The sequence below is a fragment of the Salmo salar genome, chromosome 24 (genome assembly GCF_965601325.2).
Source record: "Salmo salar chromosome 24, fSalSal1, whole genome shotgun sequence".
NCBI classification, from domain to species: Eukaryota; Metazoa; Chordata; class Actinopteri; order Salmoniformes; family Salmonidae; genus Salmo; species Salmo salar.
In genome coordinates, this window is record NC_138314.1 from 14594399 (window position 1) to 14655346 (window position 60948).

At 41.0% G+C, this 60948-nt stretch overlaps 1 protein-coding gene across 1 annotated transcript; it reads right to left on the reverse strand.

The window, feature by feature from the left end:
- Positions 1–21578: 21578 nt before the first annotated feature.
- On the reverse strand, positions 21579–57865 carry LOC106585079 (5-hydroxytryptamine receptor 7). Its single transcript, XM_014170866.3, has 2 exons — positions 56778–57865; positions 21579–24069 (listed from the first exon to the last, which is right to left on the reverse strand). The coding sequence occupies exons 1-2, from the start codon at positions 57242–57244 to the stop codon at positions 23331–23333; spliced, it is 1206 nt and encodes a 401-aa protein (XP_014026341.1). The 5' UTR covers positions 57245–57865; the 3' UTR covers positions 21579–23330.
- Positions 57866–60948: the final 3083 nt, after the last annotated feature.

Consider the following 60948-nt stretch of genomic DNA (forward strand, 5'->3'; position numbering starts at 1 on the left):
TTTACTATCTAACTAAATGGTAACACAGGATAAACATACACACATAATACATTAAATACAGGACCCTAGCGGTCTGACACAATATGGCGACTTGTTACAAAAGAGATGGAGAGGGGGGGGCAGAGAGGGACAGAGACATTGTACTTTGGTACATTTAGAAACTACTCTCGCAGTAATCATATACTTTGCACACAAACCGCTGCCCTCTTTGAGTAAATAATCATGAATGTATTTACAATGGGGGAAAAAAGTATTTGATCCCCTGCTTATTTTGTATGTTTGCCCACTGACAAAGAAATGATCAGTCTATAATTTTAATGGTACGTTTATTTGAAAAGTGAGAGACAGAATAACAACTAAAATATTGAGAAAAACTCATGTCAAAAATGTTATAAATTGATTTGCATTTTAATGAGGGAAATAAGTATTTGACCCCCTCTCAATCAGAAAGATTTCTGGCTCCCAGGTGTCTTTTATACAGGTAACGAGCTGAGATTAGGAGCACACTCTTAAAGGGAGTGCTCCTAATCTCAGTTTGTTACCTGTATAAAAGACACCTGTCCACAGAAGCAATCAGTCAATCAGATTCCAAACTCTCCACCATGGCCAAGACCAAAGAGCTCTCCAAGGATGTCAGTGACAAGATTGTAGACCTCCACAAGGCTGGAATGGGCTACAAGACCATCGCCAAGCAGCTTGGTGAGAAGGTGACAACATTTGGTGTGATTATTCGCAAATGGAAAAAACACAAAAGAACTGTCAATATCCCTCGGCCTGGGGCTCCATGCAAGATCTCACCTCGTGGAGTTGCAATGATCATGAGAATGGTGAGGGTTCAGCCCAGAACTACACGGGAGGATCTTGTCAATGATCTCAAGGCAGCTGGGACCATAGTCACCAAGAAAACAATTGGTAACACACTACGCCGTGAAGGACTGAAATCCTGCAGCGCCCGCAAGGTCCCCCTGCTCAAGAATACATATACATGCCCGTCTGAAATTTGCCAATGAACATCTGAATGATTCAGAGGACAACTGGTGAAAGTGTTGTGGTCAGATGAGACCAAAATGGAGCTCTTTGACATCAACTCAACTCGCCGTGTTTGGAGGAGGAGGAATGCTGCCTATGACCCCAAGAACACCATCACCACCGTCAAACATGGAGGTGAAAACATTATGCTTTGGGGGTGTTTTTCTGTTAAGGGGACAGGACAACTTCACCGACGGGGCCATGTACTGTCAAATCTTGGGTGAGAACCTCCTTCCCTCAGCCAGGGCATTGAAAATGGGTCGTGGATGGGTATTCCAGCATGACAATGACCCAAAACACACGGCCAAGGCAACAAAGGAGTGGCTCAAGAAGAAGCACATTAAGGTCCTGGAGTGGCCTAGCCAGTCTCCAGATCTTAATCTCATAGAAAATCTGTGGAGGGAGCTGAAGGTTCGAGTTGCCAAACGTCAGCCTCGAAACCTTAATGACTTGGAGAAGATCTGCAAAGAGGAGTGGGACAAAATCCCTCCTGAGATGTGTGCAAACCTGGTGGCCAACTACAAGAAACATCTGACCTCTGTGATTACCAACAAGGGTTTTGCCACCAAGTACTAAGTCATGTTTTGCAGAGGGGTCAAATACTTATTTCCCTCATTAAAATACAAATCAATTTATAACATTTTTGACATGCGTTTTTTATTTATTTTTTGTTGTTATTCTGTCTCTCACTGTTCAAATAAACCTACCATTAAAATTATTGACTGATCATTTCTTTGTAAGTGGGCAAACGTACAAAATCAGCAGGGGATCAAATTCTTTTTTCCCCCACTGTATGTGAAATGGTTCTTTGTGTATTTCTATCAGAACCAGGCCTTCTTGGAAAGGGTGTTGGGCCTTTTTGTGGCACGCTTGTAAGGCTCTGATTATCCAAAAGGGGTCCCCACCCGTCTCCTACTGTTGTTCTCTGCATTCGTCCGGTATCCAGTAACTCGTGTAGTCCTGAACAGAACTACAGAGTTCATTCTACTTCCATTAGCTCTGGAAGATCATTATTTGAAGATAGGCTAGCCAGCCGTATCGATGGTTCCCAATGGGGTGATGATAGTAGAATACAATGGTCTGAAGAGAGTAGTAGAATGGTCCCACTTAAATTCACTTTTTTAGATACTTTACTGAGGAAAGCTAATCAGCTGTACCAGTGATTGTACAGGAGGTGACTTTATTGTCTCTACCTCGTGTTGAGTTTCAGAGTTCGAACCACTTTGAACCTGAGCTGCATATCACGTTTTAGGGAAGACCCAGATGCAGACAGTGTCGAAATAACAAAAGTTTATTACCAGAACAGGGGCAGGCAAAATTACAGCTCAAGGGCAGGCAGGGGTCAGTAATCCAGATCAGAGTAAAAAGGTACAGAACAGCAGGCAGTCTCTGGGTTAGACAGAAACGGGGTCAGGCAGAAACAGGAGACAAAGGGCTGTGAGACATGGGTTTTATTTTAGACACATGAAAATTGGGATGTATACGGAGGGTACGGGGCAACAGAAGATGAACAGCAGAGGGGTTAATGACCTTGGAGTTGGGGAAAGGGCCAATAAACCGGGGGGAAAGTTTGCGGGACTCCACCCAGAGGGGCAGATCCTGGGTGGACAGCCATACCTTCTGCCCAAGACGATACCAGGGAGCCGGGGTCCGGTGGGGGTCAGCTTGTCGTCAATACCTGGAGATGGTCTTGAGAAGAGCCGACCAGGCTCTCTTCCAGGTACAACGACAGCGGTGGACAAACATCTGGGCCGAAGGTATGCCAACCTCTTCCTCTTGTTCAGGGAAGAAAGGGGGCTGATAGCCCAAGGAACACTCAAAGGGCGAGAGACTCATGGCAGAGTAAGGAAGGGTGTTGCGGGCGTATTCGACCCACACTAGTTGCTGGCTCCAGGTGGTGGAGTTGGCAGAGACCAGGCAGTCATTTACAAGTCTTGGTTGACTAGCTCCGACTGGACGTACAGCCCCCACTCCGACATCCGAAGCATCGGCCTCCACCACGAACTGGCGGGACGAGTCAGTATGAACCAAGATGGGAGCTGTAGTGAAACGGTGGTTGAGATCCCAGAACACCTGGTAAGCAGCTGGGGTCCACATGAACGGAACCTTGGGAGAGGTGAGTGCAGACGGGGGGGAAGCCAGGGTGCTGTAACCCTGGATGAAGCGGCAATTAAAGTTGCAGAATCCCAGGAAATATTACAGCTGCACCCTGGACGTAGGCTAGGGCAAATCCACCACCGCTCTCACCTTCCCGGGATCCATCTGTAAACTCCCTGCAGCGATGATGTAACCCAGGAAGGGATGGTGGAGCGATGGAATTCACACTTCTCCGCTTTCACAAAAAGCTTGTTCTCCAGGAGGCGTTGGAGAACCTGTCGGACGTGGAGCATGTGTTCATGGGCGGAGCAGGAGAAGACGAGGATGACGTTGAGGTAGACGAAGATGCACCGTTTCAACGTGTCACGGAGACATCATTAACCAGAGCTTGGAACACAGCAGGGGTGTTGGTAAGGCCAAATGGCATGACCAGATACTCGTAGTGACCACTGGCCGTGTTGAAGACAGTCTTCGACTCGTCCCCTTCCCGTATCCACACCAGGTGGTAGGTGTTCCGTAGGTCCAGCTTGGAGATCACAGTGGCCCCCTGAAGCAGCTCGAAGGCCGAGGAGGTGAGTGGTAGCGGTTCTTCACCATGATGTCATTGAGATAGGTGTGCAGTGCCCAGGAAGACGTCCCTGGGCAGGCTGCACTGACTTCGGGCAATGAGCGTGGCAGAACGGACTCCAACCCATGATGGCACCAGCAGATCAGTCAATAAGGGGATTGTGCCACTGGCGCCAAGAAAAACCCCAATACCACGGGAACCTGAGGAGACTTAATGAGCAGGAATTGGATCTTCTCGCTGTGGTTCCCTTACGTCTCGCTAGCGGGACAACTTCCGGTGAAACTGGAGGGCGCACAATTCAAATAAATAATCAGAACAATTATGGATATTAAACATTTAGGTACATATAAGTGTCTTATATCGGTTGAAAGCTTAAATTATTGTTAATCTAACTGCACTGTCTGATTTACAGTAGCTATTACAGTGAAACATGCCAAGCAATTGTTTGCTGGTAGGCTTGACGGACAAAATGAACTGGCAACAGACTCACAGAGAACACAGGTATAAATACACTGGGGATAATGGGGAAGATGGGCGACACCTGGAGGGGGGGTAGAGACAAGCACAAGGACAGGTGAAACAGATCAGGGTGTGACACTGCAGCTCCACGTCTCTCTGGTCTAATATGTTAATTCTTATCCTATAATTTTATACAGTTCATTCAAAAGGGTGGTTCCATCAGGCTGACACACTCTCTGACCTCACTCGGGGGCGTGGCTTGTCGCTTGTACAAAGTTATGTAAAACTGTTATCTCTTATGGCTCCTAAAATCATGTCCCTCTCTTAACAAAAACACTTTCATAATTTTTCATATTTCATGCACAATGCATAGGATGGACACTTCACAAAGAGTATGTATACTTTTCAAGTTACAGTATTTCCTTTATAACATTTTTAAAGAACATCACAAAATAACAACCGAATCGTCACCAGTGTTCACCAGATCGCCTCTGACCATTCCCCATTTCTATGTTAGAAATATTGTTCCAGTATCCGCTTTAGAACATGTTAGATTTTTGGTGGGAAATGGTCTGTTGAAACAACAGCACAATCCTTGAGTGAATTTGGAGGGAAATGCTGAATTCTCTGTCCTTGATTTACAACAGGGCGTGAGCTGACAACCCCCCACCAGTTCCCTTCTCCCCCCCTCTGTGGGTGAGAGGGGGTCTGGTTGAAGTTATTTACTGCAAAGCTGATCTGACCTATTTGGATCATCACAGGACAGTCATGACTCTTAGAAACCTTTCAAAAGGTCAAAAAAATACATAAAAAGATGGTCCACTATGCCCACTTCTTTGCATGCTAGAATCTCAATTGTTAAAATATATTTCCTCCCTTGTATCAATGCTACCACTGCCTCCTCTTATAGACTACTTCTCTAAACTTCACTCTGTCATAAAAAAAGTTAATTTGGTGGAAAAGACCACAGACCACAGACCAAAGATTAAATATTAAATGTTAAACACTACAGAGAAAAAATGCATTAGGTGGACTTTCAGTTCCAAATTTCTAAATTTATCACATCATTCCAAATGAATTTGCTGAAGACCTGGTTAAACCCAGAGGCTTCTGTTCCTTGGTGTGCTACAGAAGAGTCAATAGTTACCCCAATTATAATATTATTTTTTTCTGGATGTACTCCCCAAAAAATTGCACTATTGTTTGGACCCATTATAGCATACTCAGTATGTGTGGAAAGCCACAGAGAAGCATATGAGATCTCATCTTAAATGGCCTTCATACTCTCCAAAATGGTGTAATAAATCATTCTTAGCGTATAAGAAACCATTTAAATCAGATTCTTGGTCTAAAAAGGGTATTTATAGTTTCGAAAACATATTTAATGTGAATAGATTCCTCAGTTTTCAGGAAATCTGCCAGTGTTTTAATGTCCCATGTTCATAATTTTGCCTTTACCTTCAACTCCGCTATCCATGCGAGCCTATGGGGTCCCATGGCAAGCAGAACTACCAGTACTTCTAACAGACAGAAAAAAATAGTTGTTTCTGATATATATAGCCAATTAATTCTAGCAGCACAAAAACCATTAACTCTATTCACTGTATGGGAAAAAGATTGGGAGACAGTATGGAAAAACATATTTGGATCATCTGAAAACTCCAATCACCAATCAATTAATAAAAAAATGTGCCATAGAACCTATCTAACACCTCAAAAAAGACATCACATGGAAATTTGTCAATCGCCACTATCTGAATTCTGCACCAAAGGGGACTTTGGTACTTTTCAGTGTGTGTTGTGGAAATGCCCGGGGGGCGGTTAAATTCTAGGGGAAAGTCTACAATGCAATTTCTGTACTTATAGATCAAGTATTGCCATTAGATCCAATAGTGATGTTGCTTTGTGATGACTCTGATTGGCACTTGTCAGAACACCAACAGAGAGTGTGGTTAGCAGGAACCACACCTGCTAAGAAAATGATTGTACAAAGGTGGATTCCACCTCATCCTCACATTTAAGAAAATCGTCCTTATGGAGCTCTCCACGGCCAGGATCCACAGAGCCAAGGCGTCCACTCTGGGCACATGGAAAAAAGCAGCATGGGACACTTCTGAACTCTTAACCAACAGGCCTTTACATCGATGAATGCATATCAATAATTTGCAACTATTTCTTAGGCTATATGATGTATTGTTCAGTATATTTACTATGTACTATTTATTTATTAGTTTTTATCTCATGATTGATTTTACATGTTATCAAATTGCCAGCGGGGTGAGGGGGACCTTTAAAAACACATTTATAAATCTATTGTATGAATCCTATGAATTGAAATAATAAAAACTTGATGTAAAAAAGACGAGGTAGTCATTAAAAAATCATGTTAAGCACTATTATTGCACACAGAGTGAGTCCATGCAACAGATTATGTGACTTGTTAAGCAAATGTTTACACCTGAATTTATTTAGGCTTGCCATAACAAAGCGGTTGAGTATTTATTCACTGAAAACATGCCAGCTTTTAATTTTGCATTAATTTGTAAACATTTCTAAAAACATTATTCCATTTTGACATTATGGGGTATTGTGTGTAGGCCAATGACACAAAATGTAATTTAAATTCAGGCTGTAACACAGCAAAATGTGGAAAAATCCAAGGAATGTGAATACTTTCTGAAGGCACTGTATAATATATCATACAGTACATATATTTTCACCAGTGGTGGATGGAGACTAGACTGTGTGAGTCTGTTTTAGCACATAGGCTAGTTCTGTGCGTGAAGTGTGAGGAGTGGACAGCTCACACTACCCCCAACACCCATGAAGTGTATGGCATGTTGTTTGTTTATCTCCAGTTCAGAGGAAACTGGGTTGGGTCATTGATTAGAAACATAGGGCAGCGACGAGAGTAACACTTCAAAATCTTTTGTGCTCAAAAAATGTGCCAAACTGGAAGGATTTACATTTTTAGATTTCACTGGAGAGAAGTGTGAAAAGTGTGGCTAGTTCCACGTCATTCATCCAAAGGTGTTAACCTCGTGATTCAGCATCACTTCAACATTTTAGTCCACATCAGTGCCAGTGACAGCCCGTTCGAACAAGAGTTCCAAAAGCACACTTGACCTCACATGCATTCCCAATAGCAGATAAAAATGGACTGGTAAATTCCCCTCTCAAACATTCATCAAGCAATAACAATGAGAGGCATAAACCATTTTGGCTCGTGCTACAGAAGGCTTTATCGGTCTGCTAATAAAGGACCAGTAATGGCCCAGTGCACTACTTTCATGAGAATTAATTGTTTTTTGGGGGGAGGGTTTATTCTGATTTTTCAGGGGTTGCTGCAGCACCCTCAGCACCTCGACTTCCCGCTGCTTTGGAATAGTTTACAATTGGGAAGCAGCCAAGTACTGAGGCTATAATCTGTATATAAATTATAAATCAATTTACACATACATGTTATTCAATCATTGCACCCACACTGCTCGCACGCCTCAGCGGGTGTCTGAGTGGCCAGGTGCAAAATAGAAATAGGTTCTATTTGTGACGCTCAACGTGTTGCAAGTCCAGCTTCTCCCATCTCCCCATTGGTTTTTAGGAGCATATACCCACGTGCCATCTCCTCATTGATGTTTAAGAGCATATACCCACGTGGGTGATTGAAAGATATACCGACGTCCACACTCCAGTCGGTTATAGAAATGCACTGTAAAGTTGGTTGACAACCGCCATATAAAGTCCAAAGAAGTAAAAAATAAGCCTGAGGAAGGAGGAGAGATGACGAGAAAGGAATTCGGTTAACTGTTTCATCTGTGGATTAATTGTCGGAGTAGAGGACCTTGTGCATTTCAGGTAAAATAACAACCCAATGTTTATATCCCAGGACAAATTAGCTAGCAACAGCAAGCTAGCTAAATTGCCATAAATGTTTCATGCTTTTCGACCTGTCCCCAAAAGAATACAATTGGTTCAGAGTTTGTTTTGATATTTTAACCTGCGTGTCCTGATTGTGTCTGGTATAGGGGTACAAAATCAACATGCATGCGATGGCGCACGCTCGCGTCTGGTTTGGTCAGCATGTAAGTCGTGGATTTTCTGTTCTAGTATTTATAGTTCTTTATGTGTCTTCTTTTTCATATATGCTTTTAAAGCTTCCCAGACAAGAGTTGGGCATACTTAATGACCTACCTTTATTTCCAAAAATATGTCTATCTGTGTGTTGCGACGAGAAGTAAACTCCTTATCACCTAGTAGCATTGTGTTCATACGCCATGTCTTTTTTATTGGAATAGGAGGTCTGAGCTTAAACGTGAAGGACCATGGGCTATGGTCCGTAATTATTCTAGGAATGTATTTACATTCAGAAACACAGTGAACTTTCGCCCCTGTCTGAGGTCTCGAGTGCTCTGGAGCAGGTTTTCATCAAGGATCTCTCTGTACTTTGCTCCATTCATCTTTCTCCCAATCCCTGCCTCTGAACAACATCCCCACAGCAGGGGATGGTGCCAGGTTTCATCCAGACGTGACGCTTGGCATTCAGGCCAAAGAGTTCAATCTTGGTTTCATCAGACCAGAAAATCTTGTTTTTCATGGTCTGTGAGTCCTTTAGGTGCCTTTTGGCAAACTCCAAGTGGGCCGTCATGTGCCTTTTACTGAGGAGTGGCTTCCATCTTGGCACTTTACCATAAAGGCCTGATTGGTGGAGTGCTGCAGAAATGGCTGTTCTTCTAGAATGTTCTCCCATGTCCACAGAGGAACTCTGGAGCTCTGACAGATTGACCATCCAGGTCTTGGTCACCTCCCTGACCAAGGCCCTTCTCCTCCGTTTGCTCAGTTTGGCCGGGCCGCCAGCTTTAGGAAGAGTCTTGGTGGTTCCAAACTTCTTCCATTTAAGAATGATGGAGGCCACAGTGTTCTTGGGGACCTTCAATGCTGCAGACGTTTTTTGGTACACATTCCCCAGATCTGTGCCTCGACACAATCCTGTCTCGGAGCTCTATGGACATTTCCTTCCACTTCATGGCTTGGTTTTTGCTCTGACATGCCCTGGCAACTGTGGGACCTTATCTAGACAGGTGTGTGCCTTTCCAAATCATGTCAAATTAATTGAATTTACCACAGGTGGACTCCAATCAAGTTGTAGAAACATCTCAAGGATGATCAATTTCGAGTCTCATTGGGTCTGAATACTTACGTAAATAAGGTATTTCCAAAAACCTGTTTTTCGCTTTGTTATTATGGGGTATTGTATGTAGATTGATGAGGAAATGTTTTATTTAATACATTTTAGAATAAGGCTGTAAAAAGGGAAGGGGGCTGAATACTTTCAGAGTGCACTGTAGACCCACCCACTTGGGAGCCAGGCCCATCCACTGGGGAGCCAGCCCCAGCCAATCAGAATTTGTTTTTCCCTGGACTACCTCATAGTCGCCATACCGGAAATCCAAAACTATCCTTTCATCATCTTAATGCATCATCATTACCTTGCTGATGCTCCGCTTGCCAGGGCCAGAGAGGGGGGTCCACTGTGCGGAATACAATAATGGATGGCTGAAGGTAGTTGAGCTGTTCATCCTGCACCCTGACACAGCTAGTGAATACAGGCTGAGTCCCAAAAGGTACACTATATCCTTTATAGTACACTACTTTTGACCCGATCCCATGCTCTGGTCAAAAGTAGCGTACTATAAAGGGAATTGGGTGCCATTTGGGAGTCAGCCACAGACTGTTCCAGGAGACGCTCTAGTGCTGCTACTGCTTCCCAGCCTCAGTATGGAACAGATGAACTGAAACACTCCACCCTTACATTTGCTGTTTGTCTGTCTGTTGGTGTGGGTTTCATTATTGCCCTCCAGGCATGAGTTTCTTAGGGAGAGGGAAAAGTGGAGTGGACGCTCCCATGAATATGTATGGGGACATTTCTGTGTCTTGTTTATCTGTTTTTTTATATTTCTCCCCTCATATTGTAACTTTCACCAAGGATTTTAGCCAGATGGCAATTCATGTGGTGCCATATTTCATACTGCATGCCATGCAAGCTGTGTGTTTGTAGTGCGTGAATGTGCTTCAGTTTTTTGTTGGTCACAAGTGAGAACTTCAATTTGGAGCTGAGATGCAAAATATCAAATATATTATCATAACTGCAGTGTCATTTCAAGAGTGAGTAATCTGGATTCATATCAGCAGTGGAGATCTCTGACACTAAATCTACATTTACTCTGACTCTGCTAACCGGACGCATGGAGACCAGGGACAGATATGGAGATTACTCTGTCCTGAATACATTTCTCCCCAAAAACATCTCACTGGGCACAGACGTCAGTTCAACGTCTAGTTTTGATTTACATTTGGTTTAGTTGTCAACTAATGTGAATTCAACGTGAAATCCACAAAACATTTCACCATGTCATTGGATTTAGGTTAAACGTTTGTTAAAAAAAAGATGAAATGCCCTTACGCTGATGACCTTTTGTAAATCTTTTTTCACGTTGATTCCTCTGTCTCCCATGTCTGAGACAGCCTCCTCCCTAATAACCTTGATGAAAATAACAACCACTGGCAGTGGCCAAGGAGATTTTCTGTCCTATCGGATGCTATCTAAGGAAAATGGATATGGACTCCTGCTGAACATTATACTGTTCCAACCCCCATTCTAAGCAAATGAGAAGAAATGGAAATTATGTAAATAAATGAATTAATGGATTACAAATTACCCACCCGAATGGACAAAGCTTTATTCATTACTATGTGGAGGAAGAAGGGGGGGTTTGAGATTCACTTCATTTAGTTGTTTACTGTTAACTCAGTGACGTAATCAGGCTGTATTTGGGTTTTTGTCAGCCCCGCTCCAAAGTGGACAGTAATGATGTCTAATCTGCATGTGGTAAATAAGGTAAAGGATGCTTCAATGTGCAGTGATGTTGGGCTTAGTGCCTGTGGACATTGTCAAATTAGTCGACCACAGATAGTCTATATAATAATATTGTTCATATTATCCAGAATATTGAGGCTCGACAGTAGAATTTCTCCATATTTTAATTACATAATCATCTGCTAAACAATTTAGATGTCAAGCTGTTTCTCTGTGTGTGCGTGTGTATGCTAGGTTGGGTAGGTTACTTTTTACTTTTTAAATGTAATCTGTTAATGTTACCTGTCTAAATCAGTAGTGTAGTTTTAGCATTACCCAAACTCAGTAACGTAATATTACTTTCAGTAACTTTTGGATTGCTTTCCCCTTAAGAGGCATTAGAAGAAGACAAAAAGGATCCATCAAACGCATTTGGCGTGTCATCATATTGATCTCTGAATTGTGGTCAGACTCACTCACGTGGAATAAACTTAAACTTTTGACTTTTTTCAATGTTAAATTTAATGTCATTGAGAAAACATAAAAGTGTCAATGTATTTTTTTCGCAAACATTCTATCTAATCATCTACTTTTCCAAAAGTATCTGTAATCTGATTACAATATTTTATTAATGGTAACATAAAATCCAATCAAATCAAATCAAATGTTATTTGTCACATGTGCGGAATAGACCGTACAGTGAAATGCTTACTTACAAGCCCTTAACCGAGAATGTAGTTTTAAGAAAGATAAGAGTCAAGAAAAATATTTACTAAATAAACTAAAGTCAAAAATAAAAGAGCAACAATAAAATAATAACGTGGCTATATACAGGGGTACTGATACTGAGTCAATGTGCGGGGGTAGGGGTTAGTACGAGGTAATAGGGGTAAAGTGACTATGCATAGATAATAGATAATAAACAGAAAGTAGGAGCAACGTAAAAAAAAGGGGGGGGGGGGTCAATGCAAATACTCAGGGTAGCCATTTGATTAGCTGTTCAGCAGTCTTATGGCTTGGGGGTAGAAGCTGTTAAGAAGCCTTTTGGACCTAGACAATTTTTAGGTCCTTCCTCTGACACCATCTGGTATGTGTGACTGTGCGTGCGTGTGTGTGCGTTGTGCTGTTGTTGCTTGACCACATAAACATTTCTAAGTAATTTTCATCCAAGGTGAGCCTTTAAAAACTAGTGTGCCGGAAGTTTGTAAAATAAATCAGATGTCAGGGTTTATGAGATATTTGTGTATGTGTGTGTGTGTGTGCATGTGTGTGACTGTGCGTGTGTGTATGTTGTGTTGTCGCGGCATGTTTTTATCTGTATGTAATTTTCAGCCAAGGTGAGCCGTTAAAAAGTACTGTGCCTGAAGTTTCTCAAATCAATCAGAAGTCAAGGTTTATGTGATTGAAAACTGTGTAGAAAAGCACACTGTCGAGAGGCAAAAAGGAAACTGGTTTGTCTTTTATCTTGGTGATTTTGTTCAGCGCCATTGATTTTGTATGACTGGGCTTTCAGAGCTGCAGCTCAGTGCGTCTGGGCTAGGTGTGTGATCTCTTTAATTGTATGGCTGGTCAATGCGAGGCGAGAAACTCATTTTCTACTGTGGAACCTTGAGCTTGGGTTTCTACCCCAATGTACACGTTACAGGCCAACATACTGCACGTTTATAACCGAATGTATGAAGGGTCTCTGTATTTTCTGTCAGGCAAACAAAATAGAGAGGAGGGGGTTCTGGCCATAGACATATAGGAGAAAAATGCCATATGTCTCTGCTTCTGGCTTTTGAGACTGACAATTATCATCTCTTCATCACCAATTTAACCTGCAGATTTTAAGTGGTCAGTTTGAATTGGAGATCGCTATGGCATGGCTACTGCAATAGAAACAAGGTTGTGGATTGGTCATGTTTTTATTTGTATCATCTCTGTCCATACCATCTCTGTCCATACCACAAAGTGAACATTTAATAATAAACTGTTTAACAAAATTAAATGACATTGGTGAGCGGTGAGCATTTCTGAGAACAAAAATTGAATTTCAAAGATTCCTTCCCTATCTCCCATCGTCTAGCAGTGGTCAGAGAAAATACTCACAGGAGAGTAATTCAAGGAAGAAAAGGTTGAAAGAGTATTACAAGAAGGCATATTTAGCATGACCTAAAGCAGTGACGGTTTTTGATGTGTGACTGAGTGATAGACTGTACACACAGGTGACTTAAGCTTTGTTCACACTGGCATTTGAAGTTTACATTTACATTTTAGTCATTTAGCAGACATTCTTATCCAGAGCGACTTACAGTAGTGAATGCATACATTTTTTTTTCTCCGTACTGGTCCCCCGTGGGAATCGAACCCACAACCCTGGCGTTGCAAACACCATGCTCTACCAACTGAGCCACACGGGAAGTGACTCAAACACAATTTTATTGCATATCAGATTCAAACCTGTTAACTTTCCTGCATTCTGAACAGCCAAAAAGAACACAGAATCTGATATTTTAAGCCACATTTCAAATCTGATTCGTGGCTCTGAACGGTCAAATATTATTTATTTGTCCTCAAGTGGTTGTTAGACTGTCATTTGGCAGATTTTGTCGCTTACTGGCTACTCTGTTGACAGTTTTAACAAGATCATGTGGTAGCTAGCTAGCTTGTTAATTGTTTACAAACAAATTAGCTAAACAGCTACCTAGCTAGCTAGTTGACTGCTGTAGCTAGCCAAAAGGAAAAGTTGGATCATCTTATCCTTTAAGGCTTTAGTGTTCTTACACTATGATTTTGAATATTCAAAGCAACTGGGAAACATACATGGCAGGCATTGCTGTCACCTTAGCTTGCGACATAACTACTGAGTGATCAGCCTGCACCACTGCGCACACACCCGTCATTACTATGTCAACTTGCATAGCCATGCAAGCAAATGACGGCTGTCTGAACCAACACAAATACAATTTGGTCACTTGTAACTTGCTGTTTGGACGGTCAGAATCCTAAAACAGATTAGAAAAACAAAACTGGTTTGAGCATTAAGGCCTGCAGTGTGAACAAGGCTTAATAGACTTTGATGCATTGTGGGAGGCCCTGGTAGGAGGCTCAGGTCCGGGAGAGTCTGCGCGCGCGCGCGCGCGCGCGCGCGCGCGCGCGCGCGCGACAGACAGACAGACAGACAGCGACAGACAGACAGACAGACAGACAGACAGACAGACAGCAGACAGGGTGTGAGCCAGGAAGAAAGAGTCTAGCAGCTGCTAAAGTCATGGATCAGAACCAATGTGCTCTGACTTGCTCTCTTGCAAGTCAGGGGTGACTGGCTGTGTGACAGCAAGAGAGCACCTGTACTATTCACATTTACATTTGAGTCATTTAGCAGACGCTCTTATCCAGAGCAACTACCAGGAGCAATTAGGGTTAAGTGCCTTGCTCAATGGCACATCGACAGATTTTTCACAGCCTGGCAACAAGGGCGCATCCAATTATTTGCATTTGTTTTTTGACACACAGCTGTTGATGTCGTTAAATATCAATTACATTTGTCAAAACTTTTGAATAACGTACAGAATTTGAAAGATATGGTAATTCTCTGGTGAGGAAAAATATTGAAAAAATGTGAGTGTTTGTTTTCATGTAGAATAAGCAATCAGAAGCCGATGTTAGCATAATTAGCATTCCCTGTTTAGAGTTAACATGGCAGGTAGCTAGCAGATTGCAAATTCGCCACCATTTCGGTGAGTAGCTATATTTCCATTAACTTGACCAGTGATTTTTTTGTTGTCATTTAGAACATTTACATAGAAAAGAGAGGTGATAATTGACTGCTACCAGTGCATTTCCATTTAACTGTCTTGTGTTGATAAATAACAGCTGTATGTAATAATGTCACCAACAACAAAAAACATTGTTGAATACCAACGAAGTGGTTGAAGTGTTTCCATTATCCATTTAGGCAAATTGCATATTAATAAATTGGCAACAGCCTGTATACCCTCCCACCAATCTGTTTCATGTCTCAGGTAGATGGCAAGAGCCAGCATGGATAGAATGCAAGAATTTACTAATATTTGCCATATTGTAATAATTCTCAACGTATCACCACGGTCCGTGCCATGGTGAGATCTGAAATAATTTGATGGGGAAACTTGCATTCAGCCAACCACAAAAGTAATTCGAAGAAATTCAGGCATTCTTGAAAGTCAAGGCAATCCTTGTCCTGCAAAGAAGCATTATTTTTATAGTTGAAAAATAGATTTAGCAAGCCGTAGGCATTTATTATTAAATGTGGAGTGGAGCTTTATAGTTACATGAGGACATGACGTGTCCCACCTACCTTCAAAATTATTCCGCAATCATCATTTATTCGAAAAACACAGTTTCCATCATTTGTCTCAATAAAGAAAGTTAGACAAAATAGTAATCCACCCCTGTCGAACAGATAAAATGTTGTTGATCTTTAAAACATTTCTCCTATATCTACGGTTTCCATTACACATTGCAATACTTGTTTTTTTTACATTGCTTGTGTTTGACCACACTGTCAATGTTAAGCAAGCTAGCTAAAATCGTATTGGTTGAATAATTGTTTCTGAATTCAAAAGCACTTGAACACAATAATGTCGAACTTCCCAGTTTCATGATAAGAATATTCCTGGAAAATGTTGGTTAGGTGCAACATAAAACCAAAAAATGACAATGGTTTGAGTTACAGGAGTTACAGGACAACTGGTGTTGTCAAACCCTTACCCCATACACCCATACAGCGCTGTAAACCACAGAGTTTGAGCTCTGACATAATTTGTAGCATGTTACTCTACAGCCACTGGATTCCAATTTAGGTGCTTATAAGTGCCCAAATATGGCATTTTCAACCTGTATACGAGTACAAGACTAAAGGATTTTAACGATGGGTTTGCTTGTTTGTCAGTGGGCTGGAAGTAGAAAAACAGTCAAGTTCAATCAGGAACTTGGTCAAGTGGGCGGGTCTACATAAAGTGGATACGCTGTGATCGGTTGTGACTAGAGGAACTACAGCTAAGACAGGAAGTTACTTTTCGTAGCAGGTTAGGAGAGCATGTTAGCAAACCCTAACCCTTTTTCTAACCTTCACCTAAGTCTCCTAACCTGCCACGTTAATTATCCTAACCTGCTATTAAAAAGTAACTCGTATCTGTACTCCCTCTAGTCAGAACCACTCGGTTCTCTTCCCAATTCTGTCCCATCCCCATTAGTGACCAGATTGTTTAAATATGGTTTCAGTGAGTTGTGAATGTACAGTAGATACTGTATGTATGATCAAAGTTGGTGAGAAATCTGGATTAGAAATATGACAAATTATAATTGTAATGTTTTGTAATATTTTCAGAGGGAGAAAACAGCTACATGGTTTGTTACATCTGAATGTGCACTGAAATGTGCTTCATTACCTGACTTGTGTGTGAGGGTAAAGCTTATGACTCAACAATATCTTGTGCGGGTGGAAAATTAGACTTTTCATAATCATCAGACTAACAAAGAAACTCGCAGCACGATACCAGACATAAAAGAGAAAAGCAGGAGAAAAAACTTAAATTATAATTATTGTATGTACTGTAATGATGTGGCTGATCTTATAAAGGAAAAACTGTTTGGGTTCTTATCTGACCTCCACAAAGCGGTTGTCTCCCCCGCTGGTCTGGGGAGATCGAGTGGAGGTGAGGAGGAATGCCTGCTAGACTAGAACAGATAACAGAACAGCAGGACACTCACCTGGAATGAATATGAGATGGAAGCAGAGGATGAACAATAGTAGTATACAGGCTAACGGACCGTCTCATTCAATTCATTGTTCCCCGCTGATGGTACTAATAGTACTTTTTGGTTATCTTAAATGAAGAATGGTGATGTTTTTTGTTTGTTTTATTACATTCAAGCAAATGTACTCATTCATCCCTGTTTTTATTTTGCTGAGCCCTGGCAAAAAAATAAATAATCTCTCATCATTCCCTGAAGCTCTGACGCTAAACAATGAGGCTTTCAACAGCATGATAGGAATGATTTTTGTACATTGTGAGAATATGCAAAAAAATTGATTTAATATGCAGCACCTTCCCACACAAGACTCTGGTTGATGTCACAGTACTGGATATATATATGTGTATATATATATATATATATATATATATATATACAGTTCGTAGGAGTGTAATCTTGGCATTGACCCTAATGAATATACTGTGTTAAAATGCAAGACGGTGAATCAAGACTCAGATATACTGTGATTTTGGTATGGGTCTGTATGGTGGGTAAGATCCACTTTATCTCAAAGGGGGAAGGGCTGCATCATGTAAGCTACAGTAGTTATTGCTTTGATGCCATGTTTATGTTTACAATCATGTTTTCCCTTTGCTACATGAATGAAAAGATATAGTCCTCCTGCTGTGTTCACTGACAGAAAGTAAACAACAATTACTGACTGTCAGTCATGCCGACACGATATCGCTTGTGGGTTTCAAATCTCATGCTTGTAGAAGTGGCACTGTTAATACCTGTATCTCGTGCAGCGGTCGGCCCAGAGGATATGTATGTCTGTGGGAGGAACTTGATATTTCAGGTCACACCAAATCAATTGGATTACTCAGTAATTGATGTGTTTACTGGTAGTCTTATTTATAGCTGAGGCTTGAACGAGGTTGGTAGGAGAGAGTGGTGCAAGCGGAACAAGGGGAACAAGGGTGCGTTTACACCCCATTTCTACGTATGTGAGAATGAGTGTGTATCAGTCCGCCTGTCTATGCATGTTTTGGCCTCCCGGCGTTATGGTTCACCTACCACTGCATTAGTACAGCAAGATGCCCACAGTACCTTTATTCACCCTAACAGAAGAGGTGACATAGACATTGAGTGAATTCAAGTACTTCTCAAGTGTGTGGTGCTACTCGTAATAACCCTGAAGGAGGCACAGTGATGCTGAAACGTTGGTCTTTTACCCAATAAATTACTGGGAGTTTATATCTATAGTGTGTGACTCCCTTTATTTTTATAGCTTACAGTTTATTCGCCGTTAGTCATCACCTCTACACTAAATAATCTTCTCTGGGTGTGCGCCAGCTCATGCTTTTTACTGGTACTGGTAATACCAACATACATTTGCATGTGCATGTGCTGCACACATCAAAAATAGTTACTACTGCTTTAGGACATGCATATCTTGTTGTAGTGCTCTTTCAACCTCGTCGCTAATCAATTGTTTTACAACTTTAGATATTTTTCCTTTGTTTAATCAAAGCATTCGCCTTAATTACCAGGTGGGATTAAAAATATCCGTGTGTGTGTGTGTGTGTGTGTGTGTGTGTGTGTGTGTGTGTGTGTGTGTGTTCACCCTTCACCCCCTCACAGGCTGTCATTCTGTAGTTGGCAGTGGGAGCCTTTGGGCAGCATATGTGAAGGAGTCATCTGCTTCTCTCTGTTTCCCTTTGATGAACAGACATCACATGTGAACATTTTACCCCATCTTTGGTGACAGACATTGAAGCCAGCACAGGGACAGCGACAGGGACAGGAAGCTCGCTAGCAAAACTGTGTGCTGATATGCAGGGCGGGGGGCTTCCTGTTAAGGTTTGCTCTGCTCATACCTCAGAGTGTAACCCCTGTTGCCATGGCTGTAAGGAGATCAGACGCTGTCGGTTAGACAGGATGGGGCTTGCGGTCGGTCTTGTGTGTCTGACTGCCAGAATGTCAGCATGCTACAGGAAAAAAGCCTATTTTCTCTCTCTCTCGCTTTTTCTTTAGTTTGTTGTGCATGCTATTTTCTCTCCTCTCAGTCATGTACTTTATAGCTACTGTGTGAAGCAATGTCCTTGTTCCATTTGTTCCACAAATTTGTTCCAGTACCTACTACCTAAATGACTCTATATGACAGCTGCCACACTAGTTTTGAATAAAATATTTTGCTGGGAGCAGGATGGGAATTAAGGGGAGTTTTTGGGTCACTGTCCTCATTCACTCCTCCAGAGTTGCTCAAGTTTCAGGGAACCTTTTTTATAATTTTTTTTAGTTCATCTGAAAATCTATGAATATTTCAGAACAAGGCCTATACCATGCCTTAAGGTCTATGAAAGGTCTATCAATCTCGCCAGCTTTGTTGATATATACAGTGTATTCGGAAAGTATTCAGACCCCTTGACTTTTTCCACATTTTGTAATGTTACAGCCTTATTCTAAAATTGATTATATTGTTTTTTTCCCTCATCAATCTACACACAATACCCCATAATGACAAAGCAAAACAGGTTTATAAATGTTTGCACATTTATTAAAAATAAAACTCTGAAATATCACATTTACGTAAGTATTCAGACCTTTTACTCAGTACTTTGTTGAAGCGCCTTCGGCAGCGATTACAGCATCGAGTCTTCTTGGGTATGACGCTACAAGCTAGGCACACCTGGATTTGGGGTGTTTCTCCCATTCTTCTCTGCAGATCCTCTCAAGCTCTGTCAGGTTGGATGGGGAGCGTTGCTGCACAGCTATTTTCAGGTCTCTCAAGAGATGTTTGATCGGGTTCAAGTCCAGTCCCGAAGCCACTGCTTAGTGCCGTTGTCCTGCTGGTAGGTGAACTTTTGCCACAGACTGAGGTCCTGAGCTCTCTGGAGCAGGTTTTCATCAAGGATCTCTCTGTACTTTGCTCCGTTCATCTTTGCCTAGATCCTGACTAGTCTCCCAGTCTCTGCTGCTGAAAAACATCCCCACAGCATGATGCTGCCACCACCATGCTTCACCGTAGGGATGGTGCCAGGTTTTCTCCAGAATTGACACTTGGTATTCAGGCCAAAGAGTCCAATCTTGGTTTCATCAAACCAGAGAATATTGTTTCTCATGGTCTGAGAGTCTTTAGATGCCTTTTCGCAAACTCCAGGTGGGCAGTCATGTGCCTTTAACTGTGGTGTGCCTTTTACTGAGGAGTGGTCACCTCCCTGACCAAGGCCCTTCTCCGCCGATTGCTCAGTTTGGCCGGGCCGCCAGCTTTAGGAAGAGTATTGGTGGTTCCAAACTTCTTCCATCTAAGAATGATGGAGGCCACAGTGTTCTTTGGGACCTTCAACGCTGCAGACATTTTTTGGTACCCTTCCTCAGATCTGTGCCTCGACGCAATCCTGTCTCGGAGCTCTTTGGAAAATTCCTTCGACCTCATGGCTTGGTTTTTGCTCTGACATGCACTGTCAACTATAGACAGGTGTGTGCTTTTCCAAATCCTGTCCAATCAATTGAATTTACCACAGGTGGACTCCAATCAAGTTGTAGAAACATCTCAAGGATGATCAATGGAAACAGGATGCACCTGAGCTCAAATTCTAGTCCCATAGCAAAGGGTCTAAATATTTATGTAAATCAATTTGTTTTTAAGTGCAAACATATCTAAAAATCTGTTTTCGCATTGTCATTATGGGGTATTGTGTATAGATTGCTGAGGAATTGTTGTTATTTAGTCCATTTTAGAATAAGGCTGTAACGTAACAAAATGTGGAAAAAGTCAAGGGGTCTGAATATTTTCCGAAGGCACTGTATTTTGCACTATTTAGGTTTCACTCTTTGATGAGATGTTTTATGTGACAGTAAGTAGGTTTCCGTCCAATCAGCGACAGATTTTCATGCGAATATTCTAGAATCCGCATAAAGAACGTAGTCACATCTGCTCCTGCCGCACCCCCTCGTGGTCATCCGGTGTCTGCTTGACCTGCAGCCATTCTCCCAGTACACTCTCTCTCTTTCCCCCTCCCTTTCTGTTTGTGTGTGATTGTGTGTTTGGAGACAGGTGTGCTGGAGTCAGAGCAGATCCCTACCAGCTGCAACTCGTTCCAATATCAAGACCTCTACAAATACTCAGTTGTGCCACTTCCACTCTGCCAGATTGTAATCTCTGCTAAGTCAGTTTATGCTTCTAGCCATTATTATTATTCAAGATCCTGTTACCCTGATGTACCTGTTTCCCTGCTTGATGCTGTTTATCCTCTCACTGCAGTTTTGCCACGCTGACTCTGGCTCCTGTTCCACATCTCACCACCCTGCTACCCTATTCTGGACTCACCACACCACCACTCCCTTGGATTCTCCTCCGGACCTGTTTACCCTGTTCCAACCCAGCACACTCCAACCTCAGCCTCCACATCTGGTTTCCTACAACTCATCCAAGCTTCCCCGGATCTGCACTCCATATCTCCCTGTGTTACAATAAATACCTTGGTTCATTCATCTCTGTTTCCTCATCTGAGTCTGCTCTTGGGTTCCCCTGTGCTGCTCTGCATAACAAACAGCAGTTAAGCATCGCTCATCATGTCACCAGAATAAGACCCTCTATATTTATTGGAAAGCAGCCTCAAGCTCATCACCATGCACTTTCAACACCCTGAGAAGTTCACCATAATTGATTTAATCTGTAGCCTAATAAACTGCATTCGTAGTGGGAGGACCACATACCATCTCATCGCCTGACTCCAAATTGACTTCGATATGATGGTTATTATATATATATAGAGCTTTGCAGAGCTTTTAAATCTATGGGTATTAAATAGTTTATGACCACATACATGTCTGAGTGACTGGGGATATGTGCATTCTGGCAGAAACCCGTTTTTGATTTTTAAACCAAGTGCTGCTTTATTTACAAAGTGATGAAAGAAATATACTCTAATTTCTCCAGGTACATTTTGGAGAATAACGTTGGCAAAGCAGTTGTAGAAGGGCATGTCAATGAATGTCGTCGACACTAGACACTTAAATAACAAGGAATCATATGACAAAATATAGTGCAAGCCAGGAATATATCTGTTTGCAATAATAATTAACAAGTATTTTCCGAAAATCGAGGTAGAGAAAAAGCACACACTGCTTCAATTATACCATTTTTACACAGATTACAACAAAACAGAGTTGTTGTGAATAAACCAAGTTGATGCAGAGTTCATAAAAGTGTTGACCATATCCTGCTATGAAGGAGAGCAGAAGTAGCAACACCTGCTGCTTCAGGCATTAGCGATGAAGACTTTGATGGGTGGACTCATTCCTTGTTGGGAGAACCTCATTAGCACAATGAGTCCCTTTCCTTAATGGGTCATAGTTGAACAAATTGATAAGCTTTTGTTATAACACAATCAAATAAAGTAAAGTATGAACCACTGTGCTGCTGAGCTATGTCAAACTGACTATGCACTACATTCTGCTCTTCCATGGATAATGCATAGCATGTAAGACAGATGTGAGCTTCAAGCAGACTGAACAATGAATGCCAAATGAAATGGTGAGGGTTCGTGTGGATTTTGTAAATGGGCATTTCTCAGAGATGTATGTAGCAAGTTCCAGAACATTCTCCAACTCTAAACCATTAGGTCTACTTGTTGTACCACCTCTCTAACATCTTCCCCATTAAATCACATCCAATCACAGGCTTGTTATCCCTACCACCCTCAAGTGCTTTGTGGTAACATTACAAGATTAACTTTTGTTTGTTAGCCTTCATTCACATTTCAATTTATATTTCCAAAGGAATATATCATCTTGGCCATGTACTGTGTGTGTTTCCTCTGGGTCTTTGTGGGTGTCCATTGGGTTGACTTTGCAGAGATAGATGTGTTCAAAGCCATGTCTGAAAATAAACTGACTATGGATGCTTTCTGTTTTTCAGGATTTTTGTTGGTGAACATTAAACACTTGCCTGCCTCCAAACAATAATAGATTCACATGTACCTATACAGACCACTTTCAATTGTTCACCATCATCACCTACTAGACCACGGACAAGTTGAACTGGAAACAGTTACATAGATACAGATTCCGCGACCTTCACTGGTTTAAGTCAATAGCTAATGGCACCCCTTGCGCAAGCATTAATTTAGCAAATATCATTGTGCAGAAATCCATTTGCAGCCCATGCGTTTAATGACCTAGAATTATCGCCAGGGTCCGCATGTGATTTCCCAAGTCAATGCATCATCTTCCTGACATGAATATGAAGTCAGGACTGAATTGTAGCATATGCACAAAGCCAGTGTCAACTTGAATAGGCTGTCAAATACGGTCTATGGTTTTGTGTCCCAAAATAGAATGACTGAGTGAGTCAGACAGTCATAAGACCTAAGTGATGGCCTTGTCTCTGTGCCTCTACAGCGGGTTAGATAGGTATTAACAGTCTGTCTCTGTCTTTATCTACAGCCACAGGTCACAGGTCATCCCTCTGAGCCTCTATTATACAATCACAAAGAGTAGCAGCCAGTAGTCTTTACAATGAGGACAGGATTAGAAATTCCTTTGATGCTTCTGGGGACCCAAACTATCCTCCTCCTTGTCATTGTCCTCTTCCTTCTACACCTTAAGGGCCTCGTGCACACCTACGGCGGACAGGCGTCGGTTGATGTTGCGGTAGCGGCATCGCAGCAGATCCTTGTAGGTGGAGCGCAGGTCCCGGTTAAAGAAGGCGTAGATGAAGGGGTTCATGAGGGAGTTGGCGTAGCCCAGCCAGAGGAGGAACCTCTCCAGCCAGATGGGCACACAGCTGCACTCCACTCCGCAGATGAAGGGCCTGGCCGTGGACAGGATGAAGAAGGGCAGCCAGCAGATGGAGAACACGCCCACGATCACCCCCAGCGTGGTGGCCGCCTTCTGCTCCCTCTTGAAGATGGAGATGTTGCGGCGCTCGCGGGTCAGCAGACGGGACAGCACCGCACACTCCTCGGCCACGCCCTGCGGCTTCAGGCCCTGCATCCTCAGTGCCTCGCTTGCCACCGTCTCCAGCCGCTCGCGCCGGGTGAAGTCGGTGAAGCGGTGCTTGAGACCGCTCTTGCGGGCGGCCCTGAAAATCTTGTAGTACATGAAGAGCATAACGAGCATGGGGATGTAGAAAGCCACAGCCGTGGAGTAGATGGTGTAGCCAAAGTCCTGGCTGATGAGGCACACACCGCCCGCGTGGACATTCTTGGCCCAGCCGCAGAAGGGTGGCAGGGTGATGGAGGCGGACACCAGCCACACCCCCAGGATCATCTTGGCCATCAGCTGGCCGTTCTGCCTGGCTGGGTATGTGAGGGGGCGGGTGATCCCCAGATACCTGAGAGAGAAGAAACACAAATAATTTAGCCAGATAAACTTTATTATCCCATTTAGAAATGCAAGCAGGCTACATACAATGCAAAACATAAAGACACTGGGGCAGCAGGATAAGGAGTAGTATACTCTGAAATTAGTACAATGAATCTCCTGCCTGTTTTTGCAATCGTTTGAGTCTCCTCTATCCTCTGCTTGTTTTACATAGTTTTGTCCCCTCTGAGAAAACACTACAGCACTGCTTGCTTATCATTACCTTGAGCAACAAAAGAGCAGCCTCCTGCCCTAAATACATCAAGGCTGCTCGTAGTCTTAGCCTTGTACAGTACATCAAAGAGTTTCTTATTAATTTCAAAGAAAAAAACACTCTCTTTAATGTGATGGTCAAGTGTAAGCTCCATCATCTTTTTAAGAGCCATTGACTCCTTACCCTTCTGTAAAGAGGCTTGAAGGAATCTACAGAACAACTGTTCCGGTCATAAGAGCAGCTCCTGGGGTACAATGTACTGACAACACTGTACTGACTTTAGGGAATTCAAATGTATAGTATAGTGTACTGTACTATACATAAGCAATAAGTTAACGCACGACAGGCTGTGCATTATCGGGGAATGGCTTAAAACAAATCCCATCGGATCACGGTTGTAAAAGGCTTCGGCCAGTGGAGTAAAGTACTTAAATAAAAATACTTTAAAGTACTACTTAAGTAGTTTTTTAGGGTATCTGTACTTTACTTTCCTATGTCTTTGATGACTTTTACTTTTACTTCACTACATTCCTGAAGAAATAATGTACTCTTTACTCCATACATTTTCCCTGACACCAAAAAGTACTCGTTACGTTTTGAATGCTTAGCAGGACAGGAAAAGTGTCTGATTTCATGCACTTAAAGATAAAATCCCTGGTCATCCCTACTGCATCTAATCTGGCAGACTCATTAAACACACATGCTTTGTTTGTAAATTATGTCTGAGTGTTGAAGTGTGCCCCTGGCTATCTGTAAATGTTAAAAACAAGAAGATCACAACGTCTGGTTTGCTTAATATAAGGAATTTGAAATTATTTATACTTTCACTTTTGATACTTAGGTATATTTTAGCAATTACATTTACTTTTGATACTTAAGTATATTAAAAAACAAATACTTTTTTACTTTTACTTAAGTAGGATTTTACTGGGTGACTTTCACTTTTACTTGAGTCTTTTTCCATTAAGGTATCTTTACTTTTACTCAAGCATGACAATTGGGTACTTTTTCCACCACTGGCTTTGGCAAATCATTATTTTTAAGACCATAACTTCTAAAATGTGATGTTTCGTGAACAATTATCCTTCGCACAAACCGGAGGGGTGCAATATCTGAGCGTTAGGTTACAGACCGGTTATCTACTCTCAATAGACAGCAGTGATTGACATTGACTGAGAATGTTTCCTAGAAGTCTTCCAAAAAAGAAGGAAAGAGACAGCAACACCCAATATGGTTGTGTGTGTCATAACTTGGTTACACAAAACAGTCATGCCACCACCACTCCACCACTCCACTCACTCCCCCACCTCAACTCTGACTAAAAAACATTGGTATTAAACTCTCTCCCTCTCTAAGTCAGTCCCAGTGCATGTACACAGCTGTGGTAAGACTGAATGGGTTTTTAATATATCCGGGGGTAGGCCATGTTAAATGGATACATGACGTAGGCCACAGTATAACAGGATAGATATACAGTTGAAGTAGGAAGTTTACATTCTCTTAGGTTGGAGTCATTAAAACTTGTTTTTCAACCACTCCACAAATTTCTTGTTAACAAAACTATAGTTTTGGCAAGTCGGTTAGGACATCTGCTTTGTGCATGACACAAGTAAGTTTTCCAACAATTGTTTACAGACAGATTTCACTTATAATTCCCTGTATCACAATTCCAGTGGGTCAGAAGTTTACATACACTAAGTTGACTGTGCCTTCAAACAGCTTGGAAAATTCCAGAAAATGATAGCTTTAGACGCTTCTGATAGGCTAATTGACATCATTTGAGTCAATTGGAGGTGTATCTGTGGATGTATTTCAAGGCCTACCTTCAAACGCCGTGCCTCTTTGCTTGACATCATGGGAAAATCAAAAGAAATCAGCCAAGACCTCAGAAAAAAAAGTTGTCGACCTCCACAAGTCTGGTTCATCCTTGGGAGCAATTTCCAAACACCTGAAGGTACCACGTTCATCTGTACAAACAATAGTATGCAAGTATAAAGACCATGAGACCATGCAGCCGTCATACCGCTCAGGAAGGAGATGCGTTCTGTCTCCTAGAGATGTACTTTGGTGCGAAAAGTGCAAATCAATCCCAGAACAACAGCAAAGGACCTTGTGAAGATGCTGGAGGAAACAGGTACAAAAGTATCTATATCCACAGTAAAACAAGTCCTATATCGATATAACCTGAAAGGCCGCTCAGCAAGGAAGAAGCCAGTTCTCCAAAACCGCCATAAAAAAGGCCAGACTACGGTTTGCAACTGCACATGGGAACAAAGATCATACTTTTTATAGAAATGTCCTCTGGGCTGATGAAACAAAAACAGAACTCTTTGGCCATAATGACCATCGTTATGTTTGGAGGAAAATGGGAGAGGCTTGCAAGCCGAAGAACACTATCCCAACTGTGAAGCACGGGGGTGCCAGCATCATGTTGTGGGGGTGCTTTGCTGCAGGAGGGACTGGTGCACTTCACAAAATAGATGGTATTATGAGGGAGGAAAGTTATGTGGATATATTGAAGCAACATCTCAAGACATCGGCCAGGAAGTAAAGCTTGGTCGCAAATGGGTCTTCCAAATGGACAATGACCCCAAGCATACTTCCAAAGTTGTGGCAAAATGGCTTAAGGACCACAAAGTCAAGGTATTGGAGTGGCCATCACAAAGCCCTGACCTCAATCCTGTAGAAAATTTGTGGGCAGAACTCAAAAAGCATGTGCGAGCAAGGAGGCCAACAAACCTGACTCAGTTACACCAGCTCTGTCAGGAGGAATGGACCAAAATTCACCCAACTTATTGTGGGAAGCTAGTGGGAGGCTGCCCAAAATGTTTGACCCAAGTTAAACAATTTAAAGGCAATGCTACTAAATACTAATTGAGTGTATGTAAACTTCTGACCCACTGGGAATGTGATGAAAGAAATAAAAGCTGAAATACATCATTCTCTCTACTATTATTCTGACATTTCACATTCTTAAAATAAAGTGGTGATCCTAGCTGACCTAAGACAGGGAATTTTTACTAGGATTAAATGTCAGGTATTGTGAAAAACTGAGTTTAAATGTGTTTGGCTAAGGTGTATGTAAACTTCAGACTTAAACTGTACTAGGTTATCCTCTGAGGAAATTCACACAAAAAAACATGATGGCTGCCACGGTAATGCCTCTCTCTGCGCCATAAATGTTTTATTAAACGAGACGAAAATCTGTGGGAAAAGTAGAACACATGAGTGATTCTGTATCAGTGCCTCCCTCATACTGCTTGGCCTTTCCATGATAATGGACGTTTTAGGAACCACTTGTAATTTGGACACTAATATCGCCATCTTTGCCCCTATAGAATTAGACTGATTTACATATGCTGGAATGCAAGTATTTTATACTTTTGTCAGTGAAACTCCTTGATATAGTGACTCATGAAACATATGTAGCAGACATGAGTCAGTCATGGTCACGTGATGAGGTAGCTCCGCCTGCGAACTTCAACACCTGTGTCTGCCTTCAGCCCAAGAGGGAATATCCTCTCGATCTAACAGTCTAAGATGTTGGTTGTTGCCGTGGGTGATCCGGGTTCATATCCCACGTGTAACACAATCTCAAGCTTTCTGTTTTAGGGAAAGGAAAGATACCTAGTCAGTTGTACAACCGAATGCCTTCAACTGAAATGTGTCTTCCACATTTAACCCAACCCCTCTGAATCAGAGAGGTGCGGGGGTCTGCCATAATCGACATCCATGTCTTCGGCACCCGGGGAACAGTGGGTTAACTGCCTTGCTCAGGGGCAGAACTACAGATTTTTATCTTCTCAGCTCAGGGATTCGATCCAGCAATCTTTCAGTTACTGGCCCAACGCTCTAACCACTTGGCTACCTGCTTTTACATGATCTGAATGTTTTTTTGTGAATCGAGATTTGCTATCCCAACAAGCATTTCCAGTGTCACCACAAAAAACACATGAGGGAAACAGTCCAGTCCAACATCAAGGTGATCATGAATGTGTCACCACAGATGTCTATTAGTTATTATCACGTCCCAAGAATACACAAAGTGGAAACAGGTGAATCACACTGGTTGCAACATATTCCCTTTACAGTGCACTACTTTTGAACATAGCCCTATGGGCCCTGATTACAAATAGTGCACTTTATAGGTAATAGGGTGCGATTCAGGATGCACCCCCTGATAGAATGTCAGCACTTATCACTGAGCCAGATAGAGACAGAAGAGGGACAGCGCTTATCAAATGAAGTTGAGCTCCTCTTTTTTTGTTGCTTTTTTTTGCAGATGGATTAGGGCCTATCCACAGTTGTTGTGTTCCTGAGCCCTAGGGGATTACAATGCCCTAGACAAACAGAGTGGATGAGCTAATGGAGAGTTCCATTACTTCTGCTAGGCTAGTGAAGCACAGTAAAGTGGAACTATTTTCTACACACATGCAGAATGGAAGGGCCTGGATGCACATCATGGTTGTAGTGGCTGTCACTCACCTCCAGGAGCCAGGAGCACCACTCAAGCCTTTTATGTCTGAGATAGGAAACATGGTGAAATATTTAACTGGGCTGGAGTGGCTCATTTGGAATGGCTTCCCTCTTAAAAAAGCAAGCACACTAAAAAAGGAATATAGTCGGGTGGATAGCTTTTAGGCCTACATAGAGTGTCTTTCTAAGAATAAGAGCAGAATTCTGTAACTTTCGAATAAATCGGGATTATCTTAAAGGGAGGATTTCAGTGTCAACAAAATAATTGGATTGAGTTTTTCAAATGGCGGTCTGCTTTAGTAAAAATATCAAACGTCATGTGCATCTGCAATAACCACGTCCTATATTTGTACAGATGAGAGAGCAGTGGATTTGAATGAAACACACATGTGCAGCCAGGGCTGATGCTAATCTGAAAAGAAGTCAATTTTTCTCAGAACGCAGGAACTGTCATGTTGCTGTTTTTCCTTCAACGTTCAGTACATTTGCTGCTTGCTTCATGGTTTGTTTGCTAAATATACAGAACATGTTAGTGCCATGGAAAAACTTGAATGCACAGAAAAACAGCAACTTCAGCACATCTTCATACTGAATAGCTCTGTATTAAAGTATGCTGCCGTTACTGTACAAGTCCTCCTACATCTCATTGACAACACTACCTTGTTGCAGATCTCAAGAGAAAGAGGTTGACTTCTAACAACTCTCACAAATGTGCCTGCATAATGACATCAGTGACCTAATAACTCCTATCTTAAGTTAGCAAAAAAAAGAAAGGCCTTTTTAATTGGGCTTTCTCCCATTAACCCCTGCCCCTCTAAGTATGTGTATGGACACTTGACTGACCCTGGCTGTCTAGCCCATCGCTGGCCAGGTCAAGGTTAAAATTAGTGAGCGGAGAGGTCAGTTAGGAGCAGTAAGTGCCCATATAAACTGGCCTTGTCTCTTACACACTGGCTGAGTCACCCCTGGATGGTTTTATCTATTTATTTTTTCAAATACTTTGAGAATTTGATTGAGACTGCAGATTGAGAGAATGATCAAGAGCCAGATGGGTGGTGTTGGGACCCTTCTGTGACGATTCCATTGGTTCCAATAGGCAATGTTCAATCAAGCACAGATTAAGTATTTTTAAATGAATAAATACTACACATGTGCTTTGGCTTCCATACCAATGTTCCCTACCCTGTGACACTATTGGATTCCTTGAAAAACTCCGTAATGGAAAATGTATATGAACATCCGTACTGTGCTCTGTCTGGCCCCACCCTTGACAACCCTGATTTCTAAACAGTGACTAGGTCCACATTTATTCTAGGGAGAGCACTGCATTGATGACAGCCTGTTTAACAATGGAGCTCATAATGGTAACCAGTGTAGAGCTGTGGTACAACTCACTCTTAACTATTTTTATGACCATGTGTGTTGACATTTTTTTACTTTTACCTTGCAGGTGCTGAAACATGGGAGAATCCCGCCTTAAGCATAATATCATCTGTAGACCTAATATTTGTCTGACCTGTGCCTCATCGACTCTTTCCACTTTACAAGTGGAGGATGTTTGAGCAGTAACCCTTGCCCCTGAAACCTCTTGAGCACATAATATTCTGAAATGTTAGATTTTCTCTCTTCTGTTATGTCTCTCTTGCTTACTTCCTCACACCAACCAGCCTGTTCAGTGGCTGGTACTGTGTATTGGTCAATAAAACGTTGATGTTTTATGGCCCAGTGGATCATTACAGGCCTCAGAAACCACCTGCACCACTGGAGTTTATAGAGTTTCCCACAGATAAAGATAATAGCTGGCTATTACTGTCAAAACGATAAATGGCTAATGGGCGCACTAATACAGTGCACAGCTGGTCTGTCACTTTATATATGAGAGCAGGTGTGTATGTCAAATTTAATTATAGTGTGTGTGTATAAGTTTGTGATTAGATAATAAGCTCTATCGTTTCCTCTGGATATTGCGGGTAATTATACCTAAAAAAAACTATTATAGAACCGAACTCATTTAGTGAGGGTCCTAAAAAAACGGTCACTCAAATATTCATGAATATGTCAACTCTTTTCTCATTATCATACAACGACACATCTATCGATGGAAGCTGAATATGTATGCTTTAACTAGTCCATCGGTTCAATCCAATCATGGTGGTCCATGCTTGCTTTACCCTTTATTCTGTGTAATCTACATCGTACTGTTAACTACGCAATACGCTACAGTTGAAGTCGGAAATTTACATAAACCTTAGCCAAATACATTTAAACTCAGTTTTTCACAATTCCTGACGTTTAATCCTAGTAAAAAATCCCTGTCTTAGGGCAGTTAGGATCACCACTTTATTTTAAGAATGTGTATATACTGTATATACAGTTCAAGTCGGAAGTTTACATACACTTAGGTTGGAGTCATTAAAACTCGTTTTTCAACCACTCCACAAATTTCAAACTATAGTTTTGGCAAGTTGGTTAGGACATCTACTTTGTGCATGACACAAGTAATTTCTCCAACAATTGTTTACAGACAGATTAATTCACTGTATCACAATTCCAGTGGGTCAGAGGTTTACATACACTAAGTTGACTGTTGCCTTCAAACAGCTTGGAAAATTCCAGAAAATGATGTCATGGCTTTAGAAGCTTCTGATAGGCTAATTGACATCATTTGAGTCAATTGGAGGTGTACCTGTGGATGAATTTCAAGGGCTACCTTCCAACTCAGTTCCTCTTTGCTTGACATCATGGGAAAATCAAAAGAAATCAGCCAAAAATTGTAGACCTCTACAAATCTGGTTCATCCTTGGGAGCAATTTCCAAACGCCTAAAGGTACCACGTTCATCTGTACAAACAACAGTACGCAAGTATAAACACCATGGGACCACGCTGCCGTCATAGGAAGGAGACGCGTTCTGTCTCCTAGAGTTGAACGTACTTTGGTGCGAAAAGTGCAAATCAATCCCAGAACAACAGCAAAGGACCTTTTGAAGATGCTGGAGGAAACAGGCACAAAAGTATCTATATCCACAGTAAAACGAGTCCTATATCGACATAACCTGAAAGCCCGCTCAACAAGGAAGAAGCCAATGCTCCAAAACTGTCCTAAAAAAGCCAGACTACGGTTTGCAACTGCACATGGGGACAAAGATTGTACTTTTTGGAGAAATGTCCTCTGGTCTGATGAAACAAAAATAGAACAGTTTGGCCATAGTGACCATCGTTATGTTTGGAGGAAAAAGGGGGATGCTTGCAAGCCGAAGAACACCATCCCAACCGTGAAGCACGGGGGTGGCAGCATCATGTTGTGGAGGTGCTTTTCTGCAGGAGGGACTGGTGCACTTCACAAAATAAATGGCATCATGAGGTAGGAAAATTATGTGGATATATTGAAGCAACATCTCAAGACATCAGTCAGGAAGTTGAAGCTTGGTCGCAAATGGGTCTTCCAAATGGACAATGAACCCAAGCATACTTCCAAAGTTGTGGCATAATGGCTTAAGGACAACAAAGTCAAGGTATTGGAGTGGCCATCACAAAGCACTGACCTCAATCCCATAGAAAATTTGTGGGCAGAACTGAAAAAGTGTGTGCGAGCAAGGAGGCCTACAAACCTGATTCAGTTACACCAGCTCTGTCAGGAGGAATGGGCCAAAATTCACCCAACTTATTGTGGGAAGCTTGTGGAAGGCAACCCAAAATGTTTGACCCAAGTTAAACAATTTAAAGGCAATGCTACCAAATACTATTTGAGTGTATGTAAACTTCTGACCCACTGGGAATGTGATGAAAGAAATAAAAGCTGAAATAAATAATTCTCTCTATTATTATTCTGACATTTCACATTCTTAAAATAAAGTGGTGATCCTAGCTGACCTAAAATAGGGAATTTTTACTAGGATTAAATGTCGGGAATTGTGAAAAACTTAGTTTAAATGTATTTGGTTAAGGTGTATGTAAACTTCCGACTTCAACTTTAGCTGTGTCAAATGGAACCTCTTAATGGAATGGGATCTGCATTGCAACCTCTAAGGGGGACCATAAACACTTTTACTAAGACCCTAACAGCACTTTGCAGGTCAACATCATAAAAATACAGTGAGAGAGAGAGAGAGAGAGAGAGAGAGAGAGAGAGAGAGAGAGAGGAGAGAGAGAATTTAGATTTCCTTCAAAGAACTGTAAGACGGAGGCATCAGTTTTTCAAAACAGCCTGATCGTGCCATCAGCACAAGTGATAACATGTTTTATAGAACAGCAGAAAAGTCATCTTACAGTGTAAAGTTATGCTTTTCCCCCTCCTTCACACAGCATTCTAAATATCTGCTCAGACTCTGTACATGTCTCCCTCTCTGTACTTTTGACATTTATTGGAAATGTCTCGAGCTAGATAGCTAGGCTATAGTTGGAAAGATAAGAGACTTTGGTTATGTTACAGTATGTGAAAGCCTTCCCTGGAGTATATATCAATATGTCTACTGCCCTAAGTTCAGCAAACAGAGAGTGATAAGTGACTAAGACATATGGTTTTATCAATGTAGACCAACAATGTTTCCGTGTTTTTCATGGTGACATTCATGTTCCTACAAGGAAACAAACTTTTACTGGCAGAGGTAGACATTGGTAAGTCTTTGTTTTACTCAGAATAATCCACTTGCGTCACAGAAAAATATGTCACAGAAAGTCCATCTGCCGGTACTGTGTGTAGTTTTACCTTTGTTGCTGCAAACACCAAATATTACTGAAAGATTAGTGCAAAAAATAAATAAATATATATATATATATATATATATATATATATATATATATATATTGTTTAACTATATCTCAATATTACCCATTACCAGGGATATTTTACAGTGAAAAACAATATTGTTTATCTCTTCAAACACATTTGGGGTAGCTTATGCTCATACCCTCTATCTTTTTCATTATCTTTACAAGTTGGGACAAGTTTTAATATTGCCAGGAATTGTTATCTCTATGCTTTATATTATCCTCGTAGATAAACGCCTGAAGTGTACCTTTTCAGGTGAGCAAACACAAAGTGTACTCTCACAATAGTAAACATAGATTGTGGCAGGCATCTATGGATAACATATAACAGATCTGCTTTCATACTACATATGTAAATATAAAGTAGCATTGATGGATTGTTTGAGGATTCCTAAAAAACATAGCTAGGTTATTCTACATTAAGTGAAAGGGTTTTTATTTCTAGAAATGTTTCCACTCTGTTATGGCCTATTGTAAACTACTAAGTGGGTGTCAAAGTACTGACAGTCTATTCCAGCATGAAATAAGTAGCCTATTTGTTAATTGAGAGAAGATTACCTTTGCTGCCCTTGCCTTTACTCATTTTAAAAGCTAAAAGAAAAACTGGTTGCATCTGTGATTCACAGGAAATTTACAACATCATAATGGTACTTTATGTCCTCTCCCTGAGTCAGTGGTGGTGATTAGGGAAGCAGGAAAATGTGGTCATTTTGCAGCAACATCATAATTCTAAATGATGAGTTTTGGAATTGAGAGTGAATACTCTCACCGAATATGTGGAAGTGTAATGTGTAGAGTAGATACATGTCCACACACACACACCGAATATTCACTGCCAATCATAATTTGTGTGGAAGACTGTTAACCAACATGATAAATCTACATGTCCACAGGGATGTACTTAAACAGTGCATGCGGACAGTATTCAGACCCCTTGACTTTTTCCACATTTTGTCACATTACAGCCATATTCTAAAATTGATTAAATAAATTAAAAAATCTCAGCAATCTACACACAATACCCCATAATGACAAAGCAAAAACTGGTTTTTAGACATTTTTGCAAATTTTAAAAACAGAAATACCTTATTTACATACGTATTCAGACCCATTGCTATGAGACTTGAAATTGAGCTCAGGTGCATCCTGTTACCATTGATCATCCTTGAGATGTTTCTACAACTTCATTGGAGTCCACCTGTGGTATATTCAATTGATTGGACATGATTTGGAAAGGCACACACCTGTCTATATAAGGTCTCACAGTTGACATTGCATGCCAGAGCAAACACCAAGCCATGAGGTCAAAGCAATTGTCCGTAGAGCTCCGAGACAGGATTGTGTCGAGGCACAGATCTGGGGAAGGGTACCAAAACATTTCACCAGCATTGAAGGTCCCCAAGAACACAGTGGCCTCCATCATTCTTAAATGGAAGAAGTTTGGAATCTGGCCAAACTGAACAATCGGGGGAGAAGGGCCTTGGTCAGGGAGGTGACCATGAACCCGATGGTCACTCTGACAGAGCTCTAGAGTTCCTCTGTGGAGATAGGAGAACCTTCCAGAAGGACAACAATCTCTGCAGCACACCACCAATCAGGCCTTTATGGTAGAGTGGCCAGACGGAAGCCACTCCTCAGTAAAAGGCACATGACAGCCCGCTTGGAGTTTGCCAAAAGGCACCTAAACTCTCAGACCATGAGAAACAAAATTCTCTGGTCTGATGATAGCAAGATTGAACTCTGAATGCCAAGCGCCATGCCTGGAGGGAACCTGGCACCATCGCTACGGTGAAGCATGGCGGTGGCAGCATCATGCTGTGGGGATGTTTTTTGCAGCAGGGACTGGGAGAATAGACAGGATTGAGGAGCAAAGTACAGAGAGATCCTTAATGAAAACCTGCTCCAGAGCGCTCGGGACCTCAGACTGGGGGCGACGTTTCACCTTCTAACAGGACAATGACCCGAAGCACAAAGCCAAGACAACGCAGGAGTGGCTTCGGGACAAGTCTCTGAATGTCCTTGAGTGGCCCAGCAAGAGCCCGGACTTGAACCCGATATACCATCTCTGGAGAGATCTGAAAATAGCTGTACAGCAACGCTCCCCTTCAACCTGACAGAGCTTGAGAAAGGGGAAAGGGGGATACCTAGTCAGTTGTACAACTGAATGCCTTCAACTGAAATGTGTCTTCCGCATTTAACCCAACCCCTCTGAATCAGAGAGGTGCGGGGTGCTGCCTTAATCGACATCCACGTCTTCGGCACCCGGGGAGCAGTGGGTTAACTGTCTTGCTCGGAGGCAGAACGACAGATTTTTACCTTGTCAGCTCAGAAATGTGATCCAGAAACCTTTAGGTTACTGGCCCAACGCTCAAACCATTATACTTTAAAAAAAATCAATTTTAGAATAAGGCTGTAACCTAACAAAATGTGGAAAAAGTCAAGGGGTCTGAATACTTTCCGAAGGCACTGTATCTGTGTCTCTCTAGTACCCTTGGCTGGAGAGCACTATACCAACGCCAAATCACAGAAACACACACACACACACACACACACACACACACACACACACACACACACACACACACACACACACACACACACACACACACACACACACACACACACACACACACACACACACACACACACACACACAAACAAACGTGTCCTGGTACTGGATAAAGTTCATGATGCCTATGACCTTAACCCCCTGAGGTCGATGTCCACGCCCCCGCGGAAATGTAATTAGGATAATAAAAAAATCTCCATAAAAACCGTCAGTTTAAGATAGAGATATACGTTTTTTGCATTGGATGTGTCTTAAACCTCGTCTGCCTTTGTCGCACTTCCGCATTTGTGGTGAAAGGTGAAAGAGCTAGAGCGGTGTTTGTAACACCATGAGGCATCTCGAAAATTGATCTTCTCACAAAATCGTCTGTAGCGTAGGGCAAATTTTTTATCAAATATATTCTTTAAATATATTTTTTTAATACTTCAAGGGGTGCAAATCAAATAGCTAAATGATCCATGGTATGACCTTCTTAAAACAATTCCATATAGCTTAGTAGAACCCCCCTGTATGGAGGGGGATTCTGTATGGAGGAATGGTCTAAGATCCCTCCCAATGTGTTCCCCAACTCATAAAATATTGTAGAAAAAGGCTCAGTGCCCCATACCTTTTGAGAAAAATACGTATACATTTTTTTACAAAATCACTTTCTTTGAGCAATTGTATTCCAATAAAATAATAGAATTCGCCCCCCCCCCCCCCCCCCAAAAAAAAATGTTGCATACAATATATCTCAGTATTTGAATTATTTGTTTTATATAGTAATTTTTGCTTATCTTTATTAAGGCTGTCAATAATTTCAGACTCGATTGTATATACAAATACCCAGAACACTATCTACTGTATATAATCTGTTCCATCAATGGGATACCCATGATCCTGCTCTGTGTAAAATGTTTTGCTTTTGTTCATCCCAGATGAATAATGCACCACAGCCAAACACGCAACATGATTTATGCCAAAGTCCCTTCGCCATAAGACCCAGTTGATCTTTTCCCCCCTGCCCGCTCACTCAGATTATATGTGGATGTCACTGCCAGGTTATATGCACAGCAAAGAAGCAGGTCTCGATCTCCTGGAGGCTTATCGCTTATCCATCCTGTCTGTCCCCACCGTGCAAAATGTGCACATTATTCACACTATCAGCCCAATGATCCCTCACTGTAATCGTTACATTAACACCTTGCCTGAGGAAGTTTCTTCTGGGAAGTTTTCCATGTCCCTGTTCCTTCACTGTGCCTACTCTCTCTACATATGAAGCTTACCTGGAAAGGTTTCAAGTTCTCTCTGATTAGTTTTTGTCTGACAGAGTAGCTACTGTAGCAAAGAAAAACAAGACAAAATAGGACCAAGAGGTGGGTCTGGTGAAAATCCATATCGGTCCAATGAACCAGTCTGTGCCTGTACTAAAATCAATATAAGGTATACAGTATATACTCTGTATGTGTGGAAAAATATCTAGTACACTTATTCCAATGCATTCACCCCACTTCAACAAAGAGTGTTTAGACTGGAGCTAAAGGTCGAAACCATCAAAGTTTTTAAAAACAAAACAAAGACTGTCTTATATTGAGGCCAGTGAGCAGAGGTGATATTAACTGTAAGGGAGATGACGTGAGGCAAATGTATTCAATTCCCTATGAGTCAGCTGGCCAGACAGCTTATTGGTGTTCTATGATAACTGAGACCCAAGTAAACGACCGAGGCAACTTCTGACCTCACAGAGTCAATATTGTAGAGGAGGGAATGTATTAAGTAGGAAGATGTATTAAGTAGGAGGACAAACGATGTAGTCTAGGCACCTGGGCTGCATTATTCTCCTTTCTGCTATCGTATTGACCAAGTCCCAAGAGAACTCTTCTCTCTCACAGATCGTTATGATGGATTGGTATTGTAGCTCTATAACAATGTGTTTTGGTAATTCATGGCTATGGGATTTAAACAGACAGTACTTTATTCCCAATGATGACATTATAGACTGTCACATTGTATAGACACCATTGACCGATTTTTTGTCTTTTCTATTTTTGTCAAATGCCCAACAAGGGGGAGGGCAGTTCTGAGGCACGACTATTATTGTGAATGAATGTTACCATGAATAATGCACCGAGCAAACTGAATTATTAATTCACGTTTTGACAAATTCCAGTACGTCGGACGAACTCCAACTTCCCATTGTTTAGAAAACACTGTTTGCAGCCTGCTATGCACAACTTCCCACTGGGAAAGGTGTATAGAGAGGACTGAATATGTCACTGCTATACACCGATGTACTTGATGAAAAAGCACTGATGAAAAAAACATATTAAAGGATTACATGAGAAGTAGCATGCCTCTCCAAGTACACATTAACTTAGATCTGACCGTACTACTGTAGCTTTAGAGAAGATCCTCTCTCCTCAGCCATGTTTCTCCTCTCCTACATATTTCAGAGCAGGCAGGGCACTGCGTCTGTGGAGAGGTGGAGGAAGGAGGGAGGGAGGATGCCACTGAGTGTGTATCCTCCTTGGTGTCACTCTGTATTACTTGCGCAACCGTCATCCAGGTCAACTCATCTGTGGTGTTGGCCGGGTGCTGCTGTGCTGTGGTGGGTGGATATTCATTCTGCACCAAATAACTACACAGACACCCATACATCCAGACCTCCCCTGGGTTGAACGTATTCACTGGTACACAAACAACGATCAAAGGTAGATGGGGGACTATACTGTATACTGTACTGGTATGATCAACGGTTCTACAGAATTGGCACTGGCTCACATGCAATAATTAAAGGCAGCAAAAGGGGGACTATATACAGTACATTCCACACAGGATTGTCAAGTCAGGCTATGGGCTTTACACAGGTGCTTACTGCCCCCGGTGTGAACTCTGTCAAAGCACCCATCTGGTTCTGGGTAAATTGGGCAGAATGTAAGGGCCAAAACAATCTGTCACAATGGAGGGGAATCACATCAGGACTTGACATTCATATAAATTTGCCAGTGTCACACCAGCCCAGTACCAAGTGAAAACTACTGGCCCAAATGAGAAAATGACTGGCCTGGGCCAAGATCACAGGAAAGCAAGTTATGCACCCAGAATTTCTATCGTGGGTGATTTCATGTTTCATTTGCCGTCTGGGCAAGTACCTTTATATTATGGTCAACCATAAAATCTGATATTTACACTGATTGTTTGGAAAACTAAAATTAAACCATCCCCAACTCAATGAGAACATACAGCCTTCACATATGAAACAGTTTCAAATGTAATGTTCCTCTCCAGAAATGAGCCCAATAACATATTGATGAAAAGCAATATCTTTAGGGCCTATACACATAGCCACGGGAAGAAAGGGTGCAGAGGGTGCTGCAGCACCCCTGATAAATTGTAATATATAAAAACATCATTTTTAATTGGTGAACTCATCTATTTTTTGTATGTATTACTCCTCTATTAGCAGAGAAAAATATTCCTCAGCACCCCTGACAGGACCCAAAACATCTTCCCGCTGCCATGCCTATACATGATCCATATTATCAGGCAGGTGAGCTAGTTTAGCAATAAGCATTATCACCTGTAGCCTGATGCAGCATTGTGACTACATGGCTGAAGCATGGGGTTGCTCCTCTGCATTGTTTACCACAATGGGCTAATCATTACTTAGATCACAGATTCTAAATATGATCTTGTTGCTTGTTTAATGTCCTAAAAAAAATTGCATTGGCATATATGCCTTCAATTTATGCATTGGAATGGCCAACGTGCCTGGTGGTTCGTTTTTTTATTGCCATGCCAGACACTAAAGAGTGTCTGAGAAATAAACCATACAGCACTGGAAAGTTGGGATGCCGCTCTTTTCAATAATCATCCTCAAAACTGCTGTCTTTTCCATAGATTGCATTTAGAAATGTTGTGCAGCGACTGGGCTTATTATCAAATCAAATTGTATTTGTCACATGTGCCGAATACAACAGGTGTAGTAGACCTTACCGTGAAATGCTTACATAGAACATTAGAACACATTTCATTCTGCACAACAATCAGCTGTGTGAGGAGTTGCTCATGCCTGCCACCCAACAGTTGACGTTCAGCTGATAAATAAACAACATAGTTCATTGACAACTTCGGGAATGAATCTGTTATATAGACTACATAATTGCATTATTACAATATTCATTGTTATTTCTTCCTGTAGGCTATTTAGCCAACAAGTGATTTGTGTAAATAATGTTCTTGTCTTGGAAAGCAAGCAGCTCCATAGTGTAGGCCTAATCCTACCTAAACCTTTCTTTGCTAATAATGACATCGATGTGTAGGATGTCTGATACGAAAAAAGACTGAAAAGCAGTTGGAGGACTTTTATTCTGTGATTGTGGAATGTGTGTGTCGATGTTCAATTCTGAATTGATGGGCTTCCCACCTCCACCAGTCTGGTGTGAGTATCCAAGACGTAGTCTACTAAGGCGGGGCTCACTCGAGACGAAAGGCTTTGACATTTTTGCCTCTGTTTGGAAACCAAATGCTGGTTAATAACAAGTGTGAAGCGTCAGACGTCAGGAAGATTGTGAAGGATTAAATACAAAAATTAGTTTGAGAAACAGACGCCTCACAAGTCCTCAACTGGCAGCTTCATTAAATAGTACCCACAGAACACCAGTCTCAACGCCAACAGTGAAGAGGCGACTCCGGGATGCTGGCCTTCTAGGCAGAGTTGCAAAGAAAAAGCCAAATCTCAGACAGGCCAATAAAAAGAAAAGATTATGATGGGCAAAGGAACACAGACACTGGACAGAGGAACTCTGCCTAGAAGGCCAGCATCCTGGAGTCGCCTCTTCACTGTTGAGGTTGAGACTGGTGTTTTGCGAACCCACAAATGCTGATGCACTCAGTACATAAAAATGTACTGAGTGCAAGACAGTGTTATTTCTTATTTGCATTTTTAAAGAGGATCTGTCTCTTTGCAATAACAAACTCTTCCATTCCCCAAGCACTATCTAGATATTGTCAACGGCTGGGTGACTCTAGACAGGGAATATCCTCCCTCTCCCCTCTGTTGCCAATGAATTATTCATATCTGGCTTTAAAAATAAAGAATATATATTACTCTTAGAGGGAGAACTAGAACTGGCCACAAGAGAAAGCACCTTTTTAAGAACTGGACAAGGGCAGGTCTAGTGCTTTCAAACTGGAGAAGGTAAGACTATTTCCATCTACGATGATGAATCATGAGTTTTTAATATGCAATAACAATGCTAAGGTTGGAGAATATCATATTTATGATCATATTTATTTGTATTTATTTTTTACTATTCACACTTTTCAGAGTAAGATTTGTCCAGTGGCCACTTAAAGTACGTGGTAAGAACGTGGCAGGAATATAGTTTGGCTCAGCCCAGTAGAAGCCAATTGAGAAGATCCTCATCCAGGAATGATAGTTGAGCTACAACTAATTGGCCTGTATGATTGTGGCAGGTAGCCTAGCGGTTAAGCACATTGGGCCAGTAATCCAAGGTTGCTGGTTCAAATCCCCCAGCTGACAAATTGAAAAATCTGCTGATGTGCCCTTGAGCAATGCACTTAACCCTAATTTCTCCTGTATAAGAGTGACAAAATATTATGCAGAAACCACCCATACAGAAAATCTATACCAAAGAAAAGCCATCTTCAATCATTGTGAATTGGGGCCTGCCTCTCCAGCGTGAAGTGTGCGTGTGTGTGAAGCTAGGGACCAACCAACATGATGGCTGGGGAAATGTCAGAGAAGCGCAGAGATTAGTTCCAGCAGAGTGGTCCATGTTTTTCTATGCATCCTTTATCCCTGTCTGAGCTGCTGACAGGATCATGCTAATCCAGAGGACCTCTAAGGCGGCGTCCCAAATAGCATCATATTCCATTTATAGTGCACTTTTGACCAGGGGACATATATTATTTGGGATGCAGCCTCAGTTCCAACAGAGACCAAAAACCACTGTGCTTGTATACGTGTTTGAGATTCACTAATCACTACATTGTGATTCATGCAGTTGGACTGTGAAGAATCACTGATCTACAAATCCCCACCTTGCATGCCAAATAAATTAACTTGATGTAATCAAGATTAGCAATTCTGCACCTTGCCTTGCTTAAACAGATCCCCTGGAACATGCTGACACTCTCTCTTTGATCCACAATCATGTGGTAGCTACATTCCTCTGCTGAGACCTACAGTAAGGAGATCTCAGGGACCATTGATAGGCGACGACATAAGACAGTCAAGTCAGTTGGGACCATATGGCCTATATCAGGGGTTCCCAAAACGTTTCACTCAGGCCCCGCTTCCAGCATTTGGGAACATCAAAGCCCCCCCACATTCAATGGCCACAAGCACTGTTCATGACACAAACTGTTCAACCCTCTCTTCATGGCGGAGAGAAAATAGGTATAAAGCTGTTTTCTTGTAATTCTATACATTTTGACATGTCTAATGTGTATTCATGTGATATTTGAACATTACTACAAAATCTATGGGCTAAAAAACCTAGCTAAAAACTGTTAGCTGACATGGGCTAGTTATCTGGACATTCTGACAAGTTATATTTTTTGAAATATATTATATTTTATTATTATTATTTTCCCCTAACCCTACCATCCCTCCCTTAATTTGAGTAAACTAATGGACAACAACACTTAGGCTTCTACATTGAGCTTATACATACTATATACAGTGCATTCGGAAAGTATTCAGAACCCTTGACATTTTCCACATTTTGTTACGTTACAGCCATATTCTAAAATTGATTAAATGAAAAATGTTCCTCAATCTACACACAATACCCTATAATAACACAATGAAAACATGTTTAGACATTTTTGCAAATTTCTAAAAATAAAAAAAAACAGAAATACCTTATTTACATAAGTATTTAGACCCTTTGCTATGAGACTGTAAATTGAGCTCAGGTGCATCCTATTTCCATTGATCATCCTTGAGATGTTTTTACAACTTGATTGGAGTCCACCTGTGTTCAATTAAATTGATTGGACATGATTTGGAAATGCACACACCTGTCTATATAAGATCCCACAGTTGACAATGCATGTCAAAGCAAAAACCAAGCCATGAGGTCGAAGGAATTGTCCATAGAGCTCTGAGACAGGATTGTGTCGAGGCACAGATCTGGGGAAGGGTACCAAAACATTTCTGCAGCATTGAAGGTCCCCAAGAACACAGTGGCTTCCATCATTCTTAAATGGAAGAATCTTGGAACCACCAAGACTCTACCTAGAGCTGGCCGCCCGGCCAAACCGAGCAATCGGGGGAGAAGGGCCTTGGTCAGGAAGGTGACCAAGAACCTGATGGTCACTTTGATAGAGCTCCAGATTTCCTCTGTGGAGATGAGAGAACCTTCCAGAAGGACAACCATCTCTGCAGCTCTGCACCAATCAGAAGCTACTCCTCAGTAAAAGGCACATGACAGCCCGCTTGGAGTTTACCAAAAGGCACCTAAAGGACTCTCAAACCATGAGAAACAAAATTCTCTGGCTGGTCTGATGATACCAAGATTGATCTCTTTGGCCTGAATGCTAAGCGTCACGTCTGGAGGAAACCTGGCACCATCCCTACGGTGAAGCATGGTGGTGGGAGCATCATGCTGTGGGATGTTTTTCAGCGGCAGGGACTGGGAGACTAATCAGGATCGAGGGAAAGATGAACGAAGCAAAGTACAGAGATCCTTGATGAAAACCTGCTCCAGAGCACTCAGGATCTCAGAATGGGGGTGAACGTATACTTTCCAACAGGACAACAAACCTAAGCACACAGCCAATACAAAGCAGGAGTGGCTTTGGGACAAGTCTCTGAATGTCCTTGAGTGGCCCAGCCAGAGCCCGGACTTGAACCCCATCGAACATCTCTGGAGAGACCTGAAAATAGCTGTGCAGCGACGCTCCCCATCCAACCTGACAGTTTAAGAGGATCTGCAGAGAAGAATGGGAGAAACTCCCCAAATACAGGTGTGCCAAGCTTGTAGCATCATACCCAAGAAGACTGGAGGCTGTAATCGCTGCCAAAGGTGCTTCAACAAAGTACTGAGTAAAGGGTCTGAATACTTATATAAATGTGATTCTTTTTTTAAAATCTATAAATATGCTAAAATTAAAAAAATATCTGTTTTTGCTTTGTCATTATGGGGTATTGTGTGATGAGGGGTAAAAAACGATTTAATCAATTTTAGAATAAGGCTGTAATGTAACAAAATGTGGAAAAAGTCAAATGGTCGGAATAGTTTCCGAATGCACTGTACATTTAACGGACACAGTTCTATTTTCCATATATTTTTCAACTGTGCTGTTATGTTTCACAAAAGTTCTGAACCTTTCTTTTCTTAAAGATTCTACAAATAATAAATTTAAAGAGAATAATTTTTGCTAAGAGTATTATTATATTATTGATCAATTGACTTTAACTAGCACCCAGCAGTGCTATTTGCAGATTTAGCTCCAAGAAAATGTTGCAATTCTTCAGCCATTCCTGAACCTGCGACCAAAAACAAACTACATACAATACCGAAACAAATTGTCTAATGATTCTGTCTCTTCGAAGAAAAATCTGCAGTGCTGGAATAGTTGTATCCCCTATATATATATCATTCTATTGGTTGCAAGAATTTTGTATAATAATTTAAATGGAAAAACAAAGTTTTGAATCTAGTGTTATGTGTATCAGTTCATGACTGAAACCTTTAGTGAGAGGTCTTATGCTTTAATATTTCATCCTTAATCCTTTCTGCCCTTAGAAATTTAATTTTAGAGGGCAAATTTAACTTGCTGTTCCGAATAAAATTTAATATTATTTGCCCATATAATTTAAAGTCACAAGCCCATTAGCAAAAAAGCTAAACTGGGATATGACTAAAGAGTTAAATCAGGGTGATTTTTCCACAAACCATCAGTCCTATATATGATATCATTTACAAAGATTATACCTTTTTATCCAAAATGTTTATTTTTTTTAAATCAGTTAGTATATTTGAGTTTAACCATAATATTTTTTGTAATATTTGATTGGTCTTTTCTGGTGGATTAAACTGAAATTGCAACCAACTTCCTATGGCTTGTTTTAAAAATAGCGATATGTTGGAAATTATTTCATTTTCAAATAATCGAAAGTGAGAGGTTGTAATCTCAATAATGCGAAAATGGTCATTCTTGAACATGGGGTTAGACATGCTTACTTTTCTGCTGGAGAACCAGTTCGGATTTAAGTATAATTTTTGTATGACTGAAACCTTTAGTGTGAGGTTTTATGCTTTAATATTTAATAATTTCTGCCCTTAGAAATTTCCTTTTGGAGGGCAAAATTTACTTGCTGTTCCAAATAAAATGGAACATTTTGTGCTCATTTAATTTAAAGTTGCTAGGTGTAGGCAAGGCCATAAGCAAATAGGTAAACTGGGATATGACTAAAGAGTTAAAATCAGGGTGATTTTTCCACAAATAGACAGGTATTTTCCTTTCCACTGTATGTATGTCCACTTCACCGTCAGACCATTTTATTGGTAAACTACACGGTAATGTAAAAGTTGTGTTTTTTTTAATCCAATATGTAATATAGTACACTTATCATTTGGTTGTAATCCAGAGAGGTTAGAAAACGTATCTAGTTTATCTATAAGGCTGTGGAGGGATCCAAATAGTGGTTTGAAAAGAACATGAATCATCCGCGTACAATGACACCTTTGTTGTTAAGCCCTAGACCTTGATATTATTGTTGGATCTAATTTTAATAGCTACAATTTCGATGGTTATAATAAATTGATATGCTAATAGTGGACAACCTTGCTTCACTCCTCTTGACAGTTTAATACTTTCAGAAGTAGCCATTATTTACTAATTTACACCTTGGGTTACTATACATAACTTTAATCCATTGTACAAGAGATTCTCCAAAATTGAAATATTCCAGGCATTTATATATAAATTCCAGTCGTACTTTATCAAAAGCCTTTTCAAAGTCAGCTATGAATACCAGGCCTGGTTTCCCAGATTTTTCATAGTGTTCTATTGTTTCCAGTACTTGTCATATATTATCTCCAATGTATCGTCCATGTAAAAAACCTCTCTGATTAGGAAGAATAATATCAAACAATAGCTTTTTAATTATATGCGCTATGCACTTTGCTAGAATTTCTGCATCACAACACTGAAGTGTAAGGGACCTCCATTTTTTAAATGGACTGTATCTTTATATTTACCACTTAGGTCTTGTTTCAGTAATAATGAAGTCAGACCTTCTTGTTGAGTATCTGAAACTCCTCTGAGTACATCAAAAAAGGTTTGGTATACCTCCACTGGTATGCCATCCAGCCCTGGAGTTTTCCCGGACTTAAAGGCTTTAATTGCATCAAGAAGTTCCTCCTCTGTAATTTGGCCTACACTTGAGTCTTTCTGTAGACCTGTTCATTTTACATTATTAATAGGAAAGAAAATCACATTAACTTTGGCAAGTGGAGATGGAGGAGACTGAAATGAAAACAAACGCTTTGCTTCCTCTTTCAAAACATTGTTTGATGAATCATGGGTAACACATTTCAGTAAATCATTTTGGGTAGCATTTGTATGTTGAAGATTTTTATAAATTGTGAATTTTTCCCCATATTCCTCCAGTTTGCTTTATTTTTACAATATTACGCTTGATCTTTATTGAATACGTTCCTCCATTTATTTTTGTTTAACATGTTTAAACAGTTTCGAACCACTGGCCTATATAGCCAGGACGCAGAGTGTTTGACTAAACAGAATAGACCTTTATAGGTGTAATATTCCCTGTGAGGTACAGGGACAGCTTTATCACGTGACCTTGCTGGGAATCTTGAAAGGCATGTCAAACACAGCATTATCAGGCCAACCATTTTTTACAACTGACAAGTTCAATCTGAATCTCTTTCATTCTATTTTCCACAGATATCAATTGTATAGGCCTATAACATATTTTTACAACTGCACAGTAGTTTTCTAAATGAGTGTGCTACACTGAAGAGAAAATAATTGTATGGCTTTCAAGGATATGACTGAAAAGTGTGCAGCAGAGGAGGATTGGCTCATAGTAATCGCTGGAATGGAATTAATGGAAGGGAGTCAAATGTGGTTTCCATACATTTGATGTGTTCGATCCCGTTCCATTTATACCATTCCAGCCATTTCAATGAGCCTGTCCTCCTATAGCTCCTCCCTCCAGCCTCCACTGGTGTGCAGATACAGTCAATACCTCTAAATATACAGTTTGACAATAATACTAAAATCCCAGAAGATTATCTCAAGATTACTTTATTTCTTTATAAAATTGCTTTATTGAGCTGGGGCGCTAAATCAGTTAAGACTTTATTGTTAATTTCCCATCAAAGAAGTAAATTGCAGCATGAGCCTAAGATCTGGAAAGGTCTTCCCTTGCTCAAGGATTGTTTTGTGCACACACGTCTTATTTGTCTCAAGTAGTTGACAGATCCAATTGTCCATCTTATCATTTTAGACATTCTTTGCCTCGCATAAGATATTTTTGTCCCTGGGTCCGGTGAGCATAAGCAATGGATGAGCTGTTCAGATCAGACCCTTAATTACAAGGACATTTTAAATCACACAATGGTCCCGGATAAACACCAGTCACGATCACGCTTACAGCAGTCACGATCACGCTATTTTTCGTTTAGGGAGGGACTGAGACAACCATAGAATTAGGAATTAGAATACTAGAATGGACATGAACCTTCTTATGATGGTCTAAAGGTCAGCCATTTTGGGCAGGGAGTTGGTCAAACATGGTTAGCCAGTGCTGTGATAAGATATTGTGTAAAATAATGAATGTATCTGCAATGTGTTTGTTAGCTAGCTAGCCAGCCAGTTTTAGAGGAATGATTCCATACATTTTTCAAACACAGACCGTTCCATTGACCAGATTGGCGCACATTCAACAAAGTGCTAACTCCCATTCGTATAAACTGGTTAGCATAGCTAGAATACAGAAATCGGTGGTGGCAGTCAACATAATTTTTAACTGTCATGCAGTTGATTGGTGACAATGACATTAGCATGTGTTGGGGTTGACTTCCATACAAGCCTTACACTCAGAGTTGTACCTCAACATAGTGTGAAATACACATTTAAACAATAGCCAAAACTTAGGCTAATTTTCTGGGGGCAATGAGGAGATTCAGTATCTTTCCCCCACAGCCATTTCCCCCACACATTTCCATGGCAATTCCGTTGCTTTGGTCGAGTTCAACTGACCTCTTTACAGCATCTACAGTATGCCAACAATCCATTCAAACAATGAAGTCAATTCACAGCTATACAATGGCTGAAATCAGCTGATGATAGGACTTAGACAAGTTGTAAATGCAACAAGTACTGATATTGTATCATATAAGGGAGTGAATGTTATAATAAGCATTACATGGAGAAAATCAAACCTTTCTGAAATGAAAATGGCTGGCCCTCCCTTCAGCAAAATATATTTTACCTAAACCCTCCATGAACACTTGAAAAAAAAACAAGTGAGCCTCCCCTACACCCAAAATAATAGTTGAAACAAAGTGGATAGCAGAGAACATGTAAAGTATAATGTTACCCTTACTTCTTAGACAGACCAGTATTACATATACAGTTTTAGAAACTGTTCTTTGACCTGTAAAAACGACATGGCAATGCAGGAACTTGCAAGGTTGTGGGTTCGCAGACCACGGTGGACAAGAGTAGGGGTGAAAATATCTCCTTTATAGCAAAAGCATTGCATAAATCTATTATCGTCTTTGCGTGTCCGAGAAAAAATTGCCTTTTATAAATATGTGAAGCAATTCTGTGTAATTTTACATATTAGCAGAATATTGTTTTTATACACCACAAACTACAGAAATTACAGGCTAAGAATGGACAGAGAGATAGGCCTATGTGTTGATCTAATCCTATTCGTAGAAATGCCAAATACGTGTCTTGTTTGCAACGAAACTGTGCCTGTTTGCAAATAATTCAATCTGAGACGTCATTAGGAATTGAAGCGGGGTAATTTCAAAAGTTATGCCTACCTTTCCACGTCAGACATAATAGGCCTACCGACACAGAAAATTGTAAGCTTTACCTGCTGGCTACTCGTCTTTCGTGGCTTAACCCAATGAGAGAAGGTCACAAGTGTTTCCCTAAAAGCTGTCTGGGTTTAAACATCTATTGTACAGAAAGTGAATAGCTTAATCAATTGATAGTGACAGAATTAGATTACTTCCCAAAGCAAAGTCAGCCTCTGAATGTCAAAGAAACTAAACAATGATATCCTCATTATACCACGGAGTCACGTCTTGTTCGGGTATTTTACAGCTTGTTTCTCGCATAAAGAATCACGGACCAAAGCGATGTTATAGATTACTTTATATATATTTATATATATTTATATGCACCATGAGCTGTCCATTTCCGATTGATTGTGCCGCGGCTGCTGCTTCAAGTTTCAGCACCACAATGTAAATTACTCGAATCTGGCTTATTGTGAGGTCAATAACTGTGATAAATACATAATGGGCAAGAAACATATTGTTTTTAATCAAATCTATTATAGTCGTGGCCAGCTATCAAAGTTGACCTCCGGTCCTCCTCATCTTCGCGCTCTCCTTCTCAAACTGAACAGAACATAGACTATAGGCTTATCCGCGCGCATAGACTAGGCCTAATCAAAATGTATTTTCGGAAGAAACCTTTGACTCTCCTCCTGAACTGCCACCGTAGCCCTACACAGAACAGCCATTGGTTAAGCTGCACACAAAAAAAGTTTTTGATCAGCAAGAGTTGGAATATCCATTGCAGTGTGTAATGCAGCCTAGTTTTATTTAAACCATCCCAGCAGCTATTTTAGAAATATAAATATGAACTTTGCTCTATTCTTCTCCGAGCATGCACTTCGTAGCCTATCGCGCATGGATCGTTTGATTGAGACCACATTAAATAGCCTATAGGCACACTTGATATTGCGCGCCCATCTGAGATTCAGAGATGAGGGGCAGCATCGAGCACACGTCAATGTATAGAGCCTAATAAGCAACTCATTCTAAAGAACTGAGAAATAATGACATTTCATCAACTACAAATTACATGATCCCCCTCTGGACTAGATTTATTTTAAACTAAACCCTCATATTGACTGAAATTGAAAAAGCATGACCCGCGTCCTTTTTTCCTCCAGGTAACCATTCTGAACATTTAGATTAATATGATCTCTATGGAGGCACAGATTATCTATGAAATTGACCAGATACTCAAGTAGCCGCTCTAACAATGAAAATAATGGAAGGCGATCGGGAGAAGGCAAGATCAGGTGGCACCATTCTAGCCAATGAAGACAGATCCGCGTGTGAACAACAGTCACAACTCCGATATAAAAGGTTGCATTCCAAACACTTAAAAGACAAACCCTCTCCCCTCAGTCCTCACATTAAGTGGACACTTCTGATGACGTTTCATGACGTCTGACGAGTTGACAATTTTTATTTTATTTTTACTTGCAGGGCAAGGAGCGAGGGGAGAATGAATTGGACCGCTCTTTCCCAGAAATGTGACACTCGTTCATCCCACGGTTGTGTTTTCAGTCATCATGGAACTGTTGTGTGTGCCTTATATGCGCTACAGTCAATTATGATTTCATTTTATATCTTGGCTAGAGGACAACGCATCCGCAGGCATCTAATGTTAGCCATCCTACTATATCTGGTAAATCTAAAATTACAACGGTTAAGTGTGATGTCAGGGAAAGTTATGTGCGCAAGTTAACGTTTCCAAAAGCTAACCAAACAAAAACATCATTACTTTTATGATTGTGTTATGTGTTTGAGCCGTCATCACAATTTCTAACTTGTTTACATTAGTTTTTACTTAAACTTGCATGTTGACTTCTCCATATTAATGTTGGTTTTTAGGTTTTGGCGGACTTTTCTTAGTGGATGTACAATTATGGGGAATTGAATTTTTCAGGCCCGGAGTGAACATAATTCTACACTCGCAAACCCGATCAAAAACGAGGACTGAGGGGCTTACATTGCCCACTTCCCTTTCTTTGTTAATCATTTCGACCAACGACAAAGATGGCCGCGGGGATTCCCCCAACAGAAAAAAAGCGAGGGTAAGTGGAGGAAGGTGTCTTTTATGAGTTTGAAACGCAGCCAAAGTGTTTTTTCTTAAAGATCCCGGGTTGTCACGTGCCCTATTTATCAGTACACTCGTAACAACCTAAGCATTACGACATTTCTATTAAATCACTTGGTAAATGAAAAAGAAACGCCACTTGATGGATAAGATTTTGGGCCCAGTTATCTCTCTCCCTTCGCCTCTTCCTCTCTGACTGGGGCCAATTGTGTTGGCCCTGGTCTGTCTGTCATCAAATAAGGAAGGCCAAATTTGCCAGCAATGCCCAATGAGGGGTGAGGTCATGTTGACTTTGCTCTCAGTGCTGCTGTCCTCAAACGCGAGGTTATGTTTAGCTTTGTTAGCTTTGTTTATTTCTCCTTTAAAAGGTTAGCTTGATGGAATATATATATATATATATATATATATATATATATATATATATATATATATATATATATATGCGAGAAAGGAGGGAATTGATGGCTGAATGGTTAGATGAATGGATCTTGCCCTTCCTGTGCAAATAAAACATTGGAGTCATTCTGTAAACAGGAAGACAGGGATATAAGATATAAGATATTTGTATTTTTTTTTACAATGACCTTTTATTTACCCGGAAAGTCAATGAAGAACAAATTCTTATTTACAACAACAACCTGTTGTTTTGAAAATGTAAACCCATAGAACCACCTGCATGAGGGACAGCAGAAGACTTTGTTGTGAGAGGATCCATGAGTGACGTGCTATAGAAAGGCAGATGAGTTCACTGGAGGGTGATAAACTACTGGCCATATACCGCAGTTTCTGTCTCTCTGAGCCATCAATGTCACTCACTGCACAATTCAGATATGTTCTCCAACCATCTTTTGCCATAGACATGAAATATTCACTTTCCACATTTTGTTGTGTTACAGCTTGAATTTAAATGGATTGAATTTAGCTTTTTTTGTCACTGGCCTACACACAATACCCCATGTCAAAGTGGAATTATGTTTTTCTACATTTTTACAAATTAATTTGCTTAACAAGTAACATAATAAGTTGCATAGACTCACTGTGTGCAGAAATAGTGTGGAACATGATTTTTGAATGATTACCTCATCTCTGTACCCCACACCTACAATTATCTGTAACGTCCCTCAGTCGAGCAGTGAATTTCAAACACAAAGACCAGGAAGGTTTCCACAAAGAAGGCCACCTATTGGTATGTAACCTTTATTTAACTAGGCAAGTCAGTTAAGAACAAATTCTTATTTATATTGATGGCCTACACCGTCCAAACCCAGACAACACTGGGCCAATTGTGCACCGCCCTATGGGACTCCCAATCATGGCCGGTAGTGATACAGCCTGGATTCAAACCAGGGTGTCTGTAGTGACGCCTCTATCACTGAGATGCAGTGCCTGAGACCACAGCGCCACTTGGGAGATGGATCAACCACATTGTAGTTACCCCACAATACTAACCTAATTGACAGAGTGAAATGAAGGAAGCCTGTACAGAATAAAAATATTCCAAAACATGCATCCTGTTTGCAACAAGGCACTAAAGTAATAATGCAAGAAATGTGGCAAAGCAATTCACATTTTGTCATAAATACAAAGTGTTATGTTTGGGGTAAATCCAATACAACACATTACTGAGTACCACTCTCCATATTTTCAAGCATAGTGTTTACTGTAACTGTAACTATAAATGTATTATTTTTTTAATTATTATTTAATTTATTAATTTTTTTACCACTTTTCTCCCCGATTTCGTGATATCCAATTGGTAGTTACAGTCTTGCCCCATCAATACAACTCCCGTATGGACTCAGGAGAGGCGAAGGTCGAGAGCCATGTGTCCTCCAAAACACAACCCTGCCAACACGCACTGCTTTTTGACACGCTACTTGCTTAACCTGTGACCCAGCCGGACCCAATGTGTTGGAGGAAACATCATACAACTGGCGACCGAAGTCAGCTTGCAGGCGCCTGGCCCACCACAAGGAGTCGCTAGAGCATCCCGGCCGGCCAAACCCTTCCCTAACCCGGACAACGCTGGGCCAATTGTGCTTCGCCTCTTGGGTCTCCCGGTCACACCCGGGTCTGTAGTGATGCCTCAAGCACTGCAATGCAGTGCCTTAGACCGCTGCACCACTCGGGAGAGCTATTAAAGTTATTATGTTATCATATAAAGTGTGCATTTTCAACATAGCATGCATATGTGATTGGAGATCTGTGGAGATCTTCACAATTGCTGTAATAATCTGCTCATTTACATTTACATTTAAGTCATTTAGCAGACGCTCTTATCCAGAGCGACTTACAAATTGGTGGATTCACCTTATGATATCCAGTGGAACAACCACTTTACGGGGGGGGGTTAGAAGTATTACTTTACCCTATCCTAGGTATTCCTTAAAGAGGTGGGGTTTCAGGTGTCTCCGGAAGGTGGTGATTGACTCCGCTGTCCTGGCGTCGTGAGGGAGCTTGTTCCACCATTGGGGTGCCAGAGCAGCGAACAGTTTTGACTGGGCTGAGCGGGAACTGTGCTTCCTCAGAGGTAGGGAGGCGAGCAGGCCAGAGGTGGATGAACGCAGTGCCCTTGTTTGGGTGTAGGGCCTGATCAGAGCCTGAAGGTACGGAGGTGCCGTTCCCCTCACAGCTCCGTAGGCAAGCACCATGGTCTTGTAGTGGATGCGAGCTTCAGAATCTCAAACGGCATTGAGCACTTGAACCATGTACTTTTATTGTAATCTCAACTGCAATCCAGGTAATTTGGTTATGCTATTAGATGAAGAACAGTGATTACACATTCATCTGTTGTATAAATAAACAAAATATCTGACATTGTATTCCCATTTTAACTTTTCGGTGCTTTTAAATTGTTAAAAGTGCAGTGATAGACATTTGGGTGACAACTAAACCAAAAATGTAACATTGTTTTTCCATTAGAATGTGGTTGTGCTTTTAGATGGATGAAAGCATAGTGATAACACATTGTAAATTCAACTAACTTTTGGCTTTTTTTTTTTCAGTCTGTGAATATGGTTGTAATCTCATTGATCAACATCTCAACCAAATATTACCCAATTATCCACTTTAAAATGATGTAGTGTGCCCGGTGGGATATGTCATCATATGTCATATGTATCCTCCATACCATTTGGGCATCAGGAAGGGATGGCCATAACAATACTAAAGATTAAGAAATGCTCATATCTCAGTGTTCCTGTTCCTCCTTTAATAGCATTAGCTCTTCCGGCATACAGAATCATTATGTTTTGTGATAGCACTGCTGGCACCATGAATAATTTATTTGTGTAATATATTGTACTAATAAGGCATTATGAGCAAGAAGGGAGAAGGATCATCTGACCATTGTAAGCGCTATTAGTCTTAATTGTGGCTTCTGAGTGAAGGGGAGCAAACCGATTTGATCACTTGAATTTATTTTATAGTGGATTATTATTGGGGAACAGTGGAGTGCTTCCAATCTGTCTCCTCTCTGAACAATCAACAGTACTATAAGGGCAATCTAGAACCAGTCAATCACAGTGAGCAATGATTCCCACTAGCAGGCTTCTCTTCTTTCCCTCCCCAGGCAGACAGTGATAGTTCTTAAAGAGGGGTGGGAAGGGAGGAGGAGGAGAAGAAGGAAAAGGAGGGGTTGAGAGGGGATGGGGAATAATTTATTATATAATATCATTATTTTCAATATTTTCAATGTAGATTTAATCAGGGAATCAGTCTTCATCGGGAGAAATATGTGTGGATGGATGCAAGAAAAGATACATTGAGGAAATAATGTGGTTTGTTTGCATTCATAATTTTGGCAAATGAAAAAGCATCACTGCTGTGTAAATCCCTGTGAGCATTGTGTGTACTCTGAGTATGCTTGCTGAACTGATGCCCATTTCGGTGCTTTTTATCTACATATTAATATCAGGGATCAGTGTAACTGGCAGAGAGCATGTGTTTATTTGCCCTTTGAAAGCAGTGGGGTTTGGCAATGGGTAGGTCCAGTTTGCTCAATTGAACAGTGAGTCACATCCCACTGGGCACAAACTGGTCGAATCAACGTTGTTTCAAAGTAATTTGTCAATATATTGCTGAGTGGAATCTACGTGAAAAATGTTTGTTTTGAGGGTGACATTTTAACCACAGGATTATGTCATCATGGTAACCAATTGACAACACAGACAAACCTTGTATAAAATATGTCGAATTTGTACCTTTTTAAACAATGTCGGATCTGGGCAAACCTCCTACTGGAGGTATCCATTTCGTCTCCCATCCAGGCTTTTAACCAAGCCCAGCCCTGCTTAGCTTTGATATTTGACACTGACAACTGCCAATGTGCTATTGTGAGAAGGTTTTTTAAGCGAGTTGGTGAATCAAGGTTGAAATCTCATTGATCAACGTCTAAACCAAATACTTCCCACATTTCCATATTGAAATGACGTGGAGCGCCAAGTGGGATATGACACGACATCAAACGTCGCATGAATTTGTATTAATTTTAAAATGCATTCATGTGAAATATAGGCCCATATTGCACTATGTTTAGGAGGACTATAATATAGCCCATATGTCGTATGTGGAGAATTAACACAAACACTGCATACAATTCATAGAATACACAATACATTAACCAGCATGTGTAATTAGGCTATGCATGATTGTATCCATGTTCTGGTGCAAGAGGATAACCAAATTTAAATGAGGCTTACTATACATTCATCGCAGTCTGCTTATTGATTTTTTTGGGGGGAAGAGCACTTGACCGCACAGAAGACATCCCTCAGGAACCAAACACCTGAAATGCATTCGTTTTTCCAGTATTTTACTGAAACCCACTGGCGCGTAATCGTGTCATTGGCGCGACTCGCAAATTCATGAATTTTAAGCATTCATATTTTATTAATTACGTTGGAGTAGGGACAGATGCAATAACATTGACACATTGCAATTTACAACAGTAACCTAGCTCGCAACACGTTAGCTTGCACTAATGTCCCTAGACAGTAGCCTAACGTCACAAGAAAATCAAAGTAGTCACAGTGACACGTTCTTTGCAATGACCGAAATAAACTTTCACATTTTACATTGGGCATGTAAGAGCTACCCACTGGGCACACACTTGTTGAATTAACGTTGTTTACACGTCATTTCAAATAAATTACGTTAAACCAACGTGGAATAGACGTTATTAAATATAATTATGTGCCTTAGCCTGTGCACAGTGGGTAGCGACCAACCAAAGTCTAACGATCAACAACCCTTACAAATAGTTAGATCCAATCTCAAGGGGCTATGAATCCATAATTAGACTATAGCCTATTTATCAAAAAGTGTTAATGTTGGCTCATGTGTTTTATGCTGGACATCAACCTCAAGCAAACCAATTATCATCCCGCTAATGTGTGTCATTTGGCGCTATAAATGTTTTGACTAATGTCACCGAATAGCTCAGGTGAATAGCCTACATTAGATACATCCTTGTTGTACATTTGATTTCACTGGTAAGTTTAACTAACTCACCTGTCAACACTGATCACGCACAGGGTCATGATGGAGGCTGTGCAGCACATTACATCCATACCAATGAAGATGTTGCAAAACACCTCCCCAAAAAGCCACTTGCCCCCAGTTAGGTCTGTCACTATAACAAAGGGCATGACAACTATGGCCACGGAGAGGTCTGCCACAGCCAGCGACACAAGAAGATAGTTTGACGGTTGTCTTAATTTTTTCACCACGCAAACCGCTATGACAACCAATGTGTTTCCCATCACAGTGACCGCTGTGATGATTGCCAACATCACTCCGATTATTATCTTCTCTCCACTGCCGAAATCAAGTAGTGTCTCCCCGCACGTATCGTTCCACATGGCTGTTGGACCAGCTGTGACCAGGACGTTATAGAAAAGCTCCAGAGTGCCATTGATAACTTCGGAAACATCCTCTCTCTTATTGGAAGTGGGATCGACGCCCGAAGTATTGAACATTACGAAAACGTGATCCCGGCGGTGATGCAAGGGACACCTCGCCAGTGTACTCCAATTAAGCGCATTCTTGATCAGTAGGCTACGTCTGTGATCTTGGGTCCAGTAGTTTATTGTTTTCCTTTGTAACAAGACAGCCAGTAGTGAGAAACATAAGCCCAAACCTTAAAGCCATGCACAGTCAGAGCGTTTCACCTTCCCAAAAGAGTGATCCGCGCCTCTCCAAATGCGCAAGAAGAGGCGAAAAACAATGATGAATTGTATGGCCAGCATCGAGCTATCTTCAAAGAAATCTTCCCAGAAAAATCACTAAAACGTCATAAAAAACGTTGCATGTTATGCTATTTTTAGGTTGATTTCACAACGCGCTTGTTTCCCAGTGTGGTTTAGGGTAGGCTAATTCGCTGACAGATATACATGCTCCCACGAGCGGTTTAGATCCATCTGCGAACGCTCAAACACGAAAATGTGTTCACAAACATATAAGTCCATGCAAGGTAATTGAATCGTATCAAACATTTTATTACTCATGTACTTAAGGCTATAGGACTTGATGCATGCTATTATGATATATTGTTCGATTTTTTTTCAGCAGGGAAAAAGGATTTAATCAAAAAAGCAAACTGATCATATTTACATAATCTCTAATCTTAATTGAGGACAGTAGGTCTACACTGGTTCAAATTGAGGGCATCAATGTAGGGTACTAGTGGGTAATTAGCCCCATGGGGTAACTGCCCACTCTGTAATTCACTTTAAGACCACATGATGTCACCAAATTATTTTTTCCAAAACCTTCCGTGGCTACCACTGCTCTTGCTCAACAAAAAATGTCCTCTGTGCCATCACAACTTTTGTTGTCACTACAGATCCGGGTTCGATCCTGGGCTGTGTCGTAGCCGGCCGTGACCGGGAGACGCACGAGGCGATGCACAATTGGCCCAGCGTTGTCCGGTTTAGTGGAGGGTTTGGCCAGCCGGGATGTCCTTGACCCATCGGGCTCTTGCGACTCCTGTGGCGGGGCGGGTGCATGCACTCTGATATTCCAATTAATATGTTTTTTTTTTATTAATTAAAAACAACAATTGAAAACCTTTTGCTCCTGAATGTCAATTTAAAGACTGCTGGGATTTAAAGTCTTGCATTATTAAAATAATATTTAGTGCAATTGTACATAATGTATTGTTCGGAAAAGGAACAACAAAGAAAGAACAAAGCAAATGAATGCCTTCAGAAAGTGGTTTGAGCATTTCCCTGTCACTGGGTAGATAATAGGAGCTCAGTTACTGAGTGGTCTGCCTGGCAACAAAGGGATTGGATATGCGCGGTCACGCGAGCATGCCGTTCCTTCTTTTTCTTCTTGAATGAATATGCTATTGTCCGGTTGGAATATTATCTCAATTTTACGTTAAAAATACCATAAAGATTGATTTTAAACAGCGTTTAACATGCTTCTAAGTACGGTAATGGAACATTTTGACTTTTCGTCTCTCGTTCAGCGCTCGCGCGTTACGCCTTTGGATAAGTGATCTGTACGCACGAACAAAACTGAGGTATTTGTACATAAATATGGATTATTTCAAACAAAAACAACATTTCTTGTGGAAGTAGCAGTCGTGGGAGTGCATTCTGACGAAGATCAGCAAAGGTAAGAGAATATTTCTAATACTAATTCTGAGTTTAGGTTGCCTCGAACTTGGCGGGTGTCTGAATAGCTCACCGTGATGGCTGAGCTATGTACTCAGAATATTGAAAAATGTGCTTTCTCCGTAAAGCTATTTTAAAATCTGACACAGCGTTTGCATCCAGGGGTAGTCTATCTATAATTCTTAAAATAATTATAATATATTTTGTCAACGTTTATGATTAGTATTTTTTGTAAATTGATGTGCACTTTCACCGGACGTTTTGGTGGGAATACATTTTCTGAACATCACGCGCCAATGTAAAATGCTGTTTTTGGATATAAATATGAACTTTATCGAAACAAAACATACATGTATTGTGTAACATAATGTCCTAGGAGTGTCATCTGATGAAGATCGTCAAAGGTTAGTGCTTCATTTAGCTGTGTTTTGGGTTTTATTGACACATGTCCTTGCTTGGAAAATAGCTGTGTGATTATTTTTGTCTATGTACTCTCCTAACATAATCTAATGTTTTGTTTACGCTGTAAAGCCTTTTTGAAATCAGACAATTAACGAGAAGTTTATCTTTAAAATGGTGTAAAATAGTTGTATGTTTGAGAAAGTTGAATTATGACATTTTGTTGTTTTTGAATTTTCCGCCCTGATATTTCACTGGCTGTGTCCCGCAGGTGGGACCTAGCGTCCCACCTAGCCCATAGAAGTTAAGGGGGACAAGTTACCCCCTTGTACCCTACTAGTCTAATACAGCAATGGGCCAAGGGCGAAATTGTGGTGTAGATATTTTGGGGTAGAATAGTATAACGGGTCCGCGGGGTATCCCAGATTTTTTATTTGTTTTGTTTTAAAATGCGTTTCACCTAATTCTACAGTTTGACATGACTTATTATGCCTCTTTTGCAGTATTTTGAGGGGTATTTTGAAAACAGTGTAAGTGGAAGGATAAGTGGAAGGCCCCCCAACGCCCCAATTTTTTAAATATATATATATACAGTACCAGTCGAAAGTTTGGACACACCTACTCATTCAAGGGTTTTTCTTTATTTGTACTATTTACTACATTGTAGAATAATAGTGAAGATATCAAAACTATGAAAGAACACATATGGAATCATGTAGTAACCAAAAAGTGTTAAACAAATCAAAATATATTTTATATTTCAGATTCTTAAAAGTAGCCACCCTTTGCCTTGATGACAGCTTTGCACGCTCTTGGCATTCTCTCAACCAGCTTCACTTGGAATGCTTTTCCAACAGTCTTGAAGGAGTTCCCACATATGCTGAGCACTTGTTGGCTACTTTTCTTTCACTCATCCCAAACCATCTCAATTGGGTTGAGGTCGGGTGATTGTGGAGGTCAGGTCATCTGATGCAGCACTCCATCACTCTCCTTCTTGGTCAAATAGCCCTTACACAGCCTGGAGGTGTGTTTTGGGTCATTGTCCTGTTGAAAAATAAATAATAGTCCCGCTAAGCGCAAATGAGATGGGATGGCATACCCTGCAGAATGCTGTGGTTGCCATGCTGGTTAAGTGTGCCTTGAATTCTAAATAAATCACAGACAGTGTCAACAGCAAAGCACCTCCTCCTCCATGCTTCCCGGTGGAAACCACACATGCGGAGATCATCTGTTCACCTACTCTGCGTCTCACAAAGACACAGCGTTTGGAACCAGAAATCTTACATTTGGACTCATCAGACCAAAGGACAGATTTCCACCGGTCTTCTTATTATTGGTGTCCTTTAGTAATGGTTTCTTTGCAGCAATTGGACCATGAAGGCCTGATTCACGCAGTCTCTGAACAGTTGATGTTGATATGTGTCTGTTACTTGAACTCTGTGATGTATTTATTTGGCCTGCAATTTCTGAAGCTGGTCACTCTAATGAACTTATCCTCTGCAGCAGAGGTAACTCTGGGTCTTCCTTTCCTGTGGAAGTCCTCATGAGAGCCAGTTTCATCCTAGTGTTTGATGGTTTTTGCGACTGCACTTGAATAAACTTTCAAAGTTCTTGACATTTTCTGGATTGACTGACCTTGATGTCTTAAAGTAATGATGGTC

Coding starts and splice junctions, on each gene's coding strand:
- LOC106585079 (XM_014170866.3), bottom strand. CDS start 57,244: ATGTTCAATACTTCGGGCGTCGATCCCACTTCCAATAAGAGAGAGGAT. Junction 24,070..56,777: donor TGCGTGATCAGTGTTGACAG/GTGAGTTAGTTA, acceptor CTTCTCTCTCAG/GTATCTGGGGATCACCCGCC.